A 72,089-nucleotide genomic window follows, 5' to 3' on the forward strand; every position below is an offset into this window, starting at 1 on the left:
CCACCCATCAGGACTCCGACCCTGTCAAAAGTTAAAGTCAGGCAAAATTTCAAAGTCTTTGCACCAGGGAAAAATCGATCAGTCAGACAGCATGTCGTGGTGCGAAAAGTAATTTAGAAAGCAAGCTTTTTTCTCTCCTCCAAACAACCTCTTTTATACCCCTTTTCTCTAACTTTCTACAAAAATTTGAAACTTTAGGGTCCACACTCAAATCTCATTGGTCAATTCAATGGGTGGATGAAGATAACCTCACCTCATCATTGTCCAGTTTTCACCTAGTCATATCTTTAAGCACAATAAAGTTCTGATTGTTTGTTGTTGCATTCTTTCATTCTTGTCCTTTAACTTGCCACTTCGCTGAACTTTCCCAGGCTCACAACACTGACATCTTAACTTGGCACCATTCTGGTCTTCAGGCCACGCTAACCTTGACATCAGCCGCACAGGCACAAACCCCTTGCACATCTCTCGAGCACAGTCGTGCATGCGTAGAAAGAGACTTTCTCGGAGTGTCACAAAACCTCCATGTTTTACTAGGACCATAGGCCATAACGGGAACTATAATAGAAACAAACACAATTAAACATTAGATTTCGAAGTAAAGCCCTTCTGTTTACCTCCCCCCATTCTAAGTTCACCCTGTTAGTGGTTACCTAGCACATAAGCAACGTATATGCTTCGTTTTCTTACCATTCTCCGTCATTTCTGCCACAATTATACTTTTAAGAAGCATACATGCATAGCCTTTCATAAGATTAAAGCATTTCCGCACTATATTAGTAAGACAGTTTTACACAATTAATGTATTACAATTTGCGACACAAGTAAATTAGTATCCCACGTGTATTTGTGTGTGTGCTTTCTATTCCACGTTGGTAAATTTAAAAAAACCCACGATTAATACATATTACAGTTATGGGAAAGTAATTTCGAGAGGGGTGTACAAAAATGTTTGTTTTCACCCTCGCTCCATCAGCGTGAAGCAGCATTGTGTGATGTGGAATGGCACTGCAGGGAGTGGAGTTCATCATGTAGCTTGGAGTGGCATTATGTAGCCTGCCGTGGCTTTGTGGGGCTTGGAGTGGCACCGAGTGAAGTGTTATTGTGTGGCGTGAAGTGGGTAGATAATGTACATGTTTGCAGTAACATACAGATTGATTGTGGGTTTCTAAAGCGCTAGAATCGACTCCCGAAGGAGTATCTCTGCGCTGTGGACCGCGTCTTGGCTTTCCCTGTGAGATGGTCCCTACAGGGTATCTCCAAAGTGAAACCAGGCATCCCCGGCGTATGTGGGGGGCCGTTGTGGAGATGAGGCAAGCTAATGCCCAGAGTTGCCGAGTGTGATCCCTAGTTAGAGTAGGCACCGAGGCGATAATTATCGAGTCCGTTGACCCTGGTCCAAGACCCTGCCGCGTCGGGAATTGAACCCTGGTCCCGGGCCGTCCTCTGCTCCCGGGTCTGCCGCCTCTAACCAGTGAGCCACACTACTCCACAGATGCGACAGCGATCTGAAGCACCGCTTCCTGAGAGGAAATCTGGTCTAATAATCCCTAAGTGAACCTTTTCCCCTGTGTACTCTACCTGACCATTCCTATTTCACCATTATGTATCGCTGCTTACTGTTTTGGAAAACGAAAATAAAGGTTATAAAGAAGAATTAGGATAACTGCGTTGCAGCAAAATGGTTACCAGCAATGTCATGCTGTCCAAAAGTGTAGATATATTTAAACCTGGTTAATCCAGTGCACAGTAATACAATGCACATAGGGTGGTAAAAAAAACTGCTTACACATACCTGCTATTAATAGTACATAATATCGCTGCGGAAACCGCTTTCCCATTCCATTACAAATGTAAACCCACTTAAGAAGAGTGCCATGTTTACACTGTTAATGTGGAGGAACCGTTAAAAGGTAAATCAAATCATTTGCCTTTAGCAATATATTTTCAATTTAAGTGGGTTAATTTGTGGGCAAATAAATGAGGCATTAGTGTTTTGCAAATCCCTGGCTTTACCACGCAATTAATTAGGTTTATATAGTGCTGCATACTACATTTGTGCCATTTTGTGTGCTGTAAATAGCAAGTTATCATTACCTAAACTATGCTACTCTTCCAAATAACTGAATTACTTAGTAAGATTCAATTTCAGTAAGCTTGTTGCTAGGCTTCCTTGAGTGGACGACTATGCACAATGATAAACTGTATTTTTTTTAATTAGGAGAACAAAATTCAAGTATGGCATATTTGTGTCTTTTTGTCTCCTCTAACCCCAAAACTAGGATAATCCACGCTTTTAAATGTTTCCAGTTCGTAAATGGTATATGAAAGGAGATATTAGCATGGTCTAAAAGTGCTCCAACAGCACACTTTTAAACTGCTTCATGCATTGTTTGTAACATAACACTTTGCTTTGCCATAGCAGTCCCTCGAACATGTACTAATGCCTTCCTAAAAAAAGGTGCTATTTGCAGATTTAAACCTAAGGTAGCCTTAAGTCTGGATATGATTGGGTATAAAGTTAAAAGAGCATTTATTCTCTTCACCCCTGCACAGACAATGATTTATCAACACAAAAAGTAACATCACAGGAAACGGTACTAAATTACTGCAGATCAAAATGATGTTACGATACCAGATACATTCAAAATTATTAGTGCTCAGGTCGATATAGGAGGAAATAATGATCAAAATAACGTGGTAAAAAAGAAATGTCCATCTAATAAGTGTGCATGTAGGAAAATGAAGGCCTTGTATATGCCACTTTTATTGGGGTACCCCTGGATATAAATGTGAATCTAGATATTGCATGGCACCACAACCTTGGTGTTCTGAAGAAGTCCAGGACGTGTGTGAAGGGAGACTACCCACGTTTTTTCAGAGACACGTGCCTGAGGCTAATTTAAACAAGCATTAGACATGCAATAGGTCTCGCATTCGCTTGTGTTAGACCTATTGTTACTAAATGGGAGTAAAGCATTTTGTAACCCGAGAAAAAGATCTAAGGAGGGCTAGCATGCAGAATGAACAGCATTCACACCTGTTTATTTGTAAAAGAAGAGCCAGGACTGCACAAGCCGATGCAGGTTCACTCTCCCAAACAGCAGCCCCTGCACAGGGGCCCGAGAATAGGCCATATAGCATCTGGAAGCCAGAAACACAGCAAAGTGCCCTCCCTCGCCCCCACCCCCTAGATCAGAGGTCTTCAAACTTTTTGATGCCGAGACCCCCTTGTAAAACCTTTTTAGGCTTAAGGACCCCCTTCCAACAAAAGTTTCTATAAACTGGTACTCCTCATCATCAACAACTATCGACAACCATAAATGTGCCTGTTAGACCTCATCACATCCATCCATCCATCATTCATCCACCCACACTTTCACACATCCATCCATCCATCCTTCATCCATCCACCCTTTCATCCTTCCATCCATACATTCTTCATCCACCCTTTCATCCTTACATCCATCCTTTACCCATCCACCCTTCTATCCATCCATCCACCATTCATCCACCCACCTTTTCACACATCCATCCATCATTCATCCATGCAACCTTTTATCCATCCATCCATCCATCCTTCATCCATCCACCCTTTCATCCATACATCCATCCTTCATCCATCCACCCTTTCATCCTTTGATCCATACATCCATCCTTTATTCATCCACCCTTTCATCCATACATCCATCCTTCATCCACCCACCCTTTCATCCATCCATCCACGCATCATTCATCCACCCACCTTTTCACACATCCATCCATCATGATCCATGCAACCTTTTATCCATCCATACATCCATCCTTCATCCATCTACCGTTTCATCCTTCCTTCCATCCATCCATCCTTCATCCATCTACCCTTTCATCCATCCATCCATCCACTCATCATTCATGCACCCACCTTTTCACATATCCATCCATCCATCCACCCTTTCATTCTTACATCCATACATTCATCCTTCATCCATCCACCCTTTCATCCATCCATTCACCCATCATTCATCCACCCACCTTTTCACACATCCATCCATCATGATCCATGCAACCTTTTATCCATCCATACATCCATCCTTCATCCATCCACCCTTTAATCCATTCATCCACTCACCTTTTCTGTGCCTCTCTCATGGGGGGGGAGGGGGTGGGGGGATCAGTATCTCTCTGCGTCTTCTTCCTCTTCTTCCTCTCTCATGGGAGGGCATCTCTTTGCCTCTCTGCTGGGGCGGGGGTGGCGGGTGGAGGGGGCAGATAGGCTGTAACAACATCTCACCTGAAGAACAGACTCTCAGGCACATTTCTCCCGCACAGGCGCCAGGTTTGAGGGTTTGTGCTTTGTGCTTTACAGGCGGGACCCACAGCTCCAGGCGCGCAACATCCATTAAACTCAAAGGGCTACAGCCTCGTCCCCCAGCCACCCTCCCCTGCCCCCCATCCCTTCCCCTCCTTGTGTATGTGAGCCGGGCTTAAACACCATCAGGGACACACACAAAGCCGCACCCGAGTACTTCACAGGTCTTTAAAAGACCTTTTACTTGTTAATGATGCTTTATTGTTTTTCACCCCTCGGTGTGAATTAGGCCTACGCCCGACGCCACTAAGGCAAACTGACAATCTGCGACCCCCTTCCCAGGACTCCACGACCCCCCTGGGGGTTGCGCCCCACAGATTGAAGACCCCTGCCCTAGATTCATTGGCCAGCAAGAGTGTAACAGCGTACGAAGGGATGGTGGATGGGTCGCAGAGGGTAGGCAATGCTGGGCACTCAAAACGTACAGATAATATTTGACGTTCTTCTCAGAGAGCAGTGTGAGGAGCGGGAATCCTGGAACGTGTTAAATCCCGGCACCCTAAGGTATTTCAGGTCCTCCTGACTTCAATTTTGCAATTATCACGAGCGCCAGCTACGCACCGACAATTCATACAAGAGGCTGAAGGCCGTCCAGTTCATAAAGGCCAATTTAGAAGAAAGTGCCAACAAGGAGATAGAGGAACATAATAGAGGCCCACGCTGCTCCTGCGCGATTACTCCCCTAGTGAAAGTCATCGTGTTCTAACAGCGCCACAAAGGCACACGCACTGCATAAAAGCAAGCACTCTCTTCCTGGGTTGTCAGTCCTCTGTGCAAGAAGTGCTTGCTGTTCTGGCACCAACCCTCATAGGGAGAGAATTCGGGGAACCGCTTGTGTCCATGGACGGCAGTCCAAGGTCCGGTCTGCATGCCTCAGCCTTCTGGGGCTGGTTGGGTGGATTGCAGTTCCTGTTGGCCACGATGTCAGTACTTACAATAATTACTTTAATACCTACAACTTTCATTGCAGAGGCCGCCCCTGAATGGGGCCTCGAGGGCCGGCGCCATAACATACGCCAGAGCCTCGGAAGGAACAGTTCTAGCTGCTGGTAAGCATCCCGAAGCAGAAGGGGCACTTCCATCATGGCAAAACTCGAGCCAAGAAGGCGCCTAGTTGCCTGGCACAATAGGGGGGCCAGGTGAGGTTCAACCCTCCCCCAATGGCAGCAACCACCCGATCATGGTGGGAAAATTGTGGGGGCTTATAAGACGCTGCTCCCTATACTGCAGATCGTCACTACATCGTGGAGCTGGGGAGTGGCGCAGAAGGATTTTCGAGTTTGTCGTCCTGAAGTTTTCTGCTTTCAGCCGGAGGGCACATTGCACTGTATGATGTTGGTATGAGCTCCCCCCAAGCTCCACGAGGGGATCAAGCGGCAGGAGAGGAGTGCAGCAGCGAGGCTTAGACAGGGCAGAGTAGCAGAGTCGGGGAAGCAAGCGAAGTCAGAGGAGCGCCCGGACGCGCCCTTGGCACTGACGTAGCTTGCAGGTCGGTGAGGGGAAGTGTACCACCTCAATCCCGCTGCCACCTCCCGCCTCAGACGAGCATTGGGAGGGAGGGGTGAGGGGGGGTGAAGCAGACCAAGACAAGGAAAATGTGGAAAAGGCCGCTTTATTGAAACAGGTGCGCATCACATGTTAAATAATCCTCGGTAAAAAGCCTTCCAAAACTAAACCTCACTAAATACGTAAACAACCCTAACCCCGCCCCCCTCCCCTAAAATTTTATGACCCCTCCCCCACCCATACAATACAACATTTTAAAACATTACAAAACATTATCAAAACATTACATCACAATATCAACCATTATAACTTATAAATACCAAGCCCTCCATTAACCAACTTCCATGCCTGCCCCTTCACATCTGTCAATCCCCAAAAACGTGTAATCAAACTAAAAACAACCAACCTCTCCTTTACCTGTCGATAACACAACTGACCCATTAATCAACATAACTCTGCCACAAACTGTCCAAAAACAACTAGACACCGCCACCGAGAAAGGCGGGGGAGGGAAACTACCCCCCCTTCTGCCCCCCCCCCCCAGCAGGAAAAAAGGCCGAAAAATCCTTCACTTCCGCACATTGAAACATCTGGCCAAAACTTCTCTTAACTCCAACAAATACAGGTCTATCCCCAATTTAGATAAATGGACTCCATCATCCAGAAAAAACTCCACAGACTTAAAACGGATATCCCTGTCGGACACTCTTCCAAAACCCAATTGCCGGCAAAACCTGGAAATCTCTGAATCCACCTTCTTCCTGGCCCTGTCAATTGCTCTAGGATTCACTGCCCCTCTCCAAATCCTTCGCGGAACCAATTCCGTCCATAAAACATGGCAACCAGACCAGCGCTCTATAATTAAAGATAAGTCCTTCTTAATCGCCCGCAACAAGACCACTCCTTTTACCCGACAAAGATCATTCTCTCCAAGGTGTATAAGTAGAATGTCCGGGCAGCAACCTCTCACCATCGCCTTATTCAAAAATGGAATGAGTTCCCTCCAAAGCATACCCCCTTTCCCTTTCCACACAATATTAAACATTTTATCATTAAATCCCAACAATGTTCCAAAATAACTTTGAGCCGCCAGAACCCGGGCCCATTTGACGAACGAATGCCCCTCTATCCAAACTGTCACTTTTCGAGACTGAGGCCCAGCTACAGAACCTGTAAAAGAAAAAAGAATGAATACTCAAGGCAAGGAGGATGACGCATGTACATCCCCCGCATTGCCCCGCACATAACGCTGAAAGCAATTAGAAGACCAGCGCCCTAACCGCATGATGTCCCCTTGAGACCATCCCCTATTATGCGCTTCTGTCGCTGCACCAATCCCAAAAGAGTGCGTTCCATATTGCTCCCCATCCAAACCAATCTCCTGCAAAGCTTTACGCAACACCATGCGCAGTTGATATGCTGTAACCGGTGACCCGTTGGTGTGCCGAAAAACAGGGTCGCAGTCATAACCCCCTGATAGTATTCGCCAGCAGCGAGCCAGACGCAATGGACAGATAACCTTCAGGGACTGGGCTTCCAACCACACCCCTTTCCCCAACTTCCTCTGATCAGTCTTAGAACTAGAAAGCCAAACATGTACACCCTCATCCGAGAAAAACACTTCACGCCAGTAAATCCCCTTTTTTGATTTGGAACCCAATAAATCCGAGACCCTAAAGGCCCCAAAAAACATGAAAGCCATCAACATGGCAAACAAACAAGCTTCAAAATCATCTCTGCAAACTAAGGGTTGAATCTCCAATAACCGAGCCAAAGTCTGCGTTGATAAGGGAGCCCGGGACAACTGAGTACCTCCCCGCTCCCTTGCCCAACCTTCAAGCATTCTCCTGCCAATTTGGCCAGCCGAAGGAGAGTAACCCCAGAAAAGTTTTCCCATAAACGAGATACCTGCCAACTTCCCAGCAATGGTCACCTTAGACAGGCCTTTCTCTATGAGGTCTAGAATGAACTGTATCACATCCTCGGAACGACGCCAAACTTTTACACGCCTGCACGCACCAGATTCCAAAAACTCCTTCCATGCCAGAGAATATGCTGTACGCGTGGACACAGACAAAGAACCTACCACCAGCTGTAATACCCGATTTCGCCTACATAGCACAGATGTGTCGGCATTGGGGGTCGGTGTAAGGCTCGAAAGGTAATGTCATGTTTCAGGCAGCCAAGCCCAAAATCTCTCAGTAGTTTCAAGATCTGCTCATCTCTAGCTGACTGCCGGTTTACACTCTCTACCGCTGCCATGTTGTCAACCCGAAACAGGACCTTTTTGTGTGCCAGCTCGTCCCCCCAAAGGGTCAACACCACCAACAATGGGAAAAGCTCAAGAAATGGGTGTAGCACGGTTACAACTAATTTTTTACAACGCACTACCATTACATCGCAACTTTTACCACGCAAACCATTACAACGCAATGCGCTGGGGGGCGCTCTAGGATAGGGAATGTATTTAATATACTATCCAACACCTTCCCTGCTATCCACGGGGACTGGAGTTGGAAAAGTAAATTAAATAATTCACTATCCAGCGCCTAAAAGCATTATGCGTTGTAATGGACTGCGTGGTAAAAACCGCGTTGTAAAGGCATGCGTGGTAAAAGCATGCGTTGTAGTGACACCAATCCAAGAAATGTTATGCTCCTCCCACCATGCAACCAATCATCTGCCCATTTTTCAGCACACCACCTTCCATTCCAGTACAAGCCAAAACCATCACTGCCCGCAGCATCCGAAAACATTTGCACATCCCACTGAAAATCCTCATCTCTGAGCAGCGGCACACCGTTGTGGAAAAAGGACCACATCCGCAAATCCTCCTTCACACCCACTGACAAGCGAACACGGTGGTGAGGCAAATGCTGACCAGCCAAAGCCCTGCCTAATCTTCTACAAAAAGTCCTCCCTGCTCTCACCACCCTGCAAGCGAAATTAAGATGTCCCAGCAATACCTGAATCTCCTTCACCTTCACTTTCTGTTTTGATAGCATACAGCCCAGCAAGTCTAGCATTTTCACTTTTTTATCATCCGGCAAGCGAGCCCCCATTGCCAGGGAATCAATTTCAATACCCAAAAGGGATAAGACTGTGGAGGGACCCATTGATTTTTCCGTACTCAAAGGCACACTCATCTCCTCCATGAGCCCATGAAAAGTGTCCAGAGCTGTCTGGCACTCCGCGGAGCCCGGGGAGCCAACAAAAAAGAAATCATCCAAATAGTGCGTCACCAACGTATGACCCGAATGGTGCGTGAAATGCCACTGCAAAAAGGAGCTGAAACATTCAAATAAAGCACACGACATGGAGAAACCCATCGGTAATGCTTTGTCCACGTACCATTTTCCTTCAAAATGGATACCCAGAAGATCTCAATCATCTGGATGGACTGGAAGCAACCGAAATGCAGACTTAATATCACATTTTGCCATCTCTTCAGTTGCGCCTGCGGTCACCACAAGTGACATGGCCACGTCAACTGAGGAATATGAAACAGAGGCAACCTACTCATCAATGAAATCATTGACTATAGACCCCTCAGGCCATGGCAGATGCTGAATTAGCCTGCACTTCCCTTGCTCTTTCTTAGGCACCACTCCAATAGGTGAAATTATCAAATTGAGGATCGGCCAGTCATCAAAAGGGCCTGCCATCCGTCCTTCAAGCACTTCTTTGCTCAGTTTTTCTCGCACCACCGCACTATGTTCAGATGCTGACTTCAAGTTATCCGCCCATCGTCTCTGCCTTGGCCCCATATAGCCCAAATGAAAACCATCCCTATACTCCTGAGGAGCCAGTTGTAGCTGTGACAGCCTAACTGGTATAGGAGCCCTTTGGCCCAGAGCCCTGCGCCCCTCTACCTCCCCGACCCCCTTGATACTGCTGTGGGGGGCCGGAAGTACCTGCACTTGACTGAGTCCCCTGCTGGCCAGCTGGAGGTTTGGGCCCCCAACATTTAACAAGGGGGTGACGCCTACCGCAGCTAGAGCATTCGTGTCTATACCTGCAATATTCTCTAGTGCACAACCCCTTGTTGAAATCCCATCACGTTCCATTTCCAGACTGTGTAGCTGAACCGCTTCCCGCCCCCCCACCCCCTGGGTGGGCTTGCCCTCAAAGGGCCGATAAATTAACGGCAGACCGCTGGCCGTAAAAATGGTCTTGCCACTTGAAGCTGCCCCCAATGTAGGCTGCCATAAATCTGTATCTAACTCCACCCACTTTGTTTCTGTATCCCATGCCATCCTGGCCCTAAACTCTTCATCGCATTGGGCCCATGCATACCCTCCTCCAGTAAGGTGCGCTTTCCTAATCACATCCATATATTTAAATATAGACACACTGCGCTCTAAGAATTTCTCACAATATACGCTTGCACATATCAGAAAAGCCGCTGTCCAATTCTCAATAGTCAATGGAACCTTAGGGCGCTTAGCCAATTCATACAACTCCTTAGAACCTTCCTTGGACCTGGCCTCCCGGTGCAAGAGCTTCAAAATCTCCACATACTCACCTTTCCAGATGCGCTCTTTTGTTGCCAACATTAAATGAACGCCCAAGGGTTTAGTGACCACATGTAAGGCAGCCTCTTAATCTTTAATTCCTTACTATCAAGCGGCTCTTTAACACGCCCAGCAGCATCTGTGTTAGTCCCACTCTCCACCTTACCCACTGCTGCCCCAACTCTGTCATCAGTGCCCACACCTGTATCTTTAACATATTTTCCTTTAAGCAACCTCCCCTCAATCCCCCCCAACCCCCTCCACCGCTGTCCCCACAGACACCATTTTTGGTTTGGCCTGTGTAACCGTCTTCTCACCTGGCTCTAAAGAAACTGCTCTAGCGGACTCTGACTGCCGCGCTGCCACATTCTGTACATTCCTTTTCTGAGGAGCCCTCGCTGATGGGCCGCACTCTCGTCCGTCCCGAACCTGCTGCGACACTTCTTGAACCTGCAAAACACTATGCGACATATGAGAGGGCCCACCCCCTCCATCTCCTGTAATTCACCTTTTTCTGGGCTGTCATCATCATAAGCAAGAAAAACCGGCTCCACCACCTGAAGCCCAGCATTCTCAAAATCCACACCACGGGTCCTACCCGACCCTGCATTACCAACACTAGCTCTCACAGGCTCTGAACGTCCTCCTTGGGGGGAGCCGACTGTACTCACCGGTACTCCCCTATGCGCTGACTCTGTAGCTCCATAGCCGTCGGTAAGGCTGACCGCCTAGACCTGCTAGTCGTTGGGGCCAGTGAGGTCGCACCGGACCCTCGTATACTGACCGCGACGGGCTCCCTCGGCGGTAGGCCCTACCGAGTCCGGGCCACGCGCCGGTCTGAGGCCTGAAAAGAAAAAGGTTGGACTGGTGTACTGGGATCCCTAAGAACCAAAGCTGCCTCAGCCCCCTGTCATCTAGGCAAAACTGCACCCGCTGACCGCCGTCTTATCCGACCAAAATGCACAGCCCTGCCCGCACTCACCAACGGGGAATAACTACCAACCTCTTCATCCTCTCTCCAATCTAGCATAGTTGACACCACTGCTGAAGCTGGACCCCAACTCTTTGCCCAGTCTACAACTCCCGTCTCTGCACCTCGCGTCTCACCCCTACTTTTATCAACATTCAGGCTCCCCATGCGCACCCTACCAGATGACTGGCCATCCATCCTACGGCTCCGCAATCCTTCTGACCAAGAGGGAAATGTATCCAAACCCTCCCAAGCCTGGAAACTGCCTGTTGGCTCCAAATCTCTATCTAACTGTGGAAAAGAGCTGGGAACCAAATTACCCACGCTCTCCCCCGCTGAAATGGTCCACGCACCGGTTGACACACCTCCAAATGTCTCCCTCACCTCAGACTGCCCCACACCAGAAAAAGAAAAACCTCTCTTGCTGGAACTCCCTTCCCCAACTTGTGCCCATTCTCCCTCGCCTTTAGAACTCCCAACCACAGATAAAACATCCCCCTGTACAGATGCAGGTGTAAAAAACAATAAAGGGCTACCCAAAAACTCTTGCTCCACATACTGTTCAGCCCCTAAATCAATGTCTGAAACAAACTGTCCTCCCTGCCAATCAGAGGACACAGCCTCACCAATTTTCTCTGGCTCCACCATTTCGCCGCCTGCAGTACCCCCCACATGAGCGCTCACCATAACATGCCCCGAGGCGTGAAAGAAGCAATTTCAATCTCCCCGCCCGCTTCCCAGCCGCCCCGCCCCTCCCCCAATTGCACCGAGCCCCTTCGCACCACACGCAAAGAGGCAACCGCTCCCGGCTCCTGCCGACGCTCCAATGCAGTCAGCGAAGCGGAGCGCTTCCTGCTTGCTTTCCGGCCCCCGCGCCTGCCACCAGCATTCGGGGAAGCCTCCAACTCGGCAACACACTCCCCCATGCAGGCCTCCTCCACAACGCGCCCCACTGCAGGGGATAACAACGCAACCTCCGCTACCGCCAGCGGAAGGTCGCGCGACATGCCAGGCGCCTCCCCGCCCCCAACACGTGCCGCATTTGACAGGGCCGGTTTCCGGGTACGGGACCGGCCAGTCTCACTTACTAGAGCCCGGCGCTTTTGAGGAGACGAGCAAGCCGCCACCACAACCACGACGCCGGCAGAGGCCTGGCGTGGTGGGCGCACCGGCCCTCCACCAGTAACCAGGTCCATTCTGCCCGTTTCAGCGAGCAAACGAAGCGCTTCCAAAACACGATGATCTTCCATGACAAAACTGTAAGTCCAATCCTATTACCATTACGCTAAATTTAGTTAAACTAGCACTAATTACAATTACCTCCGAGCACTGTTCCCAATAAGCTGCGCGGGTGAGCGCGCGCGCAGAGCAGTCACCCTCAGCGCGCAATGCGCTGTATTCAGCGCGCACCTCCTGACACCGCTGCTTTCTATATGCGGGAGGAATTTTGTATTGGTATTCATGCTTATTGCAACTCACATCAACAACTGTGCACTGAAAGAATCGCATTGCGCTTGGAAGGAAACCTTACAGCTGGAAGACCACACACTTTAGTGACTTATTTCCTCAGTTAAGACTTACGGAAACATTCTCTAATAATATGGTCTTCAAAATTTCGATGGCAGCTCACACGGAGAGAAAAAGTAAAAACCATTCTTACATACAGTAAGAAAACGTTCGGCATCTCCAACTCTAACAAAAACATATGGCTGTATAACATAACAAAATAAGAATCGAAAGATGCACAGGCAGACGCATCCTTCGCAATAAAGCATTCTCAGGAGATCCTGGGTAATTTACTGCTTTAAAAATCTGCATCGACGAAATCCGGAACCAATCACATTCAGCCTGCCTTTTCCTAACACACACGGATTCCCTGCTCTTGAAACAGACAGAGGACAAGGGGCGCAATACAGACCCCCACAGCCCCCGTGTTGTGGGGGCAGGGGGGGAACGCTCCAGCGGGCCCCTCACTTCATCAAGGGGAATTAAGGCGCTTAAATAATTAAGGTGTGCACTGCACACGCACGCCTGGGCCCCGAGGGTCAGAAGAGAGGCTCATCGGAGCCTCTCTCTCTCATTATATTTAAATAGCGCAGTGTGCACGAGCTGCCCCGGCCGGGCATCTGCCCTGCTCTGACCTCTGAGCCTCATCATTCAGGAGATAGGTGACAGAGATTAAGATTGAGAGGAGCGAGGTGAGCTCGGTGATGAGTGAACAAGTAGAATGAAAGGAGAAAGGAGTGATGACGATAGAGGAAAGAAAGAAGGGGAAAGGCAAGTGCAACGCTGCAATAGCTTTGGAAGAACGTTTATTGAAAACACTGCAAGACACTTATGTAAAAAAGAAAGTGGCAAAATATTTGGGGAGACAGGTCTATCAAGCAGCTTGCAGCAATAACTTAGACACTGTCCACAATGTTCACAGAAGTAGCAGTTTGAGTATGCCCCCCCCCCAGTAGATATTTCTGCACTAATATTTTAATCGTAACCCTGTTCCTGTTCAGTGTAAGGGCAACTGTCAGTCAACAGCAATTGGCTTTAAGTCAAAAAATGATCAAATCGGACTCAGAGTAAGCCTAGAGTAACTGTCCGACTAGGGAGTGAAGTAAAATATAACCCTGCAACAAAAAAAAGGTATGATTAACGAGTACATGCTGTAAGAAGCTGGAGTAATTGGATAAACAGGGAAATAAAAAAGTTGAACAAAACGGATTTTGAGGGCCTGGTTAGTCGGTGGGAAGAGCAGGACTGTAGCAACATTGAGTGATAAAGATGAGATGAAGCGTGCCATGGAAAACAAAATTGCTAAACATTAACTTTATGCTGTTGATGGAAAGATTCTTGGACTAACGAAAAGGGTGCTTGGTGACTGAGGCTGTGAATATTTTGCAGTGTGATTCTACTCAGGATTCACATGCTATGCATCGTTTCACCAGCTGGTGGGTGGGTGAGGAAAAAGCATGCAAAAAAGTATCATTTTGCATTGGCCATAGGTGCAGACTGTATATTTAATAAAAAAGTTTCTCATAAGGCCAGGGTTCCCTACTGAGTGCCCATTAGCTTCAGCTTACATTTCCCACCATACTATTCAGAAGCACTGACCAAATCACGAACAGAAATAATTTTCCACTATCAGTCCCAGAAAGAGTTTATAGCAACCCTTGAAAGAAGAAAACAGAACATGGCCAAAAAAGTGCAAAGGATCTAAAAAACACTGAAAACTGACATAAGACAATTTTTTACAACCTGCTGCTAGAAAACAGGGTTATGTTTAGTGTCTGTCTTTTCAGGATGTTTCATTTTCTGTCTCCTACTGTGTAAATGATGTTACCTAAGTTAGGTTTGCGTGATGTCAGCAATCAGTGCCTCCCTCATGATCATGACAATATTATTTGTTACAACTGCACTCTTTTTAAACCAAACTGTAGTGCAGATAGTTCATAATGGCACAATATATGAAGACTACAGTCCAAAGATTTCGATTTTCAGTAGTGACAAGAAAGGTTTACACATCTCTATCTCCACCTACCTCTCCCACTCTGTCCTTCCCTCTCCCTTTCCCTCCCCCTCCCTCTACCTCCCTCTCCCTCTAGTTCCCTCTCCCTCCCTCTCCCTCTGTCTCTACCTACCTCTCCCACTCTGTCCCTACCTCTCCCTCTCTGTCCCTCCCTCTCCCTCTAGTTCCCTCTCCCTCCCTCTCTATCTCCACCTACCTCTCCCACTCTGTCCTTCCCTCTCCCTTTCCCTCCCTCTCCCTCCCTCTCCCTCTACCTCCCTCTCCCTCTAGTTCCCTCTCCCTCTCTCTCCCTCCATCTCTACCTACCTCTCCCACTCTGTCCCTACCTGTCCCTCCCTCTCCCTCTACCTCTCTGTCCCTCCCTCTCCCTCTACCTCTCTGTCCCTCCCTCTCCCTTTCCCTCCCCCTCCCTCTCTGTCCCTCCCTCTACCTCTCTGTCCCTCCCTCGCCCTCCCCCTCCCCCTCCCTTTAAATCCCTCCCTCTACCTCTTTGTCCCTCCCTCTCCCTCCTCTCCCTCCCTCTCTGTCTACCTTCCCCTACCTTTCCCTCTCTGTCCCTCACTCTAGCTCCATCTTCCTCTAGCTCCCTCTCCCTCTAGCTCCCTCTCCCTCCACCTCCCTCTCCCTCTACCTCCCTTTCCCTCCCTCGACCTCCCTCTACCTCGCTGTCCCTCCCTCTCCATCTACATCTGTCCCTCCCTCTCCCTCTCTGTCCCTCCCTCTCCCTCTCTAGCCCTCCCTCCCCGTCCCTCTGTCCCTTCCTCTCTCTCTACCTCTCTCTACCTCGCTGTCCCTCCCTCTCCATCTACCTCGGTCCCTCCCTCTACCTCTCTGTCCCTCCCTCTCTGTCCCTCTGTCCCTCCCTCTCCCTCTCTGTCCCTCTGTCCCTCCCTCTCCCTCTCTACCTCCCACTACCTCTACCTCTACCTCCCTTCTCTCCCTCTGCCCCCTCTACCTCGCTCTCTACCTCCCTCTCTCTCTTCCTCCCTCTCTCTCTACCTCCCTTACCTCCCTCTCCCACCCTCTACCCCCTTTTCCCTCCCTCTACTTCCATCCCTCCCTCTACCTTCCTCTCTCTCTCTACCTCTCTGTCTCTGTCCCTATCTGTCTCTGTCTCTGTCCCTATATGTCTCTTTCCCTTTCTGTCTCTGTCTCTTTTCCTATCTGTCGGTATCTCTCCCTATCTGTCTCGGTCTCTAGGTGCAATTGTCCAAATTCTGAATGTGCTTACATCCAGGCGCGCAACGCCCATTGGGCTGAAAGGGCTTAAGCCCCAACCTCCCCCCCCCCCACTTACCCATTCGTTTGTGGCAGCCCGGGCCTGAGTACTTCACCAGGGCTTACATTTGTTTGTTAATGAGGCTTTGATGTTTTTTTCACTCCTTCTTACAGCACATGCATCTCCACTTTGCCTATAAACGAAAAGGCAAGGTCCGTGTGCCGCCAATGAAGGCATGCCGAGCCGCTGGTGGCCCCCGGGCTGTACTATGAGTACCACCGATGTAATTAGTTTACCCAACTTTAAAATACTTTTTAAGTGCTTTGAACTTGTATTTGCTCTAAAAATTACGGCAAACCTAACCACACAACATAGTATAGTTTAACGTGGCACTGTATGTGTGGAAATGCACCATCTTTTCAGATTTTTAAGCAAAAGTTTGGACGGATATTTGGCGCTGCACAGACGCACGGTCTGGTTCCTGGCGCACATAGCCATGGCTGCAGCGCACAGAGACCCTACGATGCCGCACACAGAGGAAAAAAATTAGAGGGAACATTGCCTCCGAGTACCACAAAAATTACTACCTAAGCTCCCAGCCACCAGGTCACCAAACCTAAAATGGTGGCTGGGAGCAGGAGCCCAAAGAATTTATGCTTGGGCTCCTTTGGGCTTCAAACTAAAACAAGCCCAACACCTAAAATGGCTGCTGCCCTGCCCTGCACCCCCCCACTACCCCTCCCAAATCTCCCCGGGGGGGGGACCTCCCTTGGCACCCCTTCTGAGGTAGGATGGGGAACCCAACGTGCGAGGCAAGAGACCCGAGATCACTGCTGCAACCTTTGAGCAAAAATGGTGCCCAATCACTGAAGAATCACTCCCCCAGGCCTATGGAACGGCTAAGGCAGCTGAGCGACATCAGTTTAAGGCCTGAGGCAGAGAGCATGACTCCCCTCGCCACCCAGGGGCAGAGAGAATCCGGATGGCAGAGGACAGCAGCTGTGGCAGTGACGTAACTCTGCATGACCAGCCATGTGGAGCCAGTGATTTTGGCGTCGCTGAACTCCCGCATTCCGAAAAGGAGACAGTGCCCAGCTGCCTACGGAGAACACCATGAAAAGGCGGGCAGCGACAAAGGCGAGGTTGAGGTGACCCAGCCTAGGGTAAATAGTTTGCAATGCATAGACACTGGCACTGGCAGAACGGGGGCCATAGCATGGACAGCGCACAATCGCTTGCGAACAGAGAGATCAGATGTGAGCCTCACGTTGGCCCAACATCATGTGGTAGCTGTGTAATTTTCGGAAGTAATTCCTAAAAGAAGAGATGGAGCGTCCACGGAGGCAAGGGCTCATCGACTCTCTTCAATGTTGCAAAAATGATTAGGAACTGGTTTAAAGCACTGAATATATTGTAGTGCACCATTCTATAGCGTTTTTTTTGCCAGGCCTCGAATGGGCCCCAAAACTCTTTACAGATGGTAAAGGAAATAACCGTTCTGTGGCACATGGTGAGTACAATTGTGGGTGTCAGTGCCAACAGTAAGCGCGGGGTATTTGGTAGTCATGCGAGGCTGGGAGATTTCGGGCAATTCTCATGCACAGAGCGAAAGGCATGTGCCAGTAGACGAATAAGTTATATCAAAGAGTTTGTTGAATCACGGTTTCCGATAACCTTGTTTTGTGTGTAAGCGCATCAAGAAGGAGCGAGCGCGAGTTGAGAAAAAATGTAAAAGATAATTTCATTTATGTTAGACATGAAATATGCGTATCTAGTAGTGTTATCGGGTGGCTTCAGGTAACTGACATCCAGACCGTGTCTTTCATTTTACTACCAAATGCACCCTTTAACTGGTAGACCCAGCGCTCGTTGATCTGATTTGAGCGAAATTGTCCTTCCTTGCAAAACCCCATGTGCGACCTTCTAGATACATTTTTTTTATGAGGGTTATTTGATGACTCAGGGGCAAGGGGAAATTACCGCCTCAACCTTACCTCGCTGTAAAGGCGCTCCAAAAGGAAAGTCCTGCATTCAGATGTGTGTCTGTAGACTAAAGTGCCTTAGTGTTGCATTATACTCTGCACGCAAAAGTATGCAAATAGGATATTTCTATGTACACAGATCAAAACTAAGTAGAGGACCCTCGCAAGGGAGTTATTAGCCAGCATGGCGAGGGACGTGAAAAGTCAGTGTACCTGTTTGGAGCAGGGCGGGCCCGGGACCAACCTAGGGCATGAGCAGGATGATTTCAGACCAGCTACAAAGGGGAAACATCATTTACTACGAAGGCATCACCACGCATAACGTTTACCACGGTACACCTACCACGCAAATGTTTTTTCAACGCGGGTGCCTTCCACGACCGTCTTTACCACGCAAGTACGTTCTGCGTGGGTAGGGGGGGAGACGTGGTATTCCTTCCAGTCGTTCTGCGTGGGCTTTGGGGGAGCTGAGGGGGGGGGGACTGGGGGGGTCTCCCCCCCAAAAATAACAAAAATTATGGAGCGGGTTACTTAAATAAAAACAAATGCTCTTTAGTATTTTTGAAGTATAAGGAAAGAGCCTCCCCCAAAGACGTGCCGTGTACGTCAAGATAGCAGTACTTTTTTAATTTTGGTAGACGTGTTTTGACGCTTGTTTCCATGGTGGATGGAAGTAAGGGCTGCTGGTGAAAGACGTGCAGGTGTCAGGTAAGACGTTTCTACACGTGGTATAATCCTTCGTTGTAAATTCCAGCATGGTAAAGCCACTTGCGATGTAAAATTCGCGTGGTAAAGCCATGCGTGGTAATTGTAAGCGTGGTATAATCATATATTCGCTACAAAGTCGCACGTGCCTGCCAACATAGTTAGCCCATTGATTTAAACAGATTACTTTTGGTAACAATGCTGGGGGATGTAAGTAGGTGTTACAAACTGAGGCGAAGCAGTCAGGATCGGGAGGGAATGACGTGCCCGTATTTTTTTCTAATTTATAAAAAACGCTTCCTTACTTTTATGGAAAGACAACCAGTTCTGGGGCGGTTAATAAATGCGTCTGCTGAACATCATTCAGGGACACTCCTGTGAAATCAAAGACAGACAGACAAACAGGTAAACAACGTACAGCCCTGCTTGCCAGGGGGCGTGCCATCCTGAAAAAAAGGCAAAAATGTGCAGCTAGTTAACCAGCAAATATAGGGTGCCTCAAAGCCAGTATGGGCTTGAATCAATCGAATCACTTTAGACTTTGTGATGGCAAAGTTTTTATTCATGACAATAAAAATCTGTTACACAGCGCTGAGATATCCTGGGGGAACGTACGCTTTACAAATACGTAACCTGGCGGGGCCAACTCGTGATGCCAGCTTTCCAAGCACGAAATAAGCCCTGTCGAGTTGGGGGGATGGAAACGTAAGATATCCAATTTATTAAATATCACAATGAAATGCACAACTAATTGGTATACTGTATATTAAAGTCGCAAATGCAATTAAAAAAAATAATAATAAAAATTATTATAATAATAATAAATAATAATAATAAATAATAATAATATTCCGAAAATACTAATGTGGATTGGGCGTGCTTACTAAGTTAAGGCAAATGATTCTTTGGCAATGCAAACATTTTTACCAAATGGAAATGATTTACGGTAACCCAATAGAGATTGTCACAAGCAGCTTTTTAGAGTATACTGGTCCTCGGGGACATGGGCGAGAGTGCGATCTGGGGCACCCACACTACTAGATTGAATCGCGCCCATGACTCATGCTCAGATGTGCAGGAGGGACATGGGTAATTGCAAGTTGACAACCAAATTGGCGTGTCAAAGGAAGGGAGTCCCATGAAGCATTGGAAACAAAAGCTGTTTTTATGCCAAACACCTGGACCAGGCAAGGAGATCCTCGTCACGGCATATGTACCTATGCAGCCTGTATTAGAAGCTGTGATTCAAACACAGAGGGGTGTCCAAATGCAAAGTGTACTGAGCCATAACCCCTGCATGGTTACATGTCTCGCTCCTGATTCAGGAGTCAGGAGACTTATGGAGAACTGTAGTGATTCCCTCTGTATCACAAGGACTTAGGGGTCGCGGCAAACTGCGTGAGTTCAGTAAATACCGGGTTATTACCAGCTAAGGTCAGACCTCCTACTACCCTCCACAGTACAGAGCACACCAAGGTTAAACATAACTTCAGCGTTAGCAGTGCCATTGGTTTAACAGAAGGAACCACATGTACCAGCAACGTATGGTGCAAGGTATAATGCAGAGTGCACAATTTCTCCAGACTTCGTGCCCTAACACTGCAGAAAAAGGTAAACTTAGGTAGAAATTAATTCCGTTGACTCATAGGAGCTCCAATCATGGCGCTACCTTTTAAGCAGGAGTTCAAATTCTCTAAAGCAGCGGAATTGGGTTAATTGCCAATGTGCTGCTTTGGACTTAAAGGGGCAGTTTGGCGGCAGCCATTTTCTATAACGCAAGGCATACACAATGGCATCCAAGGCATAGGTTCTTGCTTACGAGTGTGGGGAAGCACAGAGGGACAGCAGCTGGAGAGATATCAGAGTCCACTAGCCACTTGCTGTAGTCCAAGTTGTTTTCTTAAGGTCTTGGCTGGGCGTGCCCCGCCTCTCTGAGAGTACTTATAAATATAAGATTTCTAAAAGGGACTGTAAGCCCCGCCCCTCCGTTCCATTAGGTAGCGACAGCGTTTATGATAAACGCTGGCTTCCCAATGGAAAAGACTGTTTTTGGGTGCCACCCTGTCCCTTTTTTGGAAAGCCCCTCCGGACACCGTGTCCTGCTTTGCGGCCGCCGTCGTGAATACTTTTCTTATCAGCTTGTCTGGTGAGGCTGTCCAGGGAAGGTTCAGGGGGAGTTCAGCAAGCTGAAGCTCAGTCATGTTACCTTCATGCCTGCAGCACGCGCCACTCCGAATCTCTGATTGGGCCTGTAGTGATGGATTACGTGCCTCTATTTAGGTGGTGAGAGAAGGGCATGCAGTCTCGCTTCCCTCCAAGCCGCTGTGGTGAGGTAACCTCCTGCCCCTCCTCCACCCCCACCCATGCCAGCTCTGCTGCCTCTCCGGCTCTATTTTTCATTTGCCCATTTTAGGGAGACTCCCAGGGAACACAGGCCATGTGTGTGCTTGCCTGTGCAGCGTATTAATCCCGTACAGCAACTAGCAAAAATATAATTAATTCAGGGCAATGGGCGGTGTATTTTTTTTACTCTGCAGTGAAGCCTTTATACAGGAATCGGTACACGCGGGCTTCTGCGCTTTAGCCCGTGTCTTCTGGTTAGGCGTTGTGTTTTAACGCAACTCTCCTAAGAGCACACGGAAAGTGTGAACCCACCAGCAGAAGGGGCTGTCAAATTCGACGTGGAAGTTGATTGAGACTTCTTGAGAATGACAGGAACTTTTCTCGCCTCGAGAATTGGAGTGAAAGAGACTGCGAGAAAGAGATGGATGAAAAATGGACCATGGGGGTTTAGTGAGAGCGTGAGAATGAGAGAGAGAGGGTGGACAGTGTCTGAGAGAGCGATGGCGTGCGACAAAGAGATGAGACAGAGAGAGAGAGAGAGAGAAGGTGAGCATGAAGGTCGGAGTGAACAGAGAGACAGATACTGGGATAAATTCACTAGTATCGCCAACAGCGTCTCACAGGGGGCACAGATTTGTACTATGGCTCTGTGTGGCAGCTCTGTGCACCAGGTGCGCGGGACGTGTCGGGGGTAATGATTCCTGCGCTCACAGGTAGAGAGCAGAGACGCAAAGGTCGAGCAGAGGCAGTAGGGCTTGACCATGCAAAAACTCTCTCCACTCTCAGGGACAGCAGCGTAGGGGTCAGAATCCATGGAATGAGACCCAGGGTACTCTACACCCTAAGGGACTAAGGCACAAGGGTTCAGTAAACGGTGCATCCTCAGGGACAGAGGCATGAGCCGCTCAACTATTTCAGGGGCAGAGAAACACTAACCCCTGAGTCTCTGAGGCGGAGGAGACAGAGGGATTGGGGGGGAGGCTTCAGTGCTCTGACGATCTCAGGGACCGAGGCAGAGGGACGCTTTGTAAAGCCGGGAACTGAGAGAGCTCCGTACCGTGCACTCTCAGGGGTTAGGATGCATGGACATTGAACTCTCAGGGGCTGGGACATCGGAGTTAGCAACTTCCCATCCTCAAAGGGCTGAAACTGGAGGACTTTACACTCTTTGAGTGAGAAATGGAGGCACTCGGCGGTCGCAGGGGCTGAGAATGTGCACTCTCATCGACCGAGGTACGGATCTCTGCAATCTCAGGGACTGAGAGACATGGGCCAGCATACTCGTTACTGACACGGGACCCCCAGAAGACACTGTCCCGCGAGGCCTCTGTGCACTTTCCACATTCAGACCTGCGAGTGCTGCGCAGCCGTTTATTAGGAGTGCGCAGACATGGAGGAGTCGGGCAAACTGCGCTCATAGGGGCTGACCAGAGATGAAGGAGCGCAGGAGGAGGCTGTGACTCCACACTCTCAGGGTGTGACCAGGCACAGGGGTCCGGCAAACTCCACAGCCTAAGGGCTGACGAGACACAGGAACCCGATAAAGGGGGTCCGCATATCCACATCCTTAGGGTCTGATTAGACATAGGGGCCCGGCAAACTCCACACATCAGTGGCTAACCCGACACAGGGCCTCAGCCGCCTTCACAACCTCAGGAGATGGCCTGCCACAAGGGGTCGGCAAACTCCACAGCTCAGAGACTAACCAGACACAGGGGCTCAGCACGCAGATCCCACAGCCTCGGGCGTTCACTAGGCACGGGTTTCAGCAAACTCCTCAGCCTCAGGGGTTGGCTAGACACAGAGCTCGGCAAACCCAACAGCGCGAGGGGTACTCACTCTGTACTACTCGCTCTACAACACACTCACTACTCTCTACTACACACTCTCTACTACACACTCTCTACTACTCCCTCTCTACTACTCACTATCTACTATTCACTCTATACTACACACTCTACTACACACTCTCTACTACACACTCTCTACTATAATACTATACTACACACTCTACTACACCCTCACTACTCTCTACTACACACTCTCTACTACACACTCACAACTACACACTCACTACTACACACTAACTACTCTACTACACTCTACTACTCACTCTATACCAGACTCTATTACACACTCTCTACTACACACTCTCTATTACTCACACTATACTACACTCTACTACACACTCACTACGCTCTACTACACACTTTCGACTACACACCCACTACTACACACTCTCTACTACACACTCTACTACACACTCTCTACTACTCAATCTCTACTACTCACTCTACTTCTCACTCTACTACTCTCTACTACACACTCTCTACTACACACTCTTCTACACACTCACTACTCTCTACTACAAACTCTCTACTACACACTCTCGACTACTCAATCTCTATTACTCACTCTCTACTACTCACACTCTACTACACTACTACTCTCTACTACTCACTCTCTACTACACTCTCTACTACTCACTATCTACTAAACACTCTCTACTACTCACTCTCTACTACACACTCACTACTCTCTACTACTCACTCTATATTTCACACTCTACTCACTCTCTACTACTCTACTAAGCTCTACTACTCTACTACTCACTCTCTACTACTCACTCTACTACACACCCACTACTAATCACTCACTACTCTCTACAACACACTCTCTACTATTCTCTACTACTCAGTCTATACTACACACTCTACTACATGACTACTCTCGACTACTCACTCTACTACACACTCCCTACTACTCACACTCTACTACTCACTCTCTATTATTCACTCTGCTACTCTCTACTACACACTCTACTACACACTTTACTACACACTCTACTACACACTCACTACTCTCTACTACAAACTCTCTACTACACACTCTCGACTACTCACTCTCTACTACTCACTCTCTACTACTCACACTCTACTACACTACTACTCTCTACTACTCACTCTCTACTACACTCTCTACTACTCACTATCTACTAAACACTCTCTACTACCCACTCACTACTCTCTACTACTCACTCTATATTTCACACTCTACTCACTCTCTACCACTCTACTAATCTCTACTACTCTACTACTCACTCTCTTCTACTCACTCTACTACACACCCACTACTAATCACTCACTACTCTCTACAACACACTCTCTACTATTCTCTACTACTCAATCTATACTACACACTCTACTACATGACTACTCTCAACTACTCACTCTACTACACACTCCCTACTACTCACACTCTACTACTCACTCTCTATTATTCACTCTGCTACTCTCTACTACACACTCTACTACACACTCTGCTACACACTCACTACTCTACTATTCTCTACTGCTCACTCTATACTACACACTCTTTTACACACTCTCTACTATACACTCTCTACTACTCACTCTATACTACACTCTACTACACACTCACTACTCTCTACTACACACCCTACTGTGGTAAATAAATAAATAATACCCTATTTTTGAATGAATAAATGAATAACAGATAGCTCAATAAATAAGAGTCAAGATTCGAGGTAGTAGGAGTTTTGCAGGTTTAATACAGCATAAGGACAGGAACAGGACCACCTGCACAGGAATAGGATGGCAGCGCTGCCGGGGGCAGAATCGGGATGAGCGCGCTAAGGAAGGATAACTTTTTAATAACAGTGCATGAGCATATATACATAATGCAAACACATAGCATTACATTGCAATAGGCGTAGCAGTGGGTGGAGCAAAGGGTGTGACGCGTAGTAGTCGCGAAAGATAAGGGTGAAAAGAGGTGTAACAGGGCGTATACATAGACATGTGATGCAAACGTAACAGAATATGTCATGAATGGGGCGGAAACCATGGAGGGGGCTACCTGAGGAGCCGGGACCTCTAACCTGGTGGTGCGCGCAAACTAGCAATGACGTGTTACTAGGAGAAGCTGGGGGCTTCGAACTCTGTGCTAGGAGCAGAGACTGAAGTCTGGAGAGTCAGGGCGACATGTACCTAAGCAGTATCTAGTATCTGATGTTTAGAGAACATGTTGATATGAACTAAGAGTCAGGAGGGGAGAGGCTAACGGACTCTAAGACTGGAGCATGCATTATTCTACATGTAGTGCGTGATGAAGAATATTAAATGACCATTAAATGCAGTATTTCTCTTACATGGAGACGTAAAGGCTAGACAATGACGGAAACTATCGATGCGATTCAGTAGCTTTAGGAATGCAGAGAAGGAGGACTGAACTGATAACTGGAATCATAACATACTCTTGGCAGACTCAGAGGCAGAGCCAGGCTGAGCCGGGCACTGCGAGGCAGGAAGTAAGTGAAGGGTCGAGGATACAGGTGGGGGCTGTATCGCTCCTCAGCGAGGCTTCAGGAGACAGGAGCTGAATCTGGTGTCCAGGCCCTTCTGAGGCCTAGAAACGGGGACTTTACAATGAAATAACGTGCACACTGGGAAACGTGGCAACGTAACTTTACATAGGCCTGATATTCGTAGTATTCACGAGAACTGGAAACTGGCATACTAGAAGTGGACACAACTGTAATTGCGTCTATAAACAAACATAGGGAATGCATATGCATATTTAATCATGCACACATAACATATGATGGATGACATGTAGGGACACAGAACATGACAAAATTTACTTTTCCACATTCCCTCCTTGTCACTACGTTTCCATCAGGAAACATCAATATGCATGATACCATCTATCATTTCATACAGTATCATTTGCTCGTCTCGAATTATCCTGGAACGGGATCTAGAACGAGGCTTGGGACTAGGAATACATGATGTAGCACAAATGCCGCAAATCGCAGGGCCACATTGTATACAGAGGCAGCAGCTGAATATGATCGCTACTGCAATACCTAGAAAGGACAATACTTTCCATCCCCAGGCGGAAATTATATTCCAGAACCAACCGGACCATGTCCAGGTGCCTGGATCTTGGTGTAACAGATGGGCAATTTTATGGAGTCTGGTTATAGCTGAATAAACAGACGGCGCGTTATTTGGAATGAAAATGCAGCAACTAGATCCGATGACTCTACAGGCCCCGCCCCTATCGGCCAATATGACGTCAAGGACGAGACGATTCTGTAAAACGACAAATCTCATAGCAGATTGCTCTTCGGTTAAGTTACCTAAAGCAGAGGCAGTCTCATTGACTACAGCTTCAAGGGTTCTGGTTAACCTACGGATTAGCTTACTGTTCTGGATAGGTCCTATAAAGAAAAAGAAACCTCTGTTGAAATCTGTATACTGTTCTAGGGCAGTTTCAGTATAATCGACAATGGGGGACTCCCTTCTATGTCTAATGTGTACTAGATGTGTATTTCTATGATAATCAGATGGGGCTAGGAAAACTGGTGGCAGTAGGAAGGCAATGTAACAGGTTCCCTCCCAATCGAGGGGCAGACGAACATATGCAGTTTGACCACAAATAAAATAAGAATGGCGTGAAGCTTTGAAAATAGATTTCCCACTGTCACTATACTTGACAATAGTAGTACAATCACTATGTCCTACATGTACGGAACCATTATTTCGGACACATAATTCGCCTTTAACTGGTAGTACTGAAATAGCAGGTAAGTCTGGAGTAGTATCAGACTGAACATTCAGGACCATGAAATTCGAAGAATAGTTACCTAAATTATACACTTCATTTTCTAGATCTAACCCGGTTCTGTGGGGGAGATCTTGCTTGTCTGGAAAACATGTACTGTTAAGAAAAGACATATCTGTTGAGGATGACGTTAACGTGGACCATGCTCCACACGAACCATTATGTGAAAACGGATAAGGAAAAAGTGGCAGAACTCCCTTCGGTGTCTGGAAAGGGGGGAGTCGACCACATACCCAACAATTAGTGGCATTGCTGGTCTGGTGTGAATAATGTAACATGCGGATGAAAGAATTATTTCGCATAGCGAGGCGGTAAGAGAGTTCATGAGGAGGTAGATCACTAAACGTATGCTCTACTGTAGCATTAGCAGACTTATTTACATGAAGAACTGGGAAATACAGGTAAAATGCGTAACTGGTGCAGGAAATCATAATACTGAGAAACAATATGAAACATAGGAAAACGATACATCGGATTGAGTTTTGACTAACTCTCTCACTATGGGGGTCTATTTTATACATGTCAGAAACAGTCTAACCGTTTCACCTAGGGGAGGACTTAGACAATCAAACTGGCTGACTTATTTTACTAGACCGGAGTTTCAACTTATACTCCTGTTGCGGAGTTTTCTCTAACAGGGGAGGGTTTGTAGCAATGTCTTTTGCGGGACAGTCCTTGAGAACAATATTTTGGCAATCCTTCAAATCCTGGGAAATGTTCTTTGAGACGGGTTTCAGTCCATAAAACTTCTTTACGTGCGAAAGGTGCACCCAGCCTTTGCGTCCCTCCAACTTCACGGCTGTACGGGTGGCGAGGAGGACCTGTCGGGGCTCCTTCCAGCGTGGCTCCAGCGGACTTGAGCGGTCAAAATTGCGGACAAGAACCATGGATCCTGGAACGATTTCATGCGGTGCCACCTCGGTATTGTCTGGAAATGCGGCGGCAACCTGTGAACGACAAGAGTTGAGGGCAGACATCAAGGAAGCTAGGTAATCTGTCAGCATATTACTTGAAACATCGGTAATACTTCGGGGTCTGGGTGTACCCCACATGTTAGGGGGGCGGCCGAATACGACCTCATACGGGGACAGACCTGATCTGGAATGTGCGACCATGCGCATATAGAACAAAGCGACTGGCAGAGCTACTAGCCAGTCCACACCTTTCTCTTTACATACTTTTGCAATACGGATTTTCAGAGTCTGGTTATGTCTCTCTACGAGACCGGCTGCTTCAGGATGGCGTACACAATGGAACTTCCACTGGTATCCTAACAATAGGGAAACATGCTTCATCAACTCAGATGAGAATGGCTGGCCGTTGTCAGAATATACGACTCTAGGGAGTCCATAGCGGGGGAAGAACTCACGAACCAGCTGCTTGGCAGTGGTCGCGGCGGTGTAATCTGGGACTGGATATGCTTCTGTCCACCTGGACAAAGCGCATACAACTACAAGGACATACTTAAAACCTCGACATCGCTCCATCTGAATATAATCCATCTGGAGGACTTCAAAAGGGTGGTCAGGAGGTTGGAATCCACCTTGTTCCACCGGGACACTTTTACCTGGATTAAACTGACAACATATCATACAGGTACGGACTTTCTGCTTGGCTGCAGCTCGTAAATGCTTGTTGAACCAAATGTTCTGGATACTGTCTAACATAGCTTTTTCTCCTAAATGTGCTGGACTATGTGCGGTAGTGATAATGACTTGAACCATAGAGTCGGGGAGAAACCATGTAGCTTTTCCCTTCGTCACCCATTCCTGATCTGTCTGTACCCCTCCTTGTTCAGACCATTTCTTGATTTCCTCGGGAGTAGCATGTAACTGGATATCTATGACATCTTGAGTAGGGTCTTTAACTGTCATACATGTAGTCGGATCTGGAGTGTGTGTCAGTGTCTTATTTACTGGAATGTCTGGTGTCTGAGCTGTAAGCTTGGCTGTGCGATCTGCTAGATCATTACCCTGGGAAGTGGTGTCAGTAACTTTCGTATGTGCTTTACATTTCATGATAGCAATGGACGACGGTAAATGTATTGCATCTAACAGAGCTTGAATAAGGAGACCATGCTGAATCTTGGTTCCATGAGAAGTCATGAAACCTCTCTCTTGCCAGAGCACTCCGAAGTCGTGTACAACTCCAAATGCGTAGCGTGAATCTGTGTAAACATTAACTTTCAAGTTCTTGGCGTGTATGCAGGCTTGTGTCAGAGCAACTAGCTCTGCTGCTTGAGCGGACAGGGTGTCAATACGGTGTGTCTCAATAACTTCGGTGTCGGTAGTCACTGCATACGCGGCGACTAGTTCTCCTGTACTTGTTCTCATGCATGAACCATCCACATAAAGTGTCAGGTCGGGGTCTGGTAACGGAATATCTGTCAGATCTTGTCTTGGCTTTGTCGTAATGTTAACTACTTCCACGCAGTCATGTGTGGCAGAATTCAAAGTAACTGATGGTAACAATGTAGCAGGATTTAAAACGTTGCAGCGTCTGATTTCTATGTGTGGCTGGAACAGTGTCAATTCATAACCTGTTAAACGTGCAATTGTCAAGTGCTGAGTCTGTGTTCGGTTTAAAAGAACTTCCACGGAGTGTGGAACTTGTACTGTCAGGGAGTGTCCTAATACTATGGAATCACTTTGTCTGATAGCTAGTGCTGTGGCTGCAACTGACTTGAGGCACGCAGGCAGAGCCTGGGCTACAGGATCTAATGTGCTTGAAAAATAAGCACATGGCTTGTATTATCCTGCTTGATCTTGTGTGAGAACAGATAATGCTGTACCTTCGCGTTCAGTGACGAAAAGTGTAAAAGGCTTACTGTAGTTTGGTGTAGCTAGAACTGGAGCTTGACATAGGGCTTTCTTTAACTCATTGAAACTGAGTGTGTGTTCAGATGTCCAAGGGAGGACAGTCGATACGGCTGCCTCCTGTGTCGTTAACTGTATCAGTGGCTTGGCTAGAAATGCATACTGAGGAATCCATTGTCTGCAATAAGAAGTAAGGCCGATAAAAGCACGTACCTCCTTCTGGGTCTTGGGCTGAGGAAGACTCGCTATTAACTGGATACGGTCTGGTGTCAACTGCCTACCCCTCTTGGACAGTAAGTGTCCTAAGTAGACCACTTGCTGGACACAGAATTGAAGCTTCGAAGGGGACACCTTGTGCCCCATCTCGGCTAGGAAATACAAGACTGTAAGGGATGCTCGCTCGCAAGCACGTTCAGAACGGGCTGTGACCAGTAGATCATCGACATACTGGAGCAGGGCAGTGTCAGTTGGCATGTGAATGTTGTCTAGTTGTCTCTTAAGTGCTTGACTGTAAATACTAGGACTTTCTGTGAAACCTTGAGGAGCGCGTGCGAACATATAGCTCCTTCCATTTAAACAAAATCCGAAAAGAAACTGGCTGTCTGGATGAATAGGAACACTGAAAAACGCGTTCTTGAGGTCAATTACAGTAAAGAATGAAGCTTCGGAATCAATGGCTGTCAACAGGGAAGAGATATCTGGGACAACTGGGTACTGAGGAATAATACATTTATTAAGTTCTCGTAGGTCAATCACTAATCGATATACTGGGGGTGCATTTGAATCAGTACGTTTCATGACTGGAATGATCGGGGAATTGCATACATTGGAGTCAGTTTCTACAACCACTCCTTGAGCGATGAGCTCGTCAATAATTTTGGATAAGGCTGCTACAGCCTCAGGTGGCAATCTGTACTGTCTGATTCGTGGTAACACTACACCTGGCTTGAGAGTCACATGATGGGGTGAGATTTGCATATAACCAACATCAGTTGGACCTTGCGCCCATAGATGCTGCGGAACATTAGACAATCTGGGATCAAAATCTCGTAATACATAGTGACCCTTAAAGTCACGCAGGAACAGACGTATTCCCTCTGGGGAACAGCATATAACTGCACCTAATTCTTTCAGTGTTTTAATGCCTAACAGATTTTCTGGACATGACTTAGTAAGTAACAGATCAGTAGTGCGGGACAATGGACCTACTTCTAGAGTAACTGGCTTTGATATCTCATTTACGATAGGTTTTCCTGAAAATCCAAGGGAAACATTTCTTGAGCCTGAGAGCGGAGCCCCTGGAACTTCGGCGTGGCTAATTGTGGTCCTACTTGCCCCTGTATCAATCAAAAACTTTCTGTCTTTCCCTAAGACTTGACTGTGAACATAGGGACCTTCTTGATCTACAGGTATCTCGATGAGAGGCAAGCCTACCTCCCTCTCTAGGCTGTTTCATGAATATGGCTGATACTCTGGATACTCAGACTGTGCATACTGGTACATCTGCTGTGTAACGTGCTGTGTTGCAGCAATAGGCTGCGGAGCTGTAACTGTCTGTGGTGCATTCTGTGACTGAGGAGTCTGTGAAACTTGTTCGTGTCTAGACGGACGTGGTCTTTCTTTAGTCTTACCAGTAGCTATGTTGTGTTTCAGAACTGCACACTCGTTTATAAAATGACCTGGCTGTTTACAATAATTGCAGTTCCCTTTAACGGGAGCTGCAGGATGACTGGCTTGATTCGGACCCCTCTTCTGACTGTCTTGAGGAACAGATTGTGCAACTAGTACTTTCATTTTCGTGTCTTTCATACGTTTTCTCTCGTGTTCTTGTTCTTCCCAGATCCTATTCTGGTGGTATTGGAGCATCTGCAACATCTGGGACGGGGTATTAGCTTGCCAGGTACTTTCGACTTTCAAAACTCGATTCTTAATTTGTGGACTTGAATTCTCAACTAATTTAGTAACAAAAAGATGAGGGTATGACTCACTACTTGTCTTGAGGCCACTGTTGATGCTAAAACATTTCTCAAATCTAGAATAAAAATCACTAATGTCTTCGTCTTGTTTCTGTTTACAGGCTGAGATTGCATCCCAGTCTTCTTTTCTAGTTGTCAATAATCTGGGTAAAACTTGTATTAATAATTCCGGTAATTCTTTACATTTCGCTCCAAGACCGGTACCTGGTACTCGTGCCTTGTCTTCGGCTTCTAGAACTGCCCAATCGATCTTCTTCTCTCCCACCTCCCATTCTTTTTCCTTGAGCTTTTCATACACCCCTGCGGGCAACAGAACCTTTAACATTTTAATTATATCTGGATACGTGTATTCTCCCATACGGAGCATGTCTTTTAATTCTCTATGGAACCCTGCTGGATCTTTATCATGACAGGGAATTAATTTCTTCATCTCTAGGAGTTCCATCTTTGTAATCGGAGTGTAAACAAACACTCGTTCTAGTTCGCCACCCGTTCCTCTAACTGGGTGGACTTCTCGTAACGGATTCTGTCTCTCCATGTAAAATGGTTTACTTTCTGGGGGTGAGACATGAACAAAATGCGGGTTCAGAAACGTTCTATATTTGTGACGCTGTTCTAGAATGACACTAATTAAATCGGTACCTAAACCTTTCCATCTATACTGGAGTAACTCGTTCAGGACATCGTGTAACGGACCTGGATCAGAGTGCTGACCCTCATACAATGTAATGAGGTGCTGGATCATATACATACCCGCCAGTCGTTGCTCGGCTGGGGGCATTTTTAGAAACATTTGTGCCACTATTTCATCTGGAAAAGTGGTAGAATCAGTAGTCCATCGGACTGCTGATCGGACTAGTTCTTGTTCATGCATGGTACTTAACTCACTGTAACCGATTCGTGATTTCAGAATGTGATCGGTAGCTTGAAACACTTGTTCTAGAGAACCTTGTTCTGGTGCTGGATGATGAAAAATAGACTTGTGTTCTAGGCGTAAATGGCGATCTGGAAATCTAGATTTTCCTACATACGCTATTCTGTCGGGATTCTCGTCCTCAACCTCTTCAGGATCAGAGTTACTTTCTTTCTCGCTTACTTGTGCTGCTTTACGTTGTTCGTGTATTCTTATTATTTCTTTACGAATTTTCTTGTACATACTTTCCATAGCACTGATGGTTCTGTGCTTACCCTCGGCTATATTATCACTCCACTTTGTCAGGGTTCTCATTTCGGCTTGATCTTTGGTCGGATAATCTTGTTCTCGTATTAGACAATTAATCAGAAACTTTAATAGCATGAGCTGGACTTCAGCTTTTCTTTGAGACATGACTTCGCCAATGCTTTCTGGATCATCCCCTGTACGGATGAAACGATATATTCTGTCTAGATCTTCTTTCATATTTGGTAGGGTGACTAGATACTCGGCCACCCTTCTTACACGTAATGAATATAAAACCATATTATCCTCTCCTGGGACTGGATCATAGCCACATTCGTTAAGGGCTTTTCTTATTTCTGCTACAGACTGATGTCTGGGCGTACGCTGTGACGCTTGCATATGTAATTCGGCTGTCGTTAAACGCTTGTGTGGCGGCGGGGTTTGAGGAGTACCTCCCCCTGCGGCCCCTAAACTAGAGTCGTCGACTGATCCTCTTCGTACTAGTGTGGCAGGAAATTGAAATGCGGGCTGAACTGGTATGGCGGGCTGGACCTGGGGGACCGTAGCAGGTACTGCAAGGGGTACCCCGGTGTCTGGAGGAACAGGAAGTGCCTGATTTACAGGGACTGGTGGAGCGGGGACAGGATTTGCATATTCTGGGACTGTGTCGTCCAAATAGGACGAAATAAAAATAACAGCTGCCGTTTGTTTGTGACGTAGCTTGGTCGGAACTAATGGTGGCGGGAAATTACTGGATGCCTCTGGGGTCGCTTTTGGCAAGCCCTCGGCAAGAAGAGGATACATACCCTTAATAAGAGCATGCCTCTGTCTGTCTGACTGTTCGGCTTTAACTTGTTCACCTATCTCGATTAATTCTTTTTCTTGTGCTCGTTCTAAGGATTCTCTACTTAATTCTGACTTTCTGATTTCTTTTTCGGTTCTTTTATGAGCTTCTTTGCGCCATAACTCGATGGCATCTTTCTGTGACTGTCTGGCTTTCTTTTTCCATAATGCCTCTTCTACTCGCATGATGCACTCGGCATCCCATGTACCCGATACGGGCCATCTATACTTTTCTTCTAACTGTTTGGTATACTCTACCCATAAATCTAGATATAGTATGGCACTTATGCCTTGTTTCTGATACATAAAATGACCTGGACTGTCCCTAGGCGGAACTGGAACTGCTGCTTCCAGCAGACCCTTTCTAGTTTTTAACTGACGTAACTTAGAAAACAAGGGCATGACTGGACTGTAATCTAGACACAATACAATACACAATGAACACGATACTTATTCCCCATTCATACCACGACATTAAAATACATGAAGAACATTTAAAAATAACAGTTCGAACAGAATACTACCTGGAATACGGAACACAGAATACATGAATTTTCTCGAGAACAGAACTGACTGGAACAGAAACTAGATGCACTGCTGAAACAGTACAAAACTTACCGGTCTCATACAGAGACACGTCAGGACCCGCATCCACCGAAGTGGACACTTCGTTTGTGGGCTTGTGTACCACCAACCCACGGACCAGAGTCAATTAAATTGACCCTGTCTAGATACTACCCCAGTAACGGTACTCACCGGGCAGCAAGAACGGAAGGCCTCGGACCGGACTGGACTGCTTCGACGTCGGACGGACGAACTTCGGACTTCTGTTACGGGTGGGCCTCCGGATACCTCGGACCTTGGACTCTCGGCTTGGGCTCTGGTCGGGACTCGCCGCGTTCCTCCACCGCCTCGTCTGGATGCTGGACCGCCTCCTCCGTCTCCTCCGTGGGCCTGAGGGATACTTGGAGCAGAAATATCTGCACGTGCACGGTATGGTTCCGTCACGGCTGCAGAGGGTCAGGGGGCCGGCGTGGCTTCACCGGCGCGTGGGGAAAGGGCAGTTACCTGTTCGGGCGCCATTATGTGGTAAATAAATAAATAATACCCTATTTTTGAATGAATAAATGAATAACAGATAGCTCAATAAATAAGAGTCAAGATTCGAGGTAGTAGGAGTTTTGCAGGTTTAATACAGCATAAGGACAGGAACAGGACCACCTGCACAGGAATAGGATGGCAGCGCTGCCGGGGGCAGAATCGGGATGAGCGCGCTAAGGAAGGATAACTTTTTAATAACAGTGCATGAGCATATATACATAACGCAAACACATAGCATTACATTGCAATAGGCGTAGCAGTGGGTGGAGCAAAGGGTGTGACGCGTAGTAGTCGCGAAAGATAAGGGTGAAAAGAGGTGTAACAGGGCGTATACATAGACATGTGATGCAAACGTAACAGAATATGTCATGAATGGGGCGGAAACCATGGAGGGGGCTACCTGAGGAGCCGGGACCTCTAACCTGGTGGTGCGCGCAAACTAGCAATGACGTGTTACTAGGAGAAGCTGGGGGCTTCGAACTCTGTGCTAGGAGCAGAGACTGAAGTCTGGAGAGTCAGGGCGACATGTACCTAAGCAGTATCTAGTATCTGATGTTTAGAGAACATGTTGATATGAACTAAGAGTCAGGAGGGGAGAGGCTAACGGACTCTAAGACTGGAGCATGCATTATTCTACATGTAGTGCGTGATGAAGAATATTAAATGACCATTAAATGCAGTATTTCTCTTACATGGAGACGTAAAGGCTAGACAATGACGGAAACTATCGATGCGATTCAGTAGCTTTAGGAATGCAGAGAAGGAGGACTGAACTGATAACTGGAATCATAACATACTCTTGGCAGACTCAGAGGCAGAGCCAGGCTGAGCCGGGCACTGCGAGGCAGGAAGTAAGTGAAGGGTCGAGGATACAGGTGGGGGCTGTATCGCTCCTCAGCGAGGCTTCAGGAGACAGGAGCTGAATCTGGTGTCCAGGCCCTTCTGAGGCCTAGAAACGGGGACTTTACAATGAAATAACGTGCACACTGGGAAACATGGCAACGTAACTTTACATAGGCCTGATATTCGTAGTATTCACGAGAACTGGAAACTGGCATACTAGAAGTGGACACAACTGTAATTGCGTCTATAAACAAACATAGGGAATGCATATGCATATTTAATCATGCACACATAACATATGATGGATGACACGTAGGGACACAGAACATGACAAAATTTACTTTTCCACACTACTACACACTCTCAACTACGCACTCTATACTCCACTCTACTACACACTCACTACTCTCTACTACACACTCTCTACTACTCACTCTCTACTACTCACTCTCTACTACACACTCTATTACACTACTATTCTCCACTACCCACTCTCTACTACACACACTCTATTACTCACTCTCTACGACTCTATTACTCACTCTACTACTCACTCTACTACTCTCTACTACACACTCACTACTACACACTCACTAATCTCTACAACACACTCTACTACTCTCTACTCCTCACTCTATACTACACACTCTACTACACACTCTCTACTACACTCTCTACTACTCACTCTCTACTACAAACTCTACTACACTACTATTCTACACACTCTAATAACAACTCTCTACTACACTCTCTACTACACACTCTCTACTACTCACTCTCTTCTATTCACTCTCATACACACTCACTACTACACACTCACTACTACATACTCACTACTACACACTCACTACTCTCTACTAATCTCCACTACTCACTCTATACTACACACTCTACTACACACTCTACTACACTCTCTACTACTCACTCTCTACTACTCACTCTCTACTACAAACTCTACTACACTACTATTCTCTACTACTCACTCTCTTCTACACACTCTCTACTACTCACTCTCTACTACTCTACTACACACTCACTACTACACACTCACTAATACACAATTACTAATCTCTACAACACACTCTACTACTCTCTACTACTCACTCTATACTACACACTCTACTACGCTACTACTCTACTACACACTCTACTACACACTCTCTACTATGCACTCTCTACTATTCCTCTCTACTACTCACTCTCCTACACACTCACTACTACACACTCACTACTACACACTCACTACTCTCTACTATTCTCCACTACTCACTCTCTACTACACACTCTCTACTAAACACTCACTACTCTCTACTACATACTCTACTACACACTCTATAAATCACACTCTATACTACACACTCTACTACACACTCTCTACTACTCACTCTCTACTACTCACTCTACTTCTCACTTTACTACTCTCTACTACACACTCTCTACTACACACTCTCTACTACACACTCTACTACATACTCACTACTCTCTACTACACACTCTCGACTACTCAATCTCTACTACTCACTCTCCACTACTCATACTCTACTGCACTACTACTCTCTACTACTCACTCTACTACATTCTCTACTACTCACTATCTACTAAACACTCTCTACTACTCACTCTCTACTACACACTCACTACTCTCTACTACTCACTCTATACTTCACACTCTACTCACTCTCTACTACTCTACTAATCTCTACTACTCACTCTCTACTACTCACTCTACTACACACCCACTACTAATCACTCACTACTCTCTACAACACACTCTCTACTATTCTCTACTACTCAATCTATACTACACACTCTACTACATGACTACTCTCGACTACTCACTGTACTACACACTCCCTACTACTCACACTCTACTACTCACTCTCTATTATTCACTCTGCTACTCTCTACTACACACTCTACTACACACTTTACTACACACTCTACTACACACTCACTACTCTCTACTACAAACTCTCTACTACACACTCTCGACTACTCACTCTCTACTACTCACTCTCTACTACTCACACTCTACTACACTACTACTCTCTACTACTCACTCTCTACTACACTCTCTACTACTCACTATCTACTAAACACTCTCTACTACCCACTCACTACTCTCTACTACTCACTCTATATTTCACACTCTACTCACTCTCTACCACTCTACTAATCTCTACTACTCTACTACTCACTCTCTTCTACTCACTCTACTACACACCCACTACTAATCACTCACTACTCTCTACAACACACTCTCTACTATTCTCTACTACTCAATCTATACTACACACTCTACTACATGACTACTCTCGACTACTCACTCTACTACACACTCCCTACTACTCACACTCTACTACTCACTCTCTATTATTCACTCTGCTACTCTCTACTACACACTCTACTACACACTCTGCTACACACTCACTACTCTACTATTCTCTACTGCTCACTCTATACTACACACTCTTTTACACACTCTCTACTATACACTCTCTACTACTCACTCTATACTACACTCTACTACACACTCACTACTCTCTACTACTCACCCTACTACACACTCTCAACTACGCACTCTATACTCCACTCTACTACACACTCACTACTCTCTACTACACACTCTCTACTACTCACTCTCTACTACTCACTCTCTACTACACACTCTATTACACTACTATTCTCCACTACCCACTCTCTACTACACACACTCTATTACTCACTCTCTACGACTCTATTACTCACTCTACTACTCACTCTACTACTCTCTACTACACACTCACTACTACACACTCACTAATCTCTACAACACACTCTACTACTCTCTACTCCTCAATCTATACTACACACTCTACTACACACTCTCTACTACACTCTCTACTACTCACTCTCTACTACAAACTCTACTACACTACTATTCTACACACTCTAATACACACTCTCTACTACACTCTCTACTACACACTCTCTACTACTCACTCTCTTCTATTCACTCTCATACACACTCACTACTACACACTCACTACTACACACTCACTACTACACACTCACTACTACACACTCACTACTCTCTACTAATCTCCACTACTCACTCTATACTACACACTCTACTACACACTCTACTACACTCTCTACTACTCACTCTCTACTACTCACTCTCTACTACAAACTCTACTACACTACTATTCTCTACTACTCACTCTCTTCTACACACTCTCTACTACTCACTCTCTACTACTCTCTAATACACACTCTCTACTACACTCTCTACTACACACTCTCTACTACTCACTCTCTTCTATTCACTCTCATACACACTCACTACTACACACTCACTACTACACACTCACTACTACACACTCACTACTACACACTCACTACTCTCTACTAATCTCCACTACTCACTCTATACTACACACTCTACTACACACTCTACTACACTCTCTACTACTCACTCTCTACTACTCACTCTCTACTACAAACTCTACTACACTACTATTCTCTACTACTCACTCTCTTCTACACACTCTCTACTACTCACTCTCTACTACTCTACTACACACTCACTACTACACACTCACTAATACACAATCACTAATCTCTACAACACACTCTACTACTCTCTACTACTCACTCTATACTACACACTCTACTACGCTACTACTCTACTACACACTCTACTACACACTCTCTACTATGCACTCTCTACTATTCCTCTCTACTACTCACTCTCCTACACACTCACTACTACACACTCACTACTACACACTCACTACTCTCTACTATTCTCCACTACTCACTCTCTACTACACACTCTCTACTAAACACTCACTACTCTCTACTACATACTCTACTACACACTCTATAAATCACACTCTATACTACACACTCTACTACACACTCTCTACTACTCACTCTCTACTACTCACTCTACTTCTCACTTTACTACTCTCTACTACACACTCTCTACTACACACTCTCTACTACACACTCTACTACATACTCACTACTCTCTACTACACACTCTCGACTACTCAATCTCTACTACTCACTCTCTACTACTCATACTCTACTGCACTACTACTCTCTACTACTCACTCTACTACATTCTCTACTACTCACTATCTACTAAACACTCTCTACTACTCACTCTCTACTACACACTCACTACTCTCTACTACTCACTCTATACTTCACACTCTACTCACTCTCTACTACTCTACTAATCTCTACTACTCACTCTCTACTACTCACTCTACTACTCACCCACTACTAATCACTCACTACTCTCTACAACACACTCTCTACTATTCTCTACTACTCAATCTATACTACACACTCTACTACATGACTACTCTCGACTACTCACTGTACTACACACTCCCTACTACTCACACTCTACTACTCACTCTCTATTATTCACTCTGCTACTCTCTACTACACACTCTACTACACACTTTACTACTCTCTCTGCTACACACTCACTACTACACACTCACTACTCTACTATTCTCTACTGCTCACTCTATACTACACACTCTTCTACACACTCTCTACTATACACTCTCTACTACTCACTCTATACTACACTCTATTACACACTCACTACTCTCTACTACACACCCTACTACACACTCTCAACTACTCACTCTATATTACACTCTACTACACACTCACTAATCTCTACTACACACTCTCTACTACACACTCTACTGCACACTCTCTACTACGCACTCTCTACTACTCACTCTACTAATCATTCTACTACTCACTCTACTACTCTCTACTACACACTCTCTACTACTCACTCTCTAACTACACACTCTCTACTACACACTCTCTACTACTCACTCTCTACTACACACTCTATTACACTACTATTCTCTACTACTCACTCTCTACTACACACACTCTATTACTCACTCTCTACTACTCTCTACGACTCTGTTACTCACTCTACTACTCACTCTACTACTTTCTACTACACACTCACTACTACACACTCACTAATCTCTACAACACACTCTACTACTCTCTACTACTCACTATATACTACACTCTCTACTACACTCTCTACTACTCACTCTCTACTACTCACTCTCTACTACAAACTCTACTACACTACTATTCTACACACTCTACTACACACTCTCTACTACACTCTCTACTACACACTCTCTGCTACTCACTCTCTTCTATTCACTCTCATACACACTCACTACTACACACTCATCACTACTCACTACTAATCTCCACTACTCACTCTATACTACACACTCTACTACACACTCTCTACTACACACTCTCTACTACTCACTTAATACTACACTCTCCTACACACTCACTACTACACACTCACTACTCTCTACTAATCTCCACTACTCACGCTATACTACACTCTACTACACACTCTCTACTACACTCTCTACTACTCACTCTCTACTACAAACTCTACTACACTACTATTCTCTACTACTCACTCTCTTCTACACACTCTCTACTACTCACTCTCTACTACTCTACTACTCTCTATGACTCTACTACTCACTCTACTACTCTCTACTACACACTCACTATTACACACTCACTAATACACAATCACTAATCTCGACAACACACTCTACTACTCTCTACTACTCACTCTATACTACACACTCTACTACGCTACTACTTTACTACACACTCTCTACTACACACTCTCTACTATGCACTCTCTACTATTCCTCTCTACTACTCACTCTCCTACACACTCACTACTACACACTCACTACTCCCTATTATTCTCCACTACTCACTCTCTACTACACACTCTCTACTACACACTCACTACTCTCTACTACATACTCTACTACACACTCTATACTACACACTCTCTTCTACACTCTACTACACACTCTGTACTACTCTCTACTACTCACTCTCTACTGCACACTTTCTACTACACACTCTCTACTACACACTCTCTACTACTCACTCTACTACACACTACTACACACTCACGACTACACGCTCACGACTACACACTCACTACTATACACTCACTACTCACTCTCTACTACTCACTCTCTAGTACTCTACTACTCTCTACGAATCTACTACTCACTCTACTACTCTCTAGTACATTCACTACTACACACTCACTACTACACACATTAATCTCTACAACACACTCTACTACTCTCTACTACTCACTCTCTTCTACACTACTACACTACTATTCTCAACTACTCACTCTCTACTACACACTCTCTACTACTCACTCTACTACTCACTCTACTACTCTCTACTACACACTCACTACTACACATTCACTACTACACACTCATTACTACACACTCACTACTAACTCTCTACTACTCACTCTCTACTAACTCTCTACACGGAGGGGTCGGGCAAACTGCACTTATAGGGGCTGACCAGAGAAGGAGCGCAGGAGGAGGCTGTGACTCCACACTCTCAGGGTCTGACCAGGCACAGGGCCCAGCAAACACCACAGCCTAAGGGGCTGACCAGACACAGGAGCCCAACAAAGGGGGTCAGCCATATCCACAGCCTTAGTGTCTGATTAGACATAGGGGCCCGGCAAACACCACACCTCAGTGGCTGACCTGACACAAGGCCTCAGCCTCCTCCACAACCTCAGTAGATGGCCTGACACAGGGAGTCGGCAAACTCCACAGCTCAGAGACTGACCAGACACAGGGGCTCAGCATGCAGACCCCACAGCCTCAGGCATTCACTAGACACGGGTTTCAGCAAACTCCACAGCCTCAGGGGTTGGCTAGACACAGGGCTCGGCAAACTCAACAGCCCGAGGGGTACTCACTCTATACTACTCACTCTACTACACACTCACTACTCTCTACTATACACTCTCTACTAAACACTCTCTACTACACATTTTCTACTACTCTACTATACTACACACTCTACTACATACTCACTATTCTCCACTACTCACTCTCTACTACTCACTCTCTACTACTCACTCTCTACTACACACTCTACTACACACTCTACTACACACTCACTACTCTCTAGTACACACTCTCTACTACACACTCACTACTACACACTCACTACCCTGCTACACTACTACTCACTCTATACTACACACTCTACTACACACTCTCTACTACTCACTCTATATTACACTCTACTACACACTCACTAATCTCTACTACACACTCTCTACTACACACTCTACTGCACATTCTGTACTACGCACTCTCTACTACTCACTCTCTACTACTCATTCTACTACTCACTCTACTACTCTCTACTACACACTCTCTACTACTCACTCGCTACTACACACTCTCTACTACACACTCTCTACTACTCACTCTCTACTACACACTCTACTACACTACTATTCTCTACTACTGAACTACTCTCTACTACATACTACTACACACTCACTACTACACACTCACTACTTCACACTCACTAATCTCTACAACACACTCTACTACTCTCTACTACACACTCACTAATACACACTCACTACTCTCTACTATTCTCCACTATTCACTCTATACTGCACACTCTCTACTACACACTCACTGCTCTCTACTACACACTCTACTACACACTCTACTACACACTCTATACTACACACTCTATACTAAACACTCTCTACTACACACTCTATACTACTCTCTACTACTCACTCTCTACTACACACTACTACACACTCTATGCTACACACTCTCTACTACACACTCCCTACTACTCACTCTACTACACTCTCTCCTATACACTCCACACACTCTACTACACACTTTACTACACACACTCTACTACACACTCTACTATACACTCTCTACTACACACTCACTACTCTCTACTACCCAATCTCTACTACACACTCTCTACCACTCCCTCTCTACTACTCCCTCTTTACTACTCACTCTATACTAGTCACTCTATACTACACAATTAATTCAATTAATATGTATTATGATTTAGAATTCCAAAGAATTCCACATAAAACACATGAATAAAACATCATTCCATACATACAAGAATGCGTAATAAAATTACAAGTACAATTTTATGCTAAAATACAAACAATTAAAAGAGACCACTTATTTTCTTCTGTAGACTAAGCTCTACGATGGACAATGTCATTTCAATGCAGAAAAGCTTCTTTTAGGGAAAACAAAAAGGCACTACCATATCATACAAAAGTGCAAGTGCTCTGTGCGATTTTTTAGGGTGAATATTTCCCAACCTCCTCTAGCAGCAGTATAGATGATTTAACATTGAAATATTATAAGCTCTCAAGTCACTTTAAAGTATTACACTCTTAATAAATGTTTAAAAACTCTTTGAAAAACTGAAACATTTTAAAACACATCAGTTTGGATGGAGGGGACAGAAGACAATTACAGGCCTGTTCTGCTGTTGAGATATTATACTTTAAAAAACCAGTCCTTAAATATCTACGTCGTATTGAAAGGAGTGCAGGACACACAATCAAAACATGATTCAGATCTTGTATACCGCAGTTACATAGGTGACAATAACTTTCATTTTTGGGAATACCCTCCCAAGAACCTGTTACAATTCTTAGGGGTAATAAATTCATTCTTAACAACAGAATCACCCTACGTACTCCGTGTTTCAGGTTCCATAGAACATACTGTTGGGGTTTTTTAACGATAGAGCTCCCAACAATGCAGTCCATCCTTCTATTCAATGAAAATAGTATCAGATCTCTTTCGCAAGAAACCACATATATTGTCTTCTTAATTATATGCTTTAACGAGGTTTTACATAAAGCTGCTGCCCCTTCCTTATCTAGACCGAACATGCTTAATGCCTTTATATAATTTCTAAAAATAGCGCTTTTCCCCATCATATTTACAAATATTTCCCTGTGCAATGCTACCCTCAATAAATTATCGGGGCTATTTATCAAAGCATTACACCTTAAACAGGTAGCCATTGATAACACGTATGTCGAGAGAAGACCAAATTCGAGCCTAAGTGCCGCGATCGGCGCAGCATAATTCAAATTACATTTTTGGCGCCAGATCTTTCCTTCCACTTTCTCAAAATTGGCCCATTCACACTCATCTACTGTTTCGCTAGCATAATTAAAAGTCGGTGGGATCTTTATTTTGTAAACCGAAATGATGTGTGAAAAGTGTCTTTTCCCACATTGCATGTACAGGCGATTAATTGCCGAGGCTTGTGCAATTGCTTTCCCTTTGCAATGATCCATATGTCTGCTAGCAGAACACCTGTTTGTAAATATTTTTCATAAATATGGATAAAATGTCACTACTTCCAGTTTTTCCTTTCCCAGAAACCAAATCAAATTTTTTCTAACCTTACACCCTTGATAGCTAAAAATCATAACTTTGCTCTTTGAAATGTTTATTTTTAAAAATTACTCTTCTTTGTACCTAACCAGCTCTATCAATCTTCTTTGCAACCCGATTGGTGTTAAGTCCATTATTATTGCATCATCTGCATACAACAGACAACTTAGTTTAAGATTACCTACTTGGGGAGGGTCTCCTTTACTCCGTCCTACCCGACTCGGTAGAGCATTGATGTAGATAGAAAAGAGAAAAGGGGCCAAAAGGCACCCCTGCTTCAGCCCGTTGTATGTACATATTTTCATTGATATGCTATAATACACACTCTACTACACATTCTCTACTACACACTCTCTACTACACTACTATACTACACACTCTACTACACACTCACTACTCTCTACTATACACTCACTACTACTCACTCTCTACTACTCACTCTCTACTACTCACTCTATACTACACACTCACTTCTACACACTCACTACTACACACTCACTACTCTACTACACTACTACTCACTCTATACTACACACTCTACTGCACACTCTCTACTACACACTCTCTACTACACACTCTCTATTACGCTACTATACTACACACTCTACTACACACTCACTACTCTCTACTACTCACTCTCTACTACACACTCTACTACACTCTCTACAACACACTCACCACTCTCTACTACACTCTCTACTACATACTCACTACTACACACTCACTACTACACACTCACGACTACACACTCACTACTCTACTACACTACTACTCACTCTATACTACACACTCTACTACACACGCTCTACTACACACTCTCTACTACTCACTCTATACTACACTCTACTAAACACTCACTACTCTCTACTACACACTCTCTACTACACACTCTCTACTACACACTCTACTACACACTCTAGTACACCGTCTCTGCTACTCACTCTCTACTACTCACTCTCTACTACTCACTCTACTACTCACTCTACTACTCTCTACTACACACTCTCTACTACTCACTCTCTACTACTCACTCTCAACTACACACTCTACTACACTACTATTCTCTACTACTCATTCTCTACTGCACACTCTCTACTACTCACTCTCTACTACTCTACTACTCTCTATGACTCACTCTACTACTCACTCTACTACTCTCTACTACACACTCTCTACTACACACTCACTACTACACACTCACTAATACACACTCACTAATTGTTGCGATCCTTCATGCTAAAAACAATAGTGAGGGGCACACACCACACAGGATACTGCCCTGCATGCATGGGCAGAGGTACAAACGTTATGGGAGCCCGCTGCACTACATCCCCCAGCAGGCAGTTGGGGCTCACACAGCAATCAGGAAACCTTCCTCTGTTGCCCGCCCACTATTTAAGCACTTCCGGGGCAGGGGGAAGGTGCTTGACAATCTCGCCTGTTTCAACGTGGGAGAGCTGACGCTTTCCTTCCTGCTGGATGCCTTTTTTGGATAAACCCAAGCAATTACTTTGTGTGAGGACCTCAAAAGAATTGTGGGGACGTCTCGCTGCTGCCCCGTATTCCGATGCGCATGTCGACCGACACCCGCTGGCTTAGACGTCGGAGCTCATAAACCTCCCAGATACAGTGCTCCTTTCCCTGCAGGAACGGAGATTCACGCACACGCCTCCCGGCTGGGCAGCGATAGGTATTTGCCGATATCAACACACTACTACTCTCTACTACTCAGTTTATACTACACACTCTACTACACTACTACTCGACTACACACTCTCTACTACAAACTCTCTACTACCCACTCTCTACTACTCACTCTCCTACACACTCACTACTACACACTCACTACTACACACTCACTACTCTCTACTATTCTCCACTACTCACTCTATACAACACACTCTCTACTACACACTCAGTACTCTCTATTACACACTCTACTACACACTCTATATTATACACTCTATACTAAACACTCTACTACAACCTCTCTATACTAAACACTCTACTACAACCTCTCTACTACACACCCTCTACTACTCTGTACTACACACTCTCTACTACACACTCTCTACTACACACTCTCTACTACTCACTCTACTACACTCTCTACTACACACTCTACACACTCTACTACACTCTCTACTACACACTCTCTACTACACACTCACTACTACACACTCACTACTAAACACTCACTACTCACTCTCTACTACTCACTATCTGCTACTCACTCTCAACTACACACTCTCTACTACTCACTCTCTACTACTCTCCTCCTCTATATAACTCTACTACTCACTCTACTACTCACTCTACTACTCTCTACAACACACTCACTACTACACACTCACTACTACACCCTCACTACAACACACTCACCACTAACTCTCAATTACTCACTGTCTACTAACTCTCTACTACTCACTCTCTACTACTTTCTACTACACACTCTACTAGACACTCTACTACACACTCTACTACATACTCTACTACACACTCTCTACTACACACTCTACTACACACTCACTACTCTCTACTATTCTCTACTTCACACTCTCTACTACTCACTCTACTACACTCTCTACTACACACTCTATTACACTACACTCTCTATTACTCACTCTCTACTACACACTCTCTACTACTCACTCTCTACTACTCTCTACTACACACTCTCTACTACACACTCTCTGCTACTCTCTACTACTCACTCTCTGCTCTCTACTACTCACTCACTACTCTCAACCTCTCTCTACTCCTCTCTCTCTACTACTCTCTACCTCTCTACCTCTACTTCTCTATCTCTACTACTCTCTACTCTCTACCTCCCTCTATCTCTCTTTACATGCACACATATATATATATATATGACCGCTTTACATCGATTGATTTGATTTAAATAAAGGCTATATCTTAACCAGCAACTTACAGCATATCTAAGAGTCCGTTTTCTCTGCATGGTGCCTGCATGCATCTTGGAGTGTAACCCGACATATGTATATATAAGAATATGCATATATATATATATATATGTATATGCGTATGTGTGTATATATATACATATATATATATAAACATATATATATATACATCTGAATATCTATATAAATACATGCATACATATACATATATGCATACAAATGCATTTTATGTACAAGAAAGTTTATGTACAAGAAAGTTTGAAAAACACTAATAAAAGCAAAGCTAAAAAAAACAGAATTTCTTTAACTTAAACGAGGGCGAGACCTATTGCTTTTTCAATGCTTGTTCTTTTTGGTGAACAATTGCACATCACATGTGCATTGAATAAAGATGCAGGAGTAAGTGGCATATATGGCAAGATGAGGGCAGCAGGCCAGCTGCCAGTTGATATCCGGTGAGTCAGTGCTGGGAGCCCTTAAGGGGCAGTGGTGAAGTGGGTGAGGTTACTTGGCGTTGGGTATCAGGCCTCCACAAGCTGCATCTGACTGTCTCCCAATTTTGCTTTCACGTTTGGCCCACGGCTGGCTGAGACGATGCTGATGAAACTGAAGGGTGAACAAGAGTACCACTATATAACCGCAAAGAGGGAGCAGAGCACACCATTGACAGCAGGCTGCATAGAAAGAGCAGCAGGAGTTAAATTACGAGCCTCACAGAAAGGGGGGAGTCGCAGGAAGACGTAAGCCTCCCTCGCGGCGTGGCGGATAAGAGAGGTACAGTGGATGGTTATGGGGCACACCGACGGGGCGGTGTGTAGAAGGAGGGCCACTCAATCTGGGATGCCGTACGGCAGGGTGAGTAGGCCTGACAAAAGGGGGTCGCAAACGGAGACGGAGCTCGCAGCCCTGACCCCTGGACGGCAGAGCACAAAAAGAGACTAGCAAGGTAGCGAGTAGGGGCCTAACTCCAGGAAGAGGCTACCCCCACATGCAAAGGGGCGTGGAAACCAACAGAACAAGTTGAACCCCAAAAGTGCCAAGAAAGGAGATACGCCTCTAAGAGAGCGGAATAACGAACTGTCATGGTGATTCACAATTCTATGACCAGCAAATGATGTATGACCAAGAATGATGAAGGACAAATGATTTACGACCATGTAACGCAAATGATTTATGACATCCAAGTCATGGCTGTTCATGACGCAAATGATTGGTTGGTTGGTTTGCTGTTCCTTTTGGCCACGATGTCAGCACTTACAGTAATTATTTTAATACCTACAGCTTTTATTTTGGCTTAATTAATTGCCACAATCCATTCTTCACCTTCCGAGCCTGCCAAGTCACTATTTGCCACCTAAGCTGGTATTGCGTTCATCTTACTGATAGACCTGTTCAAGACCAAGCGAGAGGTGATCGACGCTTGGAACTTGTACCATTTCTGGTAAAATCCGCAATGCAGGCAGGTCACAAAATAAGAGGCCCAGTGCGAGGGTGGTCAATCTATGAACAATATCTGTAGGGTAGCACGCTGGCGATGAACCACTCATACTCCCACCCTAAAAAGAATGGAAGATTGTCTTTAAACAGCATATCCGCTCATCTGCTGGTTTGGGAGGTAGCAGCCCGGGCAACACTGGAAGAGACTGTAATACCACAAGTATATTGTGTGATTGAGCTTTAAAATGTCAAGTGCTAAGGTGAGTGCAGCGCTGGACGCTTCCCAGACCCTCTTTCAAACAGTTGAGTAAACAGTACATTTTTGCAACTGATTTTTCCAATGCGTTGTATTAAAAGTCAAAGTGGGCGTTAAACTCGCACCTAAATCCAGCGTTATAAAGTCTGTCACTGTACCCGGGACAATTATTCCTGTTTGTCTGAAAATGTACAAAGCTATGTGCACGGTGTAAACACTGGATGAACAACAGACCAATGTTTGCATCCCCAGAATATTAGCACTGCCACTTATCTGTGCCCTCAGGGAGGAGTAGCACCTGAGAGAGACAGACTCTCTGCAACAGTGAACAGTGAGTTAGGAGATGCAACGCGCTGAAATACTTTGGCATCAGATCTCTGTTCCTGAAAGAAAATATGACTGAATTTACTGCAACAGCAAATAGATAATAAGGCGACATGTTCAAATAATCCAGGGTGCTGCCAATGACGTCACACTGCTGCTTAGATAAACCAGGGTGGCAGTGGTGTGCATATTACAGTGGTGACGCACTCACACTCCAGAGAAGGTTGCGTGTGTAACGAGGATACTAATGTTCAAGGGGGCTACTCATACGCCAGGGTAGGTTGCATCATGTTTGAGGCTTACTTGCTGGGGTAACTTCCTAGATTAATCCACCCCGGCCGCTAACGAGGGCTGAGAATTCAGCGATAAGTTTAATAACAAGTCTAGGTTTTGGGAACTCCCTTTCAGAGTACCGAAAGTGTAAACACCGAGTCGGCAGTTGCCAGTTTTGTTTGTGAAGTTTTAGCTTTGAGCAGAGTGGAGGCGGGGCTGGGTAGAGCTCAGAGTAGGGAACACACACCACTGAGTGCAGCAGACTACCTGGGCAACATGTTTAGCCTCAGGGAATGGACAGCAGATATTTGGACACTAACCATGCCCATCCTCGGGAATGGACACCAATAAAATACTAACAAGGCCCTGTAAGCCCGCCCGCTCTCAGAGAGCCGTTGCATGAAAATAATTCAATAAATAAACGAGCGCAGCTGAGGCGGACCGCACAGAAAATAAAAGCACACTGCTTTAGTGATGAGAAACGCTCCCTTTGCCCCACAAGGCAAAATATGTCAATAAACAAACCAGTATGGCCGCGGCGGACCGAGCTGAAAATAAAAATAAAAGAGTGCTTGCAATCTTATGAAGGAGACCGTGTCAGGCCACAAGTAAAAGATCCAGTCGGGATGGGCCGTCCTAAAAGGAGACAGAGCGGTAACAAGGAGGGACTGAGAAGCCTCCTTTTCAATCGTGAGCCAGTATTTAGCATGAAGGATGACGCCAGCGAATCAAAAAGATGGGCGGGGCTTCAAGTCCCCTTCTGAAAGGTACTAATGACAATAAGCCTTGCAGAGCGAGGAGCACATGCACACTGAAGCTCTAGATATGCGAGACCTAAAAATAGGGGTATATTTCCAGCAGTCTAGGAGTGGTAATGACTCGACCCAAAACAGAAACTGTTGGGCTCAGCACATCATTTATGATGAAGACCCAGATGCGATTTAATTTTTAATATGGACAGATGCTGAGAAATCAGATGACCTGAACATGACAAAAAAATTAATTAGACTTCAGTAATTAAATGGGTCTCAGATTATACTGTCGTACCATGTATCGTTTTCAGCCAGAAGATTACTGATTTGGACTCAGAAGTTGATCATTACTCAGCATTCAATAACTCACCTGGTTATGTAGTGGAGTACAAATAATAAAAGACAAAGCAACTGTCAAATTAGACTTACGGGTGAGCTATTAACGTGAATGGGAAGGGGGAAAAACATCTGTTGGCAGACAATGCAGTTTTCCAAATACGAGATCTAAAGAAGTCTATAGAAGCAAAGTGCTTTTAAATATATATCTTAGGGAAATGAGTTTATGTTGGCACGCATGTTAATTATTCCTGCCACGTTTTCTGAAAAAAAAACATATTTGTTTGCACACTGTAAGCTATTTATTTTAGAGCATCCAACTTCTCTTTACTTAATGTGTGAGTCCCATAATTTCCCACCCATGCACTTTGTGTTAGTCAGAAACAGCTAGCCTCCTCTCTGCTTAAACTTCAGTGGAGTGGGACCACAGCCATAAACATGACCTATTCTTTTGAACCTGTTTTGCCTTAAAACGGAAACTATCCAAAGTAGGCTATGGTCCTGTTATCGCTATTCACAACCCCTCTATCATCCAAGTACGGGGGCGTCACATGAGTCTACTGGATTAATATATTGCATAGTTAAGAACATGGTGGGATTGCATGACACGCCATTTGCAGACCATTGTCACTACTGTCAAAGGTAAATAATAAATATAAGATATTAGAAGAAAGGACTAGAAATATCATGCGATGTAATCCGGATTAGTTATCCACCTTGAGTCCAAATGCAAATAAGAAGCATGCTACTTAAGAAACGTTTCCGATCACAGAACTTGTATAAGTAGCATGACTGTGCTGAGAACATACGAATCAAGCATCAGAAATCGAAATAAAATTAGGAGTGCAATGTCGAAGTACTGAAAACCAAAATAAACAAGCATTAGAAATGCAATCGGGCTCGGATTTATTTGAGTTTGAGCTAATGGCATTGTAAATGCCAATGTCTTTTTGCCAAGTGGTATGGAGTGTGTGCATGTGGTGTCTAGTGGAAGTATGTTGGTTGAATTGTAATTTTACCAATGGTGGCATGCTGTGCTTTATATGAATATGTTTAAAAGTAAAGTGTACCATACTGCAATTGCTTGGTGGAAAAGTGCACTGCCGGCTGGAGGTGTGTGTGCCTGGTGGAAGGGTGCACTGACGGCTGGTGGGTGTGTGCTTGGTAAAAGCGTGCACAGATGGATGATGGTTGTTGGTGTTTGTGCATGGTGAAAGCATTCATTGACGGCTGGGGGTGTGTTGTTGTGTGTGTTGTTTTCTGTGTACTGGTGAGTGTGTGGTGGTGAGTCTGTGGGGGTGAGCCTGGGGAGTGAGTGTGGTGGTGAGTGTGTTGTGTTGAGTGGTGACAAGTGTGTGGTGTTGAGAGACTGAGGTGTGTGGTTTGTGTGTGCGTTATGTGTGTGTGGTGTATGTGTGTGTCTGCACCGCCAATCTGCACCGCCACTCTGCACCGCCAATCTGCACCGCCACTCTGCACCGCCGCACTGCCACTCTGCACCGCCACTCTGCACCGCCGCACTGCCACTCTGCACCGCGACTCTGCGCCGCCGCACTGCCACTCTGCACATCCTCTGGCAAACTAAAAAGGTGAATTGGAGCCTTCGGGTACGGGGGGGGGGGCAAGTAATAGGACCTCGGTGGATTTTTGCAGTCATTCGTGGAGTAAACTGGCATTACCCCTTTTCCGGATATCTTAAATACCATGGAAATTGTAGGGTGGAACTCCCCCCCAAAAACGAAGGAACGATGGTCCACGTAAACAGGGTGGGAAACAAGGAAAAAAAACAGCAAAATGTAGATGATGGTGTGTACTTCAAGTGCTTCTCTGGAAGTAAGGAAAACAAGCTCGCTCTCGCCCCTGCAGACCAAGGCAAAGGCCAGACCCCTTCACCTTAGCAACTGAGCAGCATACACTTGAACTTGTTCATGGGGAGGAGCATAGACACCCCTACGGGGACGTGGGTAAAAAGATGGGTAGCTGTGCTGTCTGGGCCCGTGTCCAATCGCCACAGGCGAAGAGCACAACCCCTCGTGGTTTAGGGGCTTACTGTCAAACCAGCTGGCTCAAATGCAATCCCGAGGTGCCTACCTTGGGCACAAGGCTGTTCAAATCACTAGGCCCATGTGCCGCCATTCCTCGGGCAGACATGTGCAATGCTTTGAAACTGGCAACATGGCAATGCGAGTCACTACAATCAGCAGCAGTATTCTCAGGCTTGGTGCTAGATCGGGCACATTCTGCTGGGCTTCCACTCAGCCGAAGAGAAATCACGCTGACGCTTGCAGGGTCGGAGAATCGTCATAATCACGATAAGACTGTTCAAAACACTTCCATCAAATTTGACAGTTTATCATATTCAAAAATAGTGGTGAGGGGCGGGGTGAACGACACTAGTCACACTACCATACATTTGATGAGTTACTTATGCAGCTGTTTTTAGGCCCTCCTTCCCAATACATTGTCTAAGTAATGAACTGCCATATTGTAACCCACGCACCCCCCATCCACCCCAAGAGTCCTTATGGCACGTTGGTGTGTGCATATACCAATAATAAAGGCAAAGGCAAAGACACTTGAGGGAATATTTGAGAGTCCGATACACAAGCCGATCGGGTTGAACGGACATGAACTTCCATTGTATAGCAGCGTGCTCGGGCAGGTTGTACCTCGCTTCACAGTGCTTTGCTAAATAAAAGGCTTACACATTTAGTTGGACAGGCACTTATTACAATATAAGGGGGCATTTCAAAAATGGTTTCTACGGGGAAGCCGCGTGGGCAAATAGCCTAATGTTAATGGGTTGTGCACCCGCTAATCTAACTTTTGAAACAGGACGGATAAAGGAGCTGCATCAGATCTACCGAGCGGCAGGATCCCCTCTGTACCCGGGATGGTTAGCGCTTCCCACGCAGACAATGTTTTAAGAAGCCCTGGAGGAGCCTCGAAGAGGAGGAGGGGGGGGGCAGACCTCGAGGCTCATATCCCTCTATGGAGAGAGGGTCAGTGAAGTGCAAAGGTTCCTCATGAATACTTGCCGTGCATAAAAATAGACAAATCCATCTGCTAGAGGGTGGAGACCGCAACAGCCAATAAGCATAGGGGGAGGTTGCCAGGTGACCGACATTTTTTTTTTATCTCGCCGATTCAAGGTGATTTTACCAAGGATCCCAATCCCGTGGGCACAGAACGGGGTTGTACTGGAACAATAGGGACGGGTATATTAATCCCCAAAACTCATTAGGGGGGCCGTGTCGAGAAGCGAAAGGTATCACTGGAGATTATGAAACATCGCCACTCATCATTTTACGAAGGGCAATTCACACCCCCTGCCAAAAATATTGACAAGTAAATATGCAGAGTTCGAATACAAAAATTACACAGGTTTCTCAACACTTGCAATACGGGACCGAGGGTGCAATGCGAACATGGACAAAACGTCGAGAAGCCGAGATTAGAACCCAGAGCAGACACTCGCCGGCGGTCCGAGACCCACACAGACTTATTCCGTGAATAGGTGGTACAGCTTAACTGGCAGCACCCATGCGGCGACGGGCCTTTGAAGTCCAACCCGGATACAAGCGGACATTGCAAACTTGACGGAACTGACAAGATCTGTGTATGGCCTGACAAAAATAACGCAAAAAGTAACCTGGATTGTCGGATGTGAAATATAAAAAAAAAAAAGCAAAAGCATTCGGGCACTTCGATTAAATGAACGCAAGTCTCCAAGCACTCAAATATCACACCTTGGCTGCCGCATCCCTAGCTACCAACTGTGCGAAACCTTCCTTTGCACGTCACGGTGTGTTTACCATATTGTCACCAGGGTCTCCTCGGAAAATAAATAGCGTTCTACTTTGAGACACGTCCTTTCTGTTGCGGTCAGTGTACACGCGTACTTTGAGGATTTCATCGAATACTACATTCAACCGCAAATGCATGCGGGTTTATGCAAGCCGCTCCGAATGAATGGCAACCAAATCTGTAGGCTGGCGTACCTACGAGACACTCTTGTTCTTTAACTAATGAAGCCCTTTCCCGGCCTGGCATGGAGCAGCTGCGCGCTGAGCGCTGCTGAATGGTGAACGCGCCCGGCCATCTGGATTCACTTAAGGAGGCACCCTGACAGCTCCTAATTAGAATTAATGTACTTCTTTGCGCGAGCACGAACGAAATATGCCCAAAATGGCGGAACAAAACTACATTTACCCTATCACTTCAAGCCTATTAAAACGCAAACACAAGGAAGACGAATCACTGGCCAGATGACAGAAAACGCTAAGGAATGTGTGGAATTCCTCTCGCCAAGGCCCTAAGGATACTTCTTTTTTTTCTTATAACATTAGGATCTCGAAACTCCTCCCCCACTTACAGTGGGGAGGAGTCCGAGCCCTAAAAATACCTTTTCCTGAAAGTGGTGGTGATGTCATGTCAGGAGGGGGCTTGGAGGACTCAGCGTGCACCAGTCGTGGAGCGTGTCTCCTTGGAAAACACGTCTGTCTCTGGGAAACCTCACAGCACACAGGTTTGACAACAACAAAGGCGCACTGGAGTGGATGCCTGCTTGTGCCAGGAGGGACCGTACAGTGTGTGCTGATACAGGAACACTCTAGTTGGTACCTGCTTGTGCCCCAGGGGCACTGTAAAAAGGATGCTGCATGAGCGCAATGCCGTAGACATGCATAGCGCTAGCGCTGGAAATTGAAAGGCAGGGATTGCATGTGTGTGGCTGCTCCTCCCCTTGCTATACTCCAGGGAAGTCAACTTTTAAAACAAGAAGTTCAGAGCAGTAGACACCATTGTATGTGTGAATATCTGTTCTGAACCAGAACTGAAAGTAAAAAAGGAAACATGAAGGGAGAAGGGGCTATACATTTCTGTACAGTGTGATGGCCAAACAAAACGATCTCTTAGTGTAATCTTCAGCAAGGGACCTCAGCCCACAGAGGAGGGACATTTAAGCAAATGCACCAGTAACAAGCCAGCATTTGTAAATTACCCAGATAACAGCCAATGGCAACTGGTGGGTGTGCCAAACCACACAGACGAGACATAACAGGTTGATCAAGCTCAACCTAAAAAGGTATGCTGCAATATACTGTAAGCACCTTTAGTGGAATAGTTATGGCATTTAATCACTCCAAGCAGTAACTCAAGTCAGTCATTACTCACGTTATACCAGACAACTGGGAGGAGTGACATGGAACATGTTTACTAGAACAAAAGGCATGGATGATCTTCACTCACAAAATATATGAACAAGTGCTAAATGAGGGAGAAGAACCCTGAAGTTATTCTAAAGTACACTACAAAAATCATGTGAAGGTATTCTTCTTTGCATGAAGGAGGATTTTGTCTAGGAATACGTTTTTCCTAGCAACATCTATAAGTTTGCAGCACTCTATGCATATGATTATTGTAAGCTATCACCATATAAAGATTTTTTTTCTTGTACAAGAACAACATTTCTGCCTGTGAACACACTTTTTGCAAAAGCCTTTAGGAAAATCATTGCATCACATATAATTTGCTACATGTGCAAACCAAAAGAAATTATTATTGCACCATTTTTCCAAAGAGGAAAAACTACATTTCCCTAGAGCACAATGTACAATGCAATGCACACTGAATCAGCAGGCTATTTCAGTATCAGTCAGTCAGTCATAATTACTTTATTCTGTTATTATTAAAAACCATGAAAGCATATTAAAAATACCCATCAACAATACAAAACTAAAAAAGACTTTTACATAAAATCATCCATGAATAAAATGTAAGCGCAGAACCGAATATGCATGTTTCATTATGAAATACAAACAATATTAAAACATAACATATACAATAGGGCAAAAATACATTGAAGGATCCGGACACATAAACCTGCTTTACGCGCTACTTCCTTTTTTCCTTGCTCTAACTGCTGCTATTAGAAAGCTAGCAATGCTGAAATTTTCCCAAGGGTTACTCAACATCTGCAGGTATAAAAGAGCTGGTCTAGCCTGCAGGAAACCTTTGTTCTTTAACATTGGAAGGATATACCGCCTGCTTATAGATAAATAGAAATCGCAGAATACAACAAAATGCATAGTATCCTGCCTTGAAAAACAATCGCATGAGCAAGGACCCAGATCGTCTATCTTAGCCCAGCCTAAAGGGTCAGCCAGCAAAAGATGTAAATAATTAAACCTAAATCTCGTCAAGAGAAAGTGGTGTTGAGGCTTAGTGACAATGTCCAGGTAAGGTTCCATGGAATAGGAGGTTTTTAGAAGCTGGTGGGCATGGACAGTAGGTTTCAATAATTCCGAGGCCTCTCTTGTGATACTATACGCAGAAATGAGATCTTGGCCCACGCAAGATCTTTTTTACATATATTTTCTGGGTTGTCAAACAAGGTTGGGCATCCTAGCAACTCAGCTGTGATCTTCAAATGTCTCAACCACTGTATACTACTGACCCTATCAAGAGCCATACAATCTCGTATGATCTCTTTGTTTAGGACCAAATCAGGATTAGAGCCGATCGAAATCCATTTAAGAATGGTAGACATTCTAACCGAGTCAGTAACATAGCCGAGGCCCATTTCTTGATGGATTATGTAAGAGGATATAGATTGGGGGACTGAAAGCAGGCTTCTTAAACATTTATTTTCAACAATTTGGAGCTCAGTGCAATTATTATAACCCCAAATTTCTGCGCCATACTTTACCATGGCGATGCTCTTGGCCTTATAAATAATCATATTGGCCTGCAAGGGCTTGGCGCCCAGCCTCGGGGCAACATCAAGAACCGCACCTGTTGATCTAACCATTGCATTTCTCTTTGCCCTCCTTTGCGGGACCCATAAACACCGTTCGTCAAATAAGACACCCAGGTACGAGAATGTGGAGACCCTAGTTACTTTGGTCCCGCCACAACAAAACATTTTGGCTATCTTTGACTTCCCTCCCAGGGTCATAATGTGTGACTTTGACAGGTTTATATTTAAATCTAATGAGCCCATAAAAGTGGTGAAGGCGGTCAACAAGTGCTGAAGCCCCACCTCTGTGCGTGCCAAAAGTGCTGCATCATCTGCGTAGAGCAATGCAGGAATCAGACGGTTTCTTACACTGGTTATATCCTTAGCAGATTCAGATAAAACCTCTTCAAGATGGTTAACATAAAGGGTAAATAACAAGGGGGGCAAAATACAACCTTGTCTAACTCCTCTTGTTATATCTATCTACTGTGTAAGATTACCCTTTTGATCAAACCTTACTGCTGCCGAGAACTCCCTGTGCAGGTCTGCCAGAAAATATATAATAGTCTTGTCCATCCCTATTTCTATAGGTCCCAGGGCTTGGACCTATTCACCTGGTCAAATGCAGAGGAATGGTCCTTAAAGGCAAGATGTAAAGTCTCTTTCTTGGCCATTGTGTATTTCCCTATTAAAAGGTAGAGGTTAAGGCATTGGTCCCAGAACATGGTACATTTAATGTAAGGATTCTTCAGAATTTGAGAAATATGATGATTTCATTAGAACCAAATCCAAGGTTAACACAGTATGAGACTTTGGAGGAAGGGGAAGTTGAAGCATTTGAACGAGAGAAATACAGTGGAGGCAGGACAATTAATAGAGGATTTTTACCCAGATACCCATTTGACACTCAAGGACATCAAATGAAAAGATGGAGAAGGGCCGTAGTAACAGAGGGTTTATATCCAGTATAAATGGCTGAAGATAAAGAAGGGAGCAAATGTAAGGAGAAAACAAAACACATAGGTGTGACAGCGATAGGGTGTGATGAATCTGATGATGAGTTGTTGGAAGATATTATAGTCAAAAGACATCCGCCTTATCAAGAAAGTGCCCCTATGATGGGAACACCATTAGTTCCACAAGTTCTATATGATCCAACAGTCATCCGAGTATCACAAAAAAAGGAAAGGGGTGCATTGAATAAAATAAAAGATGAGATAATAAAGAAAATAAATGAGCTAGGTTTAAATGCCGAAGCACTGACAGTGCCAGTAACTATTGGTCCTGTTATTCCATTGTATGGTGAAAAACGAGTTACACCAAAGTCACAAAATGTGACAGTCTCAAAGAATGGTGTTAGAAAAGAGATAATGATGCTAGAAGATCAAACCAGTGAGAGTGATCGAATGTCTCATTATTAGATCTCCCAAATCTAGGGATCGTGACTGAAACCCCAAAAAGAATTTCACCCATAGATACAAGGAGGAAAGTAACAACTGTTACTCCAGTGGCACAACAAAAAACTATAGATGTAAGCAAGTTGAGAGTGGATTTGGAGGAAATCATTATTGGTACGATAAACCCAGACAGATTGGGTTCATATGGAGATGAAGAATTGTTGTTTTTGTGCAAAAGTATAAAGTGGAGGACAAAGAATCTTCATGAGAAGATAGTGGAAGCAGCTTTAGAATTTGGAATATATGTTGAAAAAAAAAATATTGCAAAAACCGTATAGATCAGAATTTACTGAGAAGGAATCAGAGAGGTTAAATGTATCAGGAATAAGATTGAAAATAAAAGAATTAATGCACATTTTAAAGAAATGGGGAGACGTAGACCGATGGAAAAGTAGATGGACGAAAAAGATAGATGAAGCAGCTACAAAGGAAACATCTACATTCCCGTTGAGAGAAGAAGAAAAGGTTGAAAGCATGTGTCCGATGAGAGAAGTTCTTGGTGGTGGATATGTTCATGTTCCATGGAGTAGACAGAATATTTTGTCCTTTATGAATGACTTCCCTAGATTGAGAGAGAAACCATTTGAATGGTGCAAGCAGGTAGAGAGATTTGTAAAGGTTTCAAAGGTCTTGTTGAAAGATTTGGACGGCCTGTTTGATATTGTGGTCCCAACTGATTTGTGGACAATATCAGGAAACCAGCAACTGTTGTAAAGCCCCAGCTCGCACTACTGAGAAGGGGCCGCTTGACCCCAAAATGGCCACCATTAAAGACACAAACTTAGAAACAAAGGACTCGCTTACGCCAGCTTTTTCACCCATCGGAGATGAACAGAGTCTCACTGCCCGCATTCTCCAACAAGACAATACAGCCCCCAGGCAGGAGATACGTGCCTCTGTCTGTTCAAACCTTATGCACCTTATGCAACCTTTCCCCCCTCTCCGCTCCTACTCTTTCCAGCTTCTGTCATCTGCCCTCACATGCCCTTTCCCTTTGTCCCCACCCTGTTTTTCTGTGAACCTTAGACAGACTTCCTTTCGTCTCTATGGTTGTCTCTTCCCTTATCCTCACTCCCTCTCCTCCCCTACCCCCCACTACTTTCTCTCGCCTTTCACTCCTCCCCTAATTGTATTGCTGATTGTTTGATTTAATGTTTACTTGTTGATCTTCTTCTAGTATATTGTTGAACCACATTGTTGCACTTCCTGTCATCTCTCCTATCGTCCCCTACCGCATCCTCACTCTATTTATGTCTCTCCCTCCCTCCTCTCTCAATGTTTTGAGACTGAACTATTTTGTCTGATGCCCGATGGAGCTACTTGGTTTAGCTATAGGGGAGATTGCCTTGGATTCCCTCCTTGGTCGTCACCTACCCAGTCGGTCTTTAGGCAGACTTCTTTTCGTCTCTCCTTATTGTCTCTTCCCTAGCCCCTATCCTCTCTCCTCTGAATCTCTCCCCTTACCTGCTACTTTGCCTACCCCCTGTCCTTTGTGCCCTTTGACTAAGCACTATTTCTCCCCTTGTTGGGGAAAGATCTAATATTTACACTCTGGAGTCTCAGCGAACCCGCTGAGTGAGTCCACTGCGCCAAGGGAGCCACTCACACTTGAGGTATGGTAAGGCACCCCTTGCCAAAGCACTCCCTCTCCCCTTTTTGGGGAAGGATCCAGTATGTAGGCCTTGGAGTCTCAGAGACCTCTCTGAGAGAGTCCACTGCGTAAAGGGAGCCTCTCGCAATAGAGATAGGGAAGGGATACCGCTTCCCTTGGGATCACAGCTACTGGACTTTAAACATTGCCTTGACTCGTCTACCGGTTTGTGTCCCCGTCACCCTTCCCCTCTTCTCCCCATGCTGTGTCTCTCACCCTCCCCTCCTCTTTCCCACCTTCTTTATCTGTCTACTTCCCCTACTCCAACCCCCCCTGAATCTCTCACCTTGCCTTCTTTTCCCCTTACGTATTTTTGCTTATTGTTTTTCTCGACCTTACAAGTAACTATGTTGCCATGCTCTAAGAACTGTGTAACCTTTGTAACAATGTAACTTGTAACTATGATCTGATGCTCATGTAAAGCGCTCTGATACCTCCGGGTCTAGCCAGCGCTATATAAAACTTTTAAAATAAATAAATAAAATAAAATACAGTTGATTGGCCAACTGAAGAGTACCCTACAGATGAAAATACAGGTGTGCCTTCAGAGGAGTCAATGAAGAAAATTCTCCAAGTGAATACTTTTCTGCAAGGGAAAATTCCACCAAAAAAAACATATTGGGTTAAGATAGACAGAACAACTCAAGAACCCAAGGAGTCAGTGCATGCATACTACGAAAGGTTGCTACAGGTTCGTGGATTTGAGAATATTGGTGATAAAGATATGGGACATTTTGTATATAGATTTGTGTATGGATTAAGATTAGAAATTAGTCAGATGATACAACAGCATATGCTTTGCTGGCAGAGTAAACCGATTGATGGCATTTTGAAGTATGCTTAGTATTGTAGTGATGACATTGATGCAAAACACAAAATGTTAAAATAGAAAATGATGTGGACACAACTGAAGTTGGCAGAACACCAAGAGGCAACCTTTGGTTCTCAAAATGATAACCAGATGAATGGGCAAATTCAGAATAGTCAAGTATCAAATGGAAATAGAGGGAAAGGACAAATGAATAGAGAGGAAGCTAAAAAGAAGTATGCTTGTCATGGGTGCGGAAAGCTTGGACATTGGAAGAATGAGTATAGAAATATTCAACAGAATAATGGGGTAAATCAAATTTAAATGTGCAGATACAGAATGAGGTGGTTGTGAACCAACAACAACATCAACAGGTAGTTACTCCTCAGTTGCAGGTGGCACAAGCCCCTATGCCCAACAATGTGAGCGCTCAGTTGCAGAGATACAGTGTGAACACTGGATTTCGTGGAGAAAGTGATAAGAATACACAGATGGTTCAGCAATATTGGATGCAAAGTAATGAGAGTGATTCAGAAATGTCCCAATGACGATGCCTAAGGGGGGAGATAGAGTGCGTGCTTGGCACATCATTGGTGGTAGATCAGTCAGGTCCATTTGTTGATGGAAAGGTTGAAGGAAATGACATCACTTTTCTAGTGGATACTGGTGCTACCCGTTCTACTGTGAGACCAGCAACAATTCCAAACCTACCCCTCTCAGGAGAAACTATCCAAGTTGTAGGAGTCTCAAATAAGCAAATAGGGACCCCAGTCACGAAACTAATAGAAGTGAATATTGGAAATTTCAGAGACATGCATCGGTTGCAGTCCAGTGAATTTGTTAGGTAAGGACTTGTTATGTAAGATGAACTGTACCATCTTCTGTTCGCCTGATGGTGTTGCTTTCCAAACACCTGATGAAGACGTTGCTTTCAAAATGATGTAAGCGAAACAGGGAACAGAAGTGGATGATATGTTTTCACTTCTTACTGAAAGCGATTTGCCTGATGAATTAAAAACCACAGTGAGGTCAGATGTGTGGGATTTTACAGGAAAAGAAATTGGTCTAATGGCAAAGGTAGACCCAATTAAAATTGTGGTGAAAAAAGGTGCAATATATCCAAACACACCGCAATACTGAAAGATTCCTGAATTAAAGGCAGGAGTTGCCCCAGTAATTGATCAAATGATTGTACAGGGTATTCTAAAAGAAATATTGAGCAGTCCTTGTAATTCGCCAATCATGGGACTTAAAAAGCCTAATGGAAAAAATAGAATAGTGCAAGATTTGCGGAAAATCAATAAAATAGTTGTACCCTGATGTCCAGTAGTACCAAATCCAGCAGTGATTCTTTATCAGTTACCGTGGGATGCCCACTGGTACACTGTGATTGATTTGTGCCAGGCATTCTTTCTGTTCCATTAGATCTGGATAGCCAATATCTTTTTGCGTTCCTGTTCAAATAACTTGTTTTGGCATGGTGCTGAGTTCCTTAAGGGTACACAGAGAGTCCCTCGATTTTCAATCAGATTCTGAAAAAATGTTTGGAGACTTTGGTTATGCCAGGAAATTCGGTCTTGGTTCAGTATATTGGTGAGAAGCTTGTGTCCTTGACACAATAGCTTTGCTGAACCATTTGGCAGAAGGAGGATACAAGGTGTCACCAGAAAAATTACAGTTTTGCCAACAAGAAGTTCAATATTTAGGACACAAGATAGAAAGAGGACTCAATAAAGTGACACCAGAAAGAATAAAAGTGATTCGACAAATGAGTCTGCCTAAAACCAAGAAAGAAGTGCAAATGTTTTTAGGAGTTATTGGATACTGTTGACAATGGATCAGTGGATTTTCACTGCTTGCAAAACTTTTAATAAGGTTGACACAAAAGGATGTGATGGATCTGATTGAGTTGGATGATGAAAGTGAAGAATCATTCTTAAAATTGAGAGATTGTTTGTGTCAAGCACCAGCATTGGGAATGCCAAATTATACGAAAGAGTTTGCTTTGTTCTGGTGTGAAAGAGAAAGTTGTGCACTTTCAGTATTAACACAGAGACATGGATTGTCCCGACATCCATTAGCATACTTTTCTGCTACTCTGGATCCAGTGGCTGTGGCATTACCTGGCAACTTAAAAGCAGTAGCTGCTACTTGTGTGAGTCTGGAACAGAGGGAATGGATTGTGATGGGACATCCCATAAAAGTGTATGTGCCTCATTCAGTCAAGATTCTTTTAACAAGGACTCGTACTCAGCATTTGACCCCTAGTCGGCTGACTAAGTATGAAAGAGTAATATTGGGTGCTGAGAACGTAAGTGTGACAAGATGCACCATGATGAATCCAGCAACTTTGTTGCCTGATTCATATTGTGGAGTGGTGTGGCTCACTGGTTAGAAGCGGCAGACCCGGAAGCAGAAGTCGGCCCGGGACCAGGGTTCGATTCCCGACGAGGCAGGGTCATGGCCAGGGTCAGCGGACTCGATAATGTTTGCCTCGGTGCCTACTCTAACCAGGGGTCCCACTCGGTAACTCTGGGCATTAGCTTGCCTAATCTCCACAACGGCCCCATCAATGCCGGGGATGCCTGGCTCCACCTTGGGGATTCCCAGCAGGGACCATCCCACAGGGAAAGCCAAGATGGGTTCCCCAGCGGTATACAGCGCCAGGACGCCGACTGGCAACAGTGCGATGTACAAGTATACACATTACATTACATATTGTGAAGAAGTTAAAGAGGAAGTTGAGCATGATTGCTTGGATGTGACAGAAATGTGTACAAAGCCCAGACCTGACATAATTGACATTCCTTTGGAAGAGTCAGACTTTGTAAAGCTTGTTTATGGGTCAAGTTTGAGAAAGGAGAATGGAGAATTGAGTTCTGCTTATGCTGTATGCACTGTGTCAGGTATCCTAGAAGCTTCCTGTCTAAAAGGAGTCAAGGCTGCAGAAATAGACGAATTGGTTGCTGTAACAAAAGCCTGCAAAATTGGGAAGAAATTGAGAATAACCATATTTACGGATAGTCAATATGGTTTAGGGGTTGTGCATGACTTCGGCCAATTATGGCTGCAAAGGGAATTGCTGACTTCTTCAGGTTCTCCTATTAGAAATTGCAAAAATGTTAAAGAACTATTGGAAGCATTGCAATTGCCAAAATAAATTGCAGTGGTCAAATGTGCCGCACATAAGTCAGGAAATGATTATGTGACACAGGGTAATCGGTACACTGAACAAGTTGCACAATTTTGTGCTCAAAATACTATGTCTTTGAACAGAGAGATGGAAAAAGAAGTTACCAATTGCGAACTAATGTTTTTCTCTGCTTTTGAAACATGGGACAAAGTTAGACAGTTACAGGATGAGGCAGATGCAAAAGAGAAGGAACTGTGGATCAAATCAGGTTGCACAAGAAGAGCAGACGGATGAAGTGTGGGTGTGTCCAGGTGGTAGGCCAATAATACCAGATAGTTTATTATCACAAATGGCTAGGGTATATAATTGAACTACACACATTGGAGGGATGCCATGATTAGACATTTCAGACAGACATGGTAAAATTCCAAGTTTAAGTTAATTGCAGATAGTCTCTGCCAGAGGTGTTTGACCTGCCAACAGCAAAATCCAGGGTGGAAAACAGTTGTCGGATGGGGAATAATTGGGAAAGCAGAGGAACCATTCACAAGATTGCAGCATGACTTCATTGAGTTGCAACCGTGCAATGGTTTGAAGTATGTCCTTGTCATTGTGTGTCTGTTTTCTCGATGGGTAAAAGCCTATCCCACGAGGAGGAATGACAGTCTCACAGTTGCCAAATTACTGTTGCGAGAGCTCATTCCCAGATTTGGATTTCCAGTCACTTTGTAATCAGATAGAGGATCTCATTTTAATAATCCGGTAATCAAATTGATTTGTACAGCTTTAAAAATTGAGCAGAAATTACATTGTGTCTATCGACCAGAAGCCTCTGGAGTGGTTGAGCAGCTTAATGGCACAATAAAATCCAGGTTAGGGAAAGTGTGTGCATCCACTTCACTGAAATGGACTGATGCTTTGCCCCTCGTATTGATGAGCCTTAGAAGCATTCCTGACCAAAGAGAGGATTAATTCCACATGAGATCCTCATGGGAATAGCAATTAGACAAGCATTTGTACCTGGAAACAAATTGATGAATATAACTGATGATCTAGTGTTGGACTGTTGTAAAGTACTAGCTGATCTGGTACATTCTGTGTCTCACCAGGTTGGAGAAGAGATCAACCACAGCACAGCCGAATCAAGCTTATGATTTGTGTCCTGAAGACTGTTTCGTGGTAAAGAAGCACACAAGGAAATCGTGTCACGACAACAGCAGTGAAGTATGCTGGCTTGCCAAACTGGATCCATGCCAATCATACCCAAAAAATCCCAGGTCCACCTGAATGACAAGAGCAGCAACTGGTAGAACAAAGAAAAGAACTGGAAGCTGAAAAGTTGTGAAGTCGAAGAAATCAGAGAAACAGACAATGAATAACGCATTGACAATAAACAACCAAGTCAAGTAGAGTGGGCACCAGTTACTGGGACTGAAGAGGCTGCTGTAGAGGCTGAGGAAGAGCCAGAGCTTGAAAGACCAGAACAAAGTGAGCAAAGAATAGAAGAATCTACTATAGAAAATCAGATCAAGCTCAGCCAAAAGAAGAAAAAGAAAGACCAGAATGTCCTGAACAAATACAAACAACAGAAAGAGAAAAACCAGAAAATTCAGAACAAGTCCATCCAAAAAAAGAGAAAATAAAAGGATACTTGAAATAGGTGAAAAAGGTGAAAAGGCATCACAGACAAAAAGGGTTGGAAAGGGTGATCACTGGCCAAGTGGAGTAAAAAGATTGAGATACTTTCTAAGAAAATGTTGAAGGATCTGATGAAAGGGAACTGAGACCACCTTAAAGAAAGACTTTTGCATAAGAGGTGGACCTTATTGAGAAAAATGATCAAACAAAAGGCAGAAAGGAAACAAAGAAAAAGGGGGCCAAAAGACAGACAGCTTTTGAAGCGTGGGATCACACAAAGATTGTATTTATATAATATATAATTTTAGAAGAAATACATTTAGATACTAATAATGGCAGAAGTAAAAGTGACTGAACAGCTGAAATCTGGACTAAAACGAAAATGTGTTAAATGTTGTTTGTGTTGTATTACAATACTAATGTTGATGTGGTTAGTGCTAATGGTCATAGTACCTTTTCTAAATGTAACTAATAATCAAAATAATACAAATACTAGTGAAAGAATGAATGCAGTCACTAAGAAAACTACTACTAAATATTTAGAACAAATGGATAAGAGCATGTATCATCGTGATAAATCAAATAGTGAGTCGTCATTAAATGTATTTACTAAACTCCTTTATCAGTATGTTGATACGATGGATGTGAGTGGCTGCTATGTCTGCATGAAACTACTTACTTCTGTCTCAGAAGGGGTGACATATCATCATCTTCCATTAACCTATGGTGTGTCCTGTAGTGTTGTGTCTAGTTTTTTCTATGTTACAGGCAAGTTACAATATTATTACTCAAATATGGATTTGGTCTTTTCGGAAATCCCTATTCGAAGAAACCTGAATCCTGTGCTTAGTAGTAAAGAAGCAGTGTTTATGGGTGAATTTTCCATAACAACGAATCCCATAGATATAACACATTCTCATAAAAATAACGTAACGTGTCTTTAACGTGATAAAGAGAAAGATTTTCTAAATTTAGTAGAGGAAAGAAGGCAGGATTTCCAAACGAAAGCTGTTGAGCAGAAGTCACATGTGGCACCATGGGCTACTCAGGAGGGGGACTAGAAGAAAGGTGAGACTCATGCTGCAATGTCCATTGACTTGTCAAAATTAGGGAAATTCTGTTAGCGGGACACGCTAATTGGAAGCAGCATCGCCGTGAGGGGAACGGCTCCCATTACTCACCTGTCCTGTCTTCACCCATGAGGGATACGACGCCCATAGCCATCGGACCACCATTTTGTCTCCCTGGTACCGCCGTGAGGGGAACGGCCAAACCAGAACTATAGCCCCCAGCAGGCCTTGTGTGGCGCTTGGGGAGAGTGTCACTGCAGGGCGCCAGGAGGCCCTGTAAAGCCAGCGCGACCCTCATGCAGCACGGGGTGCGCGCAGGCATGCCTGGGCGCTGCCCGGGCAAAACCCGGGCCAAGGGCGGGCCTGCCCGCGCCTGTCAGAGGCCGGAAGAGGCTGGGCTGGGCCTGCTCTCTTATTTTGAAAGCCCAGGACCTGTAAACAAGGTACTGTTTCCGAATCTATTGGACCGCTAACCATTTTTGAACTGTCCTCTTCCTTACTGATACATAGTTGGCACAGTGTGTATCGCAGAAGTCTCTGTTTAAGAATAGCAAGGCACAAGTATGCCTAAAACAATTTGTCTACCTTTAATCACTTTAGTAAGTGCTCCCCTTTTTTTAGTCTACTTATTAAGCATAGGTATAGTTGTGTACCCCTTGTTATTATAGAAACTTTGTGTGTACACCTAAACTCCAAATTCTATAGCCAACGCGGGAATTTAGGCCCAGAGTTTTTAGAATGGGGAGACAAGCCTGTGCTGAGAAGAAGCAGGTCCCGGTCTTGATTATGCCAACCTCCAAACCCACTTCCATTGATAGGATGGTGGAAAGGGCTCTAGGAGCCGTGACAACTGAAATTGAGCTGACCGAGAGATGTTTGTCCCTGACCCCAAACTTAGAAATTGCATCGACTGACCCCAGTACTCCTCAAATCCTAGAGGCTTCATTAATTGATCTTTCTAGTGACCAACTACTAATAACTGAAGTTGTTTCCCAAAATCAACCTAGAGTCACCATACAAAATCATTCTGGTATCAAAAGCAAACCCAAACCCAAGGTGAAACCAACTGTAAGGAGGAAAAAGGTTCAGGGTGTAACCTCTGATAATGGAAATTCTGGGATGGGGAACCAAGAAGAGAGCAGAGAAATTGCAAGTGAACAGCCAGTGTGGGTCACAAAGTTGGTAGTGGATTTACAGATTCAAATGAGGGATATTGTTAAGGACAAACTCAAGTTTCTACATGAGAAGGTCGATGGGTTGACTGCTCTTTTTAATGACTGGATAACTAATAGGGGAACAATTCATGGTTCTGCTAGTTCAGACAATAAGACACAAGCTCAGATTACTATAAGCAATGCACCAGCTAATGCTCACCCTAAACCTTGTGATCAAATATTGCCCTCAAATACAAGGGGGAGACACATGTAGTGGAGGTCAATAGAGACAGTATTGCCAGCCCCCCCCCACCCGGATATTTCCAATCAACCCAATTGTTTACCCCCATTGCATATATCGACAGGGCAATCAGAAATAAATTCTAGGCAGGTTGAGGGTTGTGCTCCTATAACCAAAGAAGATACCAACCACTTCCATTCTCCATCAGTCATTAATCTGCCCCCCGTATCTATACCATATGTCCTCATTCTTGCAGGCATCCCTGAACTTAGGAGGGACCAATCTGAATCCCACCAAGAACTAAAGAATAAATGTGTCCACTGCCTAGTAAATCATAGACATTTTAGATATGAGCACGTGGAAGAAATGTTAACTACAGGCAGGGTGTAATGGATAGACAGACGTCACAAGGACATACACGGGGATTGCATAGTAATTAATTTTAGAAACCCGTAGATGACGCAAAACATGTTATCTAGAGAAGATGGGAGAAAAATTAGTGGTACTCAAGTACTTCCATTAGGTTACTTCTAACCCCCAACATACATGCCCCATCGTGACATCTGGCACGCGGGACAGGGATGGAGAAATGACCCTAAATACTGTGAGTTGCCACACCCAAACCAGCATTGGCAAAGGCAATTTATTTTTAACATTCCTACTTTAAATAGATATAGTTGTTTAGACGGAGTAGATTGACTGGAGGAAAACCCATCTAATATTAAGGCACAAATATGTCCACTACAAATTGTAACCCAGACCGAGGCTGGCATAGTAGGTCGTTGTACTAAACCCAGGGAGGGTCTAAGCTGTGGGAGCATGTGCGGCTCCCCTGCTTACATTCACAATGGTGGTGACTCGGTTCTGAGTGGCAACACTAAAATTCGATTGTCCGTAGGGTCAAATCTTAATGATGATAGTGGGAAGAAAGAGGCCTTATTGCAACCACCCCCCCTAGAGCCCCCAAAATTGAACCCTGCTAATTGTGCAAAAACAAGGATTTTATCGTGGAACATTACGGGTCTGAGTAACAAGATAGATGACCCCACATGGGGCACTTTCATCAACCAATTTGAGATCTGCATGTTCCAGGAAACATGGGTCGGAGGGGAGGTTTCTAAGCTGGGCTTTGCCACCTTTAGCACTCCCGCAACATCTGGGGGTAAAGGGAGACCGTCTGGAGGCCTTAGCACATGGGTGGGAGTTCACCTAGGATGCACGGGCGAGCAGATCGACAAAGGATCCAAAGATATATTATGTGTCCTACTGCAATTCCCTCTAAAGATTTCCGTAGTCCTTATAAATGTATATTTAAGACCTACAGTTTTGGGCAAAGAGTCACACACGTTGGAAGAACTAACTACTTTTTTAGGTACCATCGCTGATAAACATACGGTGATTCTGGGAGGGGATTTCAATTATCAGTTCGAGCCACTGGAGGGATTGCCAAGGATAGCTTACATGATGAGGATAATTTCTGGGCAATCCCGGAGACCAGATGCCCACCAGTAAGCATGGGCGTAAAATCCGCTCCGCTCGCGGATTTTTCGGATTTTCGGCAAATTCGCAATCCGCGAACGCTCGCGAATTTGTCGAAAATCCGTGAATCCGCTCGCGGCGGATTTTTTGCTTGGTTGCGGCGCGCGGCGTGGTGCACGGCGTTCACTTTCCGTCATTTAGCGTTTGCCGAGTTGTTTTTCTCGATCATATTTTGAGAGTGCTGCGCCATTTTGGATCTTGCTGCGTGTTCCCGCGGGAGTTTGGCTCCCGCGAATACGTAATCGCGGCTTGCCACCTTGCACAGCACATCTCGCGAGAGTTCGCAATTGCGAACACGTAGTTGCGGCGGAAAGGAACAATCTCGCACTTGCGAAGTAGAGATTTTGCAATTTCGCACAAGAAAATCACCAGCAAACAGGATAAACCTTCAGAAAATGATGATTTTTATCAGAATCACTCCTCAGGTTGACATTTGCATGGCCTTTCTTTTTGCAAGGAGTCCATTTTTGGGGGGGGGGAGGAAGGAAGTGCCCCACAGTCTCCAACTTCCTGTTCCTGTCCAGCAGGCTCCTCCCAGTGCTTTGTCCATCTCCTGGTCACTTTCATTTGGATCTGGAGCTGGAAGGATTACTTTTTGTGGGTGCTGCTGGATATTTGGATTTGAGGCCTTTTTGACTGTCTTTGGATCACTTTTGGATTAGAAATCAACTTTCACAAGTAAGTTTGTTTGGGGCATTACAGTTGCTGCAAGTACAATTTTGGAACTTTTTCAGAAAATTAAATAAATTATATTGTGGGTAGCCACAGTATCCAGTAGGACCAGGGTTGGTTATGGGTGCATGATACAACTGTTTTGTTGAATTTAAACACCATTGAGGCCATGGATGGGCTGGGATTGTGCTGATTTTTGTCGTTTTTTTGGGCCTGCTGGTGGGGCCCTTTGCCCAGGGGTGGTGAGTGTTGCATGGGCCTAGTCTTTCTGTGGGGTGTCTTCTTGAATTTAAACATAATTGAGGCCATGGATGGGCTGGGATTGTGCTTATTTTATTGTTTTTTGTCGTTTTTGGGGGGCTGCTGGTGTGGCCTTTTGCTTGCCCAGGGGTGGTGGTGGTGCATGGACTGAGTGTGCCTGTGGTGTGGTCTCACTCTCTTTGATGTAAACATCATGGATGGCATTGGATTGTGGTGATTTCTGGCTGTTTTTCTGTTTTTTGGGGGTGTACTGTTGATGTGGACTGGCCATGTGGGTGGTGGTGGTGGCCATCTTGAGTGCTGGCTGGTACAGGCAACATGTGCTTGGGGTGTAAGGGGGCCATTTTGAGGAGAGGCAGTGTCTGAGGCCTGCACTTATTTTGCCTACTTTTCATCCCTTATGCCCAGGGGTAGTGAGTGTTGCATGGGCCTAGTGTTTCTGAGGGGTGTCTTCTTGAATTTAAACTCTATTGAGGCCATGGATGGGCTGGGATTGTGCAGATTTTATTGTTTTTTGTCGTTTTTTTGGGCCTGCTGGTGTGGCCCTTTGCCCAGGGGTGGTGAGTGTTGCATGGGCCTAGTCTTTCTGTGG

Source organism: Lissotriton helveticus, chromosome 10, assembly GCF_964261635.1.
Source record: "Lissotriton helveticus chromosome 10, aLisHel1.1, whole genome shotgun sequence".
Taxonomy (NCBI): domain Eukaryota; kingdom Metazoa; phylum Chordata; class Amphibia; order Caudata; family Salamandridae; genus Lissotriton; species Lissotriton helveticus.